Genomic DNA, 72,089 nt, shown 5'->3' on the forward strand with positions numbered 1-72,089 from the left:
GGCACATGTACATATAAAGAGATAACCGCAAATGATGCATTGTCCAAAAGAATCAAGGAAAATCCAAATATGATCACATTTCATCGACTTATTTCAACGATTCCTTTACATCTGCATCATCTAAATGAGATGTTGTGATTGTGGTGGAGGCTCCGTCGTCTCCCTGAAACACAGTACTTGGATTAGTATGGTTTTCAATATTGGAAACATAACACACACTTGGGGTCGAACGCACAGGTACATATAAAGAGATAACCGCGAAAGATGCATTGTCCAAAAGAATCAAGGAAAATCCAAATATGATCACATTTCATCGACTTCTTTCAACGATTCCTTTACAACTGCATCATCTAAACGAGATGTTGTGATTGTGGTGGAAGCTTCGTCGTCTCCCTGAAACACAGCACTTGCGTTAATAGGGAAGAAAGTATAGCAAATGGAATCACGTTATATGATCACGCATGATGGAGCTGTCATTATCCATACCTCGTTCTGCTGAAGAATATCTATGGATGTTGCAAATGTAGTTCGCACTTCCGAAAGCTGTTGCGCCGATTCGTATACTTGAACGTCAGGCTCTGCATCAAGTGCAGGGGTTGACGCTCCATCAACTGCCTGAAACATAGTACTTGCATTAGTGAGGATTACAATTGTGAAAACATAACACACACCTGGGGTCGACAGCACAGGTACATATCAACGGCTAACCACGAATGAAACATTGTGTAGAACAATCAAACGACAAGAATTCCAGCTCTGATGATGACGCTCGATGTAGCTGTCAGTATCCATACCTCCTGATGTTGAAAAACATCTAGAAATGTTGTAGATGCGGCGGACGCTTCAGCATCTCCCTGAAAGACAGTACTTGCATTAGTATGGATAACACTAATTATAAATGAAAACAAACACCAGTGGACGATAACTAAGGTGTATATCAATTAGAAAGCAGTAACCAAACATTCGGTAAAATAATTACACAATAGAATAAAACTATTACTTGACATGCATAAAACAAGTATGTAGCGGATTAGCCTAGTAAGATTACCTGTGACGCGCTAGAAGTGGTTGATAACTGCGACCACGTCAAGGATGTAGAATGTTCTTGCTTCAGATTCAAGGGATAGTCAAGAAGTTGTAAAGGTCAATTAATGATTGATAATGAAATGTCAATATTAAAAATAGCCATGTAAGCCGACAGAATACTTGAAAAATGCTCAATACAGCATAGTTCCCTGTCCCCATATATATATATATACATTGCGTTTGTGGGTTATGAAATTGAAAAAGAATATATTGATAAATGTCATTATTCAAAAAACTATACACTCATATCAATATCGAAATTATTACAAGGGATAGAACACCTACAATATCTATTAATCCATTCGGCTACACACTACCGCAAGGCCGAAAGCTAAATCCGGACACTTGACTCACCGGTGGCGGAATGTGGACAAATAGAGTGGGAATAGCGTTTTCGCGCAATTTCCGTGTCGTTCGCCGTTTATTCTTCTTCGTTACCCAAGAAGTTGTGTACATGTCCAAGGAAAAGTGCCGGCTGCAGATGCGGTATCGATCACCCCTCTTGTCCTCTAAGACTTGTTGGACTCTACTTTCCAGCTCATCCAGTGGATATCCGCAATGTCTGACCCATTCTCTTATTCGATCAACAGTTTTCGGGAATACATGCATTGTAGTTCCTTCAGATTTCGCATGGGTCTTCGAAGGGCAACCGCTAATCGAACAGGCAGGCATTGTTGATAAATCTGAAAAGTAAATATCGACATTATTATACAATCTTCAAGAGTAAAGATTTGATACAAAAGTAAATGAATCATACAATGATCAATGCAAGGTTTGTTTTGGTCGCAGGAACTATACCAGTTCATTATGTGCTGCTTAGTATTTGCATAAGTTGCAGAAATGTATAATTGATGTGACTGAAATCTGAACATGTGACTCGTCCCTTGGATGTTCTGTCTTGCACGAGAAGGAAACATGCTTACATTATTGACTGGACCCCCGAAGGATGCAATTCAATCACAATAGTCACAGATGAAAATAAATAGATCTATTGATAGCATAGCAATGGAAACTCAAGTCAATACCAATGAGACCAATGAACATAGCACTATTGTGTACTCTACTCGAAAATAGATAGAAATTTAAAAATCTGCGAAATATGACCAGGATACATGGCCTTACCTTGACCAACAAACAGTTGGATTCAGCAAGCAGAGCAGTATGTTGCGGGAGAATAGGTGGATGGCCACAGGTAGCACACTGATGGGTATGCTCGAAGCGGTCACAGAAGTTAACGGATAGCACGACGACGAGCAGATTAGCATAGATCTCAGTGGATCCCAGGTAGCACGTTCAAGAGTTGACTTGCAAAGCACAAAGATTTTCTCATGAGACATATCGAGTGGTTTTTAAAGTATTAGAAACTGGGGTGTGTTTGTGAATGAATGACGTATGTATGTCGTGGTATTAGGGGGGCGGCCTGCTTGAAGGGGAGGCCTGCCTGGAGACACGGGGTCTGAGGAGGCCATGTCACCGATGGCCCCCTGGCGTGGGACACCTTTTGAAGTGTACATGCAGTTTGGCACCTTGGCCTTTCGCGCCCCTGACAGCCCCCATGCCAGCGCTCATCCCCGGGTGTGAACCGCCTTTGATAGAGGGGGGTGGGATGGATGGGCCTGGGGCGTGCAGATAAGGCACAGGAAGACTGCTGAATGGAGACACACTTATGTGGATTGCAGGGGGGCGGCCTGCCTCAGGGGAGGCCTGCCTGGAGACACGGGGTCTGAGGAGACCATGTGAACAATGGCCCCTTGGCGTGGGACACATTTTGAAGTGTACATGTAGTTTGGCACCTTGGCCGTTTGCGCCCGTCACAGCCCCCCATGCCAGCGCGCATCCACCGGCGCGAATCGCCTTTGATACAAGGGGGTGGGATGGATGGCCCTGGGGCGTGCAGATAAGGCACAGGAAGACTGCTGAATGGAGACACACTTATGTGGATTGCAGGGGGGCGGCCTGCCTCAGGGGAGGCCTGCCTGGAGACACGGGGTCTGAGGAGGCCATGTGAACGATGGCCCCTTGGCGTGGGACACCTTTTGAAGTGTACATGTAGTTTGGCACCTTGGCCGTTTGCGCCCGTCACAGCCCCCCATGCCAGCGCGCATCCACCGGCGCGAACCGCCTTTGATACAAGGGGGTGGGATGGATGGCCCTGGGGCTTGCAGATAAGGCACAGGAAGACTGCTGAATGGAGACACACTTATGTGGATTGCAGGGGGGGCGGCCTGCCTCAGGGGAGGCCTGCCTGGAGACACGGGGTCTGAGGAGACCATGTGAACAATGGCCCCTTGGCGTGGGACACCTTTTGAAGTGTACATGTAGTTTGGCACCTTGGCCGTTTGCGCCCATCACAGCCCCCCATGCCAGCGCGCATCCACCGGCGCGAACCGCCTTTGATACAAGGGGGTGGGATGGATGGCCCTGGGGCGTGCAGATAAGGCACAGGAAGACTGCTGAATGGAGACACACTTATGTGGATTGCAGGGGGGCGGCCTGCCTCAGGGGAGGCCTGCCTGGAGACACGGGGTCTGAGGAGACCATGTGAACAATGGCCCCTTGGCGTGGGACACCTTTTGAAGTGTACATGTAGTTTGGCACCTTGGCCGTTTGCGCCCGTCACAGCCCCCAATGCCAACGTGCATCCACCGGCGCGAACTGCCTTTGATACAAGGGGGTGGGATGGATGGCCCTGGGGTGTGCAGATAAGGCACAGGAAGACTGCTGAATGGAGACACACTTATGTGGATTGCAGGGGGACGGCCTGCCTCAGGGGAGACCTGCCTGGAGACACGGGGTCTGAGGAGACCATGTGAACAATGGCCCCTTGGCATGGGAAACCTTTTGAAGTGTACATGTAGTTTGGCACCTTGGCCGTTTGCGCCCGTCACAGCCCCCCATGCCAGCGCGCATCCACCGGCGCGAACCGCCTTTGATACAAGGGGGTGGGATGGATGGACCTGGGGCGTGCAGGTAAGGCACAGGAAGACTGCTGAATGGAGACACACTTATGTGGATTGCAGGGGGGCGGCCTGCCTCAGGGGAGGCCTGCCTGGAGACACGGGGTCTGAGGAGGCCATGTGAACGATGGCCCCTTGGCGTGGGACACCTTTTGAAGTGTACATGTAGTTTGGCACCTTGGCCGTTTGCGCCCGTCACAGCCCCCCATGCCAGCACGCATCCACCGGCGTGAACCGCCTTTATATCAATATACAGTATATCAATGATAGTCTATCGTTGCTTATCATTAACAAATGCCACATACCGGAGATTCTTGTGAGCACAGACCCACACTTCAACCGGTGTATTATAGTGGTCAAGACTGTATAATCCAATGGTAAATGTTAGTATAGATATATGTGTGACTTTTATAGAGACATAACCTACTGAAAGACTTTGAACAAGTGTGTTTTAGTGCATGCATTATCGAGAATATGTTATGTTAGCTTAGATAGATAGTGACCACCATGCTTCACAGCAACCAGACCTTCACCCATTCGGAGCACAGATGTCTGACGTCCATCCTTGAATGGAGACACACTTGATTCATTTAAAAAATCGAGACAACCGTTGTTAAAATATATGTGGTGTTTTATTTTGTATCTTATTTTCATGACACAAAAATACAAGACTTTAAGGATTATACAGGTCAGGTTGCAGCACAGCGAGAGAAAATCCCCTGTACTGACCGCTGTCACTCGGGAACGTTTCTCTAATGGCACGAACGGCACAGGCGGGTATCACTCTTCGAACGCGGTGTCCAAGCCTCCCGTGAAGCCACCATGTAAAGGAACGGTAGGCCACCAGCCTGTACCACCTGTGAAAAGGAATGAAACAAACTGTTTTTAAATTACCAAGATAAGTTTAATAAACGTTTGTTGTCAATGACAATTCTTGTAAATAATGGCATTTTACACGGACAAATGCTATCTAGACAATGCACACTATTCAACGACTTACATGCGTTACAATGATATGTAGATGTAATTTTGGATATAGTAGAAGACCATGAAATAGGAGTGGCATGACAAGCAGAGTATACTTACTCGTTACTCGGATTACGAGGACGAACAGTTGCTCGAAGTTCGTGCATAAGCACCATCATTATTCTCAACACGGCCCGTGTGAGGCAGGCTGCCCTGAAGTCTGGCAGATCGGTGATGCATTGCGGTCGTGGCTCGCCTTCCGAAATGTAGGCCAGGCATCCCGAGTTTTCTTGGCAGCAGCAATTCTCGTCCTCGGTTGGCATTAGCTTGCACCGATTGCATGTGCACCAGGTGGAGACGCCGTCCATTCGACTAGGCCCAGGCTCTTCATCTGTTGATTCGTCCTGCCAACTGCCGTCCGAATCCCCATCGTTTTTGCGTGCTTTCCTTTCCAGTAGTTCCTCCTCGGTATACTCGGGCTCGTACATGTAGGGCATTATTGTAGCCATTGTGTGTTAAACAAACTAAAATAATTTATAGCGGTGGTACTGGTATCTGTTCACACGGGCTACAAGCGGCGAAGGTAGCTGACCAGAGCACTGAAACGAGTCACAGAATACTCAAATTAACACAGAGAGAGGAATGGAATCGAAAATCGGCTGCTGTGTGTTGTGAAACGGTCTGTTTATACTTATTGAGGAGAGAGGCGTCCTGCCATTTCCATGGCGACACGTCATTAGCTGAAGCGCAGCGAATGTTGACACGAGACGTGCTTTGGCGTTGGGAAATGGACGGTACGAGTCTGCTGATGACAGGCTCAGGGGCGGGGGAATTGATTTAATGCCGCAAAAGCAGGTCAGCCAGGGCGATCGGGGAAAAGATAGGATTATCAGAAAATGGCGGCTCCCTGGTGCTTGTTTTCGTGTGCGTTCAATGGACGAAAACTCGGGTAAGGTCCATAGGAACGTTTTCTAAAATCGAGCCACTTAGGCTTAAAAAAACATGGCCGACCCGTAGGGACAATAAAAACTTTTACTAGACCATGCCTTTAAATGCAAAATATTGGGTGAATAATGTGGTTCTGCAGATGTCCGTCCTTCACCTCTTTGGGTAGCACATGCAGAGAGCAGGCTATTGTCTTTAAGGGTTAGGGGGGTGAGCTAGTACTGAATCAATACAAAAACTTTAGTACTGTGGGACCAAAATAAAAGAATATCCAACCAAGTTTCTATACACATAGGACATTTACTTAAACTAAAGGTGCACACAACTAATACATTCTGCAGGAATAAGGGGGATGGGGGGTGCAGGAAGAATGGGAGCCCTAGCAAAATCCAAGATGGGGAGACCCCACTGTGGACTGAGGCTCTCTCTTGGACTACTGTAACTCCACCCCCTTCCTCTGCCTACATCAAAAGGACTCCAGGATTCAGCACCCAATTGAGTGTGCTGTACCCTCAACAACGAAATGGTTGTTTAGGGTACAGCACACTCAGACAGCTTAATACACATCAGGCCAGGTCATGAACGATTCACTGTTCATCAAGCTAAAAATAAAGTAACACCAATAGCTTGTGGTTGTATATTTGTGCGATCCCAATAACCACCATGTTAAGACATGGCTTATATCAAGTTTTGACCAACTGTCACCAGGGTGCAGGGGTACACAATTATGATATTTTGAAATAGAGGTTTGTGTTAAGGAATGCACATGTGACACATGAACCTGCCCTGTTGCCACTGCAGGGCAGCAACTGGGGATTTCAGGAGATGTTCACAACAAAGGTACATGAATGCACTATTGGGGATTGAGCATTATGAAAGTGGGGTTTTATTAGAAAATCTCACTTTCAGAAACAGAATTACCTGCATAATGTTATTATTAAAAATCAAAAAAGCTCAGGCTATCCCGCACTCACCAAATGGCATTCTGTCACAGCTGCACTGAGTTTAGTTTACTGTTAGCACATGCGCGCTGGCTGGTCAGATCTCAAGGAGGGAGGGCACAGCCGGAGTGGCACATGTTAAACTCCTCATCCACGGTAGCAGAGCACTCTACAGTTTTGGTTGTTGCTTATATTTTTTGGATTGAGTACTGACAATAGTCAGACTTCCTTTCCCATAAGGGGGCAGCCAGGGTTGAGGACCAGGAATAAATCCACAGTAGGCTAGTATTGTCCTCACTAGGCTGCATCGAGCAAACATCTTCTATGGTCCCATTCATCCCTCTCTAGAGTCCTGGAACAGGCAAGCAGTGAAGAGGAAATGGGCCAGAACAAAGGCTGAAAATCCCTAAGGAAGGCCTACTGGGGAATGACAAGGGCCCTTCTGGGCTCATACCCCTTCATCTCTTTCATCCATCTTATGGATCTGTTAGGGGACAAGCAGTCACCTGCTGCTGGGGACCAGGATTCCCCTTTTCTGTGTCCCAGAGAGAAGCAAATGCAATCGACTGACTCCCAGAATGCTGAGGTTGCCGGGATCCCTTGCATGCACAGAAGAGGACTATGATAGGCCTACTGTGGGTCTGAAAGGACTGATATTGGCAGCCGTTCTCCTGCTGTCTCTCTTATGGAGAAACATGGGCTTTCATTTACGAAGGCCGCCAGAAGGCTGCACCACGTAGCACTGTCCCCGAGGGTATCCAGTTCAGATCGCATTTCAGAGGTCAAATAGGAAAATGCGTACCCCTGCTGGTACACACCAAAACCAGCCATTTTAGGGATGGCCAATTAGGTAAGTGCAAGTGAGTTACTAAAATGGTGTCTGTTTACATGGTTGTTTTTTTCTCTTTCTTAAAGCAATATTGTAACAAACGAACTACTGTTCTGCGGGAGTGCAGTGATGAGTAGTGGTTCTGTAACTCCTACTTAGCACCACACTACTTAGTAGTAAGATTTTTATTTCGGATTTAGAAAAGAGAAACATCCATAAAAGTACATCAGATTTTTATACAATATCACAATTTTAAAAAGAGTATTGACCAATTATTTAAAACAGAGGAAGATAATACATATACTACAGGATTTCATAATGGGTTGATTTTTAGCAATTCTAAAAATGTAAAATGGGTTAAAATGATCATAATTCATATAACACTTATCTTAGCATCCATATAATTTAGATTGAATGTTACATAAGGGAGGAGGAAGCTTTAAAATTCATACATCCGTCCCGCCAATACCTCTCCATCTATTTTTCCATTTCACGTAGTCTCCAGGCTTTTTTAATGAATAAAGATAGGTTCCAGGCAACGGCAGGCGAGGCAGCATTCAATAGATAATACAAAGCAGGGCAGCACTGCCCAAAGCCTCTGTCTGCAAACAGTGGTACTAGATATTTGTTCCTCAAAAGGAGATACACGGGCAAAAGAACAGAAAATGTGCTAATTTCTCAAATCCAGTCTGGCACTTAGGACATTTTGAATTAAGATTCCTACCTGATCTCCTGGCTAAAACCTCACCCAGTGCAATGCACCCATATCAAGTTCTAGTAATAGGTGTTCTTCGGTACTTGTAATTAGACCAAACAAGATACTCCTTCATTGAATTTGTTGCGGTATCCACTCCTTGATTTTACCCTTTATGTGGCGGCTCAAGGTATTGTCTATTAGGGATGGATTAACCATCAGATTACTTACGCTAATTTGCCCCAACATTTTCCATATGTTTGATAATCATCCAATTTTAACTAGACCTCTCTGAACGAACAAGTCCTTTATCATGTTACAAGACAACTGACCACTAAGGCCAATTACCCTTTACTACACCACTAACAGAACAGCCTTAAGCTTCTGATACCAAGACCTATGCATAGGGTCCTGCCTGCACCCTATTTTATGTACATCAAATGTCTTAGCGTGTACCCTATCCTATGTATATCAGATCATGTAACTTCCACATCACTGCCTTATTTTACGCCTTGTGTCTTCTATATGCCTATGTAAACTATTGTTTACCCCTACTCTCTGTATGCTAGAACTTGCAACTGCTACTCCATTGCGCCATTTTATTTGTGATCTTTCTTTTTACCATGTATTATTTACTGTATTATTTACTGTATTATTTACTGTTGTAACTTAAGCCTCGACCCTTCTTGTAATTACTGCGCCCTGATACCTTCGGGTCTGGTGCGCAATACAAATAAATAAACAAACATAAACAAACATGTGTGCCCAGCCATTGAAACACTTATCATTGGATTTGACCAGACACGCAACCATAACATGGTAGGTTCCAATGTCAATTGATCTTCAAGGCAACATAGACCTAGCTCACTATTTACAGCAAAATTCGGGGCTGAGAATGGCAAGCCTCCTGTTTTTTAGGAAACAATGTTCTTCTTTCTACAATACTCCATTGCCCACATACCCTAAAATAGCTGTTCTATATTTGACGGCTCCTAGAGTACATGCATTGTATACCTTTTTTACAATGCAAAGTGGTTGCTGCTTATATTATTTCATAAATCTATAAATGCCCCCGATTGATTGGTTCATAAGTGAGGCCTGTTTCAAAATATGTGCATTCTGTAGGGAAGGCATGGTATCACAAGTATGACACTGACACAATGGATACAATTTGTAAAATCTTTATTGAAAATGCTGGGGTCCGAGAAACTATTTTGTCCTATAACTATAATGGGAGTAGTCTCGACCATCAAACGATAAACAAAACAGTCCTAGTGGAATCCATCACATCAAAATGGCCTATACTAACAAAAACCTAATGCCTGCCCTATCTCTTAAACAAAAAGTGTAAAAGGAAGAAATGCATGCAAAGGAAAAATCAGTGTTCAAAAGAATAAAGATAGTTGAACCAGCTCTCCTCCTCACGCTAAACCTCACAGAGTAAGGCTGTCCCTGTGAGCAGGATGACACACTCTGGCTCGGTTTCTGACACTCCAAGCAGTTCCAAACCGCCTGGCCTTCCACGTTAAAGTTTCTTTCTTGACTCTCAAAATTGTATGCCAACTTAAAGTTCACAAAGGTCTCCCTCTGCCGGGCTCAGACCTTACAGCACACAGATCACATAGGTCCCCCTCTGACGGGCTAAGACCTTTCACATCACAGTTCAACAAAAACATGCCGGGGGACTCCCTTCCCCAAGCTGATTGTACTTTGGGTCTCCCTCAATCAGGCTTCAACCCCTTTTCCGTATGTCAATGTTTTTTGAATGTGCATAGCTCTCTTTACAGACGACTGCAGGACCACTTTGACTCAAAGTTCACGTTTATTCTTATTTAATTTACTTTTACTGTTTGTTCACTTTATAACTTCGAACAATGTACCTTTCACTGAGACTTTCAAATGGGCTACTTCCTTTTGCCGGACCATTTTGTTACTAAGTATCGCTGATCTCACAGCTGCCTTTTTACTTCAAAGTTCATTCATGGGTCTGCCTTTCTTTGCGTCTCATCCACACATGTGCAGCCTTTACTTGAGGTTGCTTGCCAACTCACCGGCTATGTGCACTTCTTTCTTGTTTTGCTATTTCCAATTCATGAGTCAAGGTTAGTACCACAAGCTTGGCCTTGCCTCCCCAGTTCTGCCATTCACCCGGGTGGGTCGTTGGCGTCCTTGGAACACAATGCAATTTCCACTTGTGGGTTCTGGCCTCCTCCACATGTCTTTCATGGTCTGTCGGAGGCAACGTACACCAGTAGGGAACCCTTGCGGTTTTTGACCCACTGCTCTCGTCCCTTGGTCCCTTGCTCTGCTCCAGTAGGTGTGCCTTTGTCCTGGAAGTTCTGCTCGTACTCGTGTTCTGCCTTGCTCAGAGTTTGTCTTTAGGTGTTGCCTTTTATCCGTGTGAGGAGAGCTCACTGGTATTAGGTGTATGCACTTAGTGTAAAGTGCTTGACTTTGCCTGACCCGATTAACGATACATGTCCAGTACAATGTGAGAGAGTTAGTTTGGTTGCTCTCATTCTCCCTCTTCCTCTGCCCAGTGTTTGTGTAAAAAGTGGGGGGGATTTGGGACTTCGGATAATCCTTAAAAATAGGATGGGGTAGATGAATAAAAAAAGGGGGGAATAACGCATCTCAGCATCAGCAATCTCACCCCCACTTCCCGAAGACCCCTCACACTGTGAAACAGTAAATGTATAGTGCCTTCTTTATATTTATATTGGCCTAAGCCTAGTCGCTCCACGAGGAAAACCGTGTTGCAAAGTTCCGAATTAGAATTGACTTCAAACGCCATCTTGGAAACATCCTCCATCTTGATTCTAACTTCTGCTCTCTCTTCAGTAATGACTAACTATGTTTTCAGCTGCCAGAGCAGAAACGACCTTTGAGCCTATGTCAACACTAGGGCTGGCAGAGCAGACTATTTGTCCTGTGCAAACAGACCTTGTAGTCCGAATGAACATTCAAAGTTTTATCTATGTCTACAAAACTCATCCTCCCTCAAATAGTGATATACAATGCATGTAAACTAATGCTGTGTGTTTTTGAAGGAATCCTGTGTACATTTCTTGAAACATAATTTACTCTAAAAAGCTAAAGATCCACACAGCTGATGACAACAAGGTTTGTCAGTATGTTTAAAGGATAGTTCCGGGACTTTTTTTTTATTGTCCCTACGGTTCGGCCATGTGTTTTTAAGCATAACTCGGTAGATCGTAGAAAACTTTCCTATGGACCTTACCCGACTTTTCGTCCATTAACGCACTCGAAATCAGCGGCCATTTTCTGATAATCCTATCATTTCCCCCCATTGCCCTGGCTCACCTGCTTTTGCGGCACTAAATCAAATCCCCCGCCCCTGAAACAGACTTGATCAAAACATTCATATTCCCCGCCTCTATCCGTGACGTGACTGAGCTGCGTAGGCAAACGCGCCCAGGCGTCTTCTACGCGACTCCACACAGAACCCGGAAATCAACACAGATAAGCTCACACAACACAGCACGCCACAATTGGGAATACGAAACTGTACTTTTAAATTAAACCGCAAGATTGTAAATTTGGTAAAGTACATTTATTTGACATCAAATGTTTTGAGAATATTCAGCGATTTTCATTTTTATTTGCTCACGTTCCAAAAAGTTCGTTTTGAGGCACGCGATATTCCTTTGCTGTACACAGGGTCTTAGATCATCTCACAATACAGCGCCACAATTCGGAATATGAAACTGTGGTTTAAAAGCAAACGGCAAGATTGTACATTTGGCAAAGTACATTTATTGGACATCAAATGTTTAGAGAATATTCAGCGATTTGCATTTATCTTTGCTCTCGATCCAAAATAGTTTGTCTTGAGGCAAGCGATGTTCGTGTGCAGTACACAGGGTGTTGGTTTACGATAAAATAAGCTCTTCGGTCGCACTGATAATCGCATGGCTGTTCCAACAACGAGGCACTAGGCCACCACAACGGTCTGTATGTTGCATCTAGCCGTTAGTACCGCGTAAGGGCATACTTGTACTTGGCGATCGTCCCATAAAATGGTCAGGGTGGTAACGTTGTTCACGCGGAGAAGCAACTGGCGGTTATAAAAGCCATCCGCCGGTGTCTGGTACTCGTGACACATACAATAATGAAGGATGTACCTGTTTTAAAAACATAAAAAATGAAATTAGTCTCACCATCAGATCTTTATTAAAATTATTCATTTTATATATTAGGTCGGGAAATTATTTCATAGCTAGGACAGTGCAACTGGGTATTATACGTCAAGGGGGGGGCTGTAGGATACTGAGACAGTCCCCCAGTGCAGGGGTTGACAGGGAGGCAGTGCAGGTGGAGAGTGGAAGGGCCCAGGACCGAGGTCGCAGACAGTGGACCAGTTGTAGCAGGGGAGAGGGAGAGAGAAAGCAGAAGGAAAGAGGAAGGTTTTGAGGTGCTTCCGTAAAAGGAGATGGTTCTCCTCAAGATAGTGCGCGGTACAAAACAATATGCCACATAGAACGAACAAGTACAACTTAACCCGTCTTTAAAGCTACTGTATAGTAATTAAATTGCGGTATAAACTCATCTAAAGAGTTACTTACATTATATTTGCATTTTCCATTGTGTCTGTGCGTAGGGCAGCCCCGAAATACCACTCCTTCTATGCCGACGTTATTTCTTCTAATGAACGCACATTAAATGGCTTTCGTTTCTGAAATTATATTCATTATCGTTTCTTACGTTATTGCCACACACCCCCAAAAAGAAGTCTTTCGGGATGGTCCCGGCCTGTCAAGGTCAAATAACAATGGAACCTTATACTGAGTCGTGGGCCATTCCGGCACCCGAGAAAAAATCAAAGCAGCTGACCTTCACTTTGAACGAGCACACATTCCTAGTTAGCTACATTCAGTGTAAGGCCATCTCACAGGACTCACAGAGCAATCACTTTTATTTACACAATACATAGCTACACATATTCAATGGGCCTGCGACATGAGGAGACTCGAGAGAACAGACAATCAAATTACAATCATTTAAACCGTGATGTGTATTTCTCAATGAGCTCTTCTTTAGGTGGACATGGAACAGAGGCAATGTTGGGTGGCAATGCAGTTGTCCCCTGCACAGGTTCGTTCACAACTCCATGTATGTGCCTATCTAGGACATCAACAATAAGTCTCTCAATAAAGTCATATTGCATATCCTCAAACACTGGTTTGATAACCCATTGTTTACTTCTTTTAGTGAAGGCCTTATTGTAGCGAAGCGTCCCTAAAGTTCCGGTCGTCCTACTTTGTTGACGGCCAACATTATGGTTATGTGCCAAGACCGCTAGAAGAGTCCGATTTATCATGCCCTCCATGCCAAAATGCAATCGTTTTGGCCTGTACTTTAGGCACATATTGTGGAACACCTCCAAATCTCCTGTGTGGCAGATTTCCGTGAGTCCCCTCAAATCTCTTGTTATAGTTTTATCAAATACAATCTTTTCAATGGCTTTGTGAGTGGGTGATGAAGGAATCAACCACTTCTTCTTCCGTGCCTCCTCTGTGGACAAATGGCCATGTTCACAATTGTGGAAATGTTGGTTTGTGGTCCAGCGGTGAACGTTGCTACAGTGTAGCATTACTGACCGCCATTTTTCCAGTAGAATTTCCAAAGACCCTCCACATGTTTTTGAGCTCCACCAAAGATGGTTGCTGATTGACTTGGACCACTGTGAAATACCTTGCATATCTTCTTTTTTACCTGCAGCCGACATTTTTTTATTGATTGTTTTTGCAAGATGCCAAACGTCAAATTGGTGATTTATATTTTTGTACTCTTCTCTCATTGTCTTGGCAATTGAAACGTGTCTGTCCGTGGCTATCAGGTCGATCACCATTCCCCGCGATTGTAGTTCTTGCAATGATGCTACAAAGCCAACTTTCTCCATGGCCACTGAGGATGTACTTTGTGACACCTGCACGACCACCGAACTCACAATTTTCTTACTTTCCATGTCCTGAAAGTGGTAGGTGCAATACTTGGCTGAAAATCCTGGGCTGTCGCACTGTCCATCACCGGCTAGCCTGAACCGTTTGCCCGCGAATGTACTATCAATAGACATTTTTTCCATTCTCCAAGCTTCGCTAATGGCTGGAAATAGATAATCGGTTTGGTATTTGTAGAACTGAGTTTTCGCAATGAAATGGATTCCCACAAACTGAAAGAAAGACTCTAACTTTTTAAAACTTGAACCACTAAAAAGTGCAGCCGCTGCACAAAGTAGATTGCCTGCTGGCAGTTGCCCCAGCATGGGTTGTGCAGACCATGAGAAAGGATGATATTTTGTACAGGTGGCATGTATTTTAAGGTTAGTGCCTCGAATTGCACGAGTCACATTAATCAATGGCTCCCCACATACTTCCCCACCAACCGAATGCCCACATTTCATCCGAATAATAATATCAATCAAACAACTATCGAATACAATGAATTTGGCCTCTTTCATTATACTGTCACTCTGTATCCCAGCTGGTTCGGCCTGTAACGTTGAGGACATGTCACTCACATGAAAGGTAGAATCTCTGATATCGTCTTCCGCTATGTTCAGTGATATTGATGGTGTTTCATTGTCGTCCACTTCATTCTCTTCCATTGCAACATCTGTTCCTTCTCCGGCGATGGGTGAATAAAACAATTTCTTCAACTTTCTCGCGGTCTTAGTTTTTGCGGGTGTGGATTCTGTGAGTTGATCTCCGACTGCATCCGAACTACCAGGAGGACATTCACTATCAATGGCTGGATGTGGTATAGCTCCGTTGTCAATCACTTCATATTCTTCCCATTGGCACGATGCATCTCCAGTCTCAAGTCCCTGCCAAAAGGTTTGACAAGCAACATCTCTCGTTCGCTTCACTGTCTGTGTAGATCTTGTTCGTACACCCACTCGCAACTAGAGGACAGATTGGAAAAGGGATGTTCAGTTTAAACACAACTTACAGTATTGAACTATTAACAGTGAAAAACAACATAATATAGTGACCAGGACACTAACCTTCTTTTGCTTTCTTTTCTTTGAAACTTTCTTGCCTCGAACTTCAACATCAGGACGCTGTTGCTCCGACTCGTGTGTGCATGTCTCCACTTCCTCTTGCGCTGCAACGACTATATTTTCATGATAAGCACATCCATCACGCACTGACGCTCCATCGACTCCCTGAAACATAGAACTTTCATTAGTATGTATAATAATATCGAAAACACAAAATGTACTTGGGGACCAATACCCACGTACATCTCAATAGCAAAACACGAATGAACGCTTTGTGTAGAACATTCAAACGACAATTATTCACGCATTGTTGATCTAGTTAGATGGAACTGTCAAGATCCATACCTCGGGCTCCTCATAGACTTCCATTGATGATATTATTGAAGATGATGCTTCAGTAACTCCCTGAAACACAGTAATTGCATTAGTATGGTTTTCTATTTTGTCAAAAAGAACATAAACTTTGTGCAGGCGTCAACGGCTCATCTAAATAGACCTGCACAAATGATCAGTTGTCTAAAATAAATAATGGATATGTAAATATGATTCGATTTGCTCGATCGTTGGAAGTGTCACCACCCAGAGATCTGCATCAACTACTAGGGGTGATGTTCTTGTAGAAGAAGCTCCGTCATCTCCCTGAAACATAGTACTTGCGTTAATAAAGAAGGAAGTATAGCGGATGTAATCACGTCATATGATTTCGCTTGATCGAACTGTCAGTATCCATACCTCGAAATGCATAAGAACATCAAGGGACGATGTAACTGCGGTGCACACTTCTGCAAGCTGTTGCGCCGACCCGTAACTGCATGCTCCCCCTTCTTCTTGGACTAATGCTCCATCGACTCACTGAAACATAGGACTTTCATTAGTAATGAACACAATATTGAAAAAAGAAGACACATAGGAGGGCGACGACAGAAGGACATATCAATGGCTAAAAACGAAAGAAACATTGTGTGTAACAATCACGCTACAAGAATGCAAGATCTGATGATCTCCATCGATGGAACTGTCCGGAAACGTACCTCGAGCATCTGAGTGACATCAACGGTTGTCGTCAATACATTGGACTCCTCAGCATCTCCCTGAAAGACAGTACTTGCATTATTTTGGATAACAATAATTATAACTGAAAACAAAGACTAGAGGACGAGTACAAGGGTGTACCATTAGGTAAAATAATTACACGATCAATTAAAACTATTGATTTACATGCCTAAAACAAGTCAGTGGCAGAATAGCCAAGTAAGATTACCCGATAGGCGCTTGAAGTGGCTGATGACTGCAATAACGACACGGATGGAGAATCTTCCGCCTTCATATTGAGTGGATAAATAAATGGGGAAATTATTGTTAGCTAATGCTACACACTACCGCAAGGCCGAGAGATAAATACGTAAACTTGACTCACCAGTGGAGGGATGTGGACGAATAGAGTGGGAATAGCGGTTGAGAGCAATTTTCGCCTCGCTCGCGGTGTGTTCTTCTTTATTAGCATTGATGTGGAGTACATGTCTGAGCTAAAGTGCCTGCTGCAGATGCGGTATCGATCACCCCTCTTGTCCGCAAAGACTTCTAGGACTCTACTTTCAAGCTCAGACGGTGGATATCCGCAATATCGGACCCATTCTCTTATCTGATCTATTGTCTTAGGGAAAACATGCATTATAGTACCTTCAGATTTATTATGGGTCTTCGAAGGGCAACCGCCAATGGAACAGGCAGGCATTGTGGAAAGTTCTGAAAAGTAAAGATCAACAATTCTCTATGAATACCAATGTGTTAAAAAATTAAATGACACATAAAAGGTTCAATGCAAGGTTCGTTTTGGTTCTTGGAACTATACACGTTATTCACATGCGGATAAGTATTTGAATAACTTTAAAAAAATAGAAAGATAATTTAACTAGACTCAGAACATGTGACTAGTTCCTTGCATGTACTGTCTTGAACGAAAAGAAATTGGACGCAAAATGATTATGGTACATGGCCTTACCTTGACGAACAAACAGTTAGATGCAGGGATCAGAGTAGTTTCTTGTCGTAGAACAGGGAGCAGTTCACAGGTTGCAAACTGACGAGTTTCCTCGAAGTGGTCACGGAAGTTCACAGAGACGAAGAGCAGATAACCAGCACCTTCACGGGTTGACTAGCAAAGCGCAAAGAAGTTCTCATTAGAAATATGAAGTGGGTTATAAATAATTCGAAACAGGGGTGTGTTTGTGAATGAATGACGTGTATATGTCGTGGCATTATGCGGTTTGCAGGGGGCTGCCCAGCGTGAGGGGGGATGCTTGGCAGGAGACACGGGGTCTGGAGGTAGACATGGGAACAACAACCCATGCTCTATAGACCACTTTAAAGTGTACATGGTCTTTGGCACCTCTTGGCCTTTATCGCTCCCTGACAGCTCCACTTGGCAGCACAAGTACCCCGGTGCGAACTGCCTTTGATAGGGCGGGGGTGGATTGGGGCGGTGGTCGTGCAGACAAGACACAGGAAGACTCGTGAATGGAGACACACTTATGTGGATTGCAGGGGGCCGTCCAGCGTGAGGGGGGATGCTTGGCAGGAGACACGGGGTCTGGAGGTAGACATGGGAACAACAACCCATGCTCCATAGACCACTTTGAAGTGTACATGGTCTTTGGCACCTCTTGGCCTTTATCGCTCCCTGACAGCTCCACTTGGCAGCACAAGTACCCCGGTGCGAACTGCCTTTGATAGGGCGGGGGCGGGGTGTGGATTAGGGCGGTGGTCGTGCAGACAAGACTCGTTTGCCGCAGGGCCTCACCAAGGAGAGGCCATCTAACTGCATGTAAGAGGCAGGCTGCAGGATCTAGTACATGGAAGGCAGGGGGGTGAGTTTATAAATACCTCACCCTCCCAGGAGAATATATGGGTGCAGTTCACCCTGGAGACCCTGGATGCCTAGGCAGTTAGTCAGCAGCAGGCTGGCCTTTGGTGGCAAGGCGGCACGGGCCAGAGGGGGTCATCTCTGTACCCGGTGCCCAAAAGGATGATTTATTATGATCAACCATATTGATTATTTACCTATAACCATGTTTTGTATCAATAAAATCCAACAGCCTTCCTTTTATTGCCAACGCTTGAACAAAGTGGTGTGGTAAGTATTTTTGGGGGAGGAGGCAAGGCCGGGAGGCTTGATGCCAACCCGCAAAATAACATATGTATGTCTGCTGCATATGGGTTCAACGGTTATGTGGATTGAAGGTGGGCGGCCAGCGTGTGGGAGGATGCTGGCCGGAGACATGTGGTGTGACAAGACAAGGCACAGGAAGACTATTCAATGGAGACACACTAGATTCACTTAAAAAATCAAAACAACCATTGTTAAAATATATGTTGGGTTTTATTTTAGATCTTAATTTCAATTGAACATAAATAATAAACATTACACATTGTAAAGTTCTGGTTGCAGCACATCCAGGGAAAATCCGCGGTATTGTCCACTGTCGCTGGGGAAATGTTGTCTAATGGCAAGTACCGCACAGGCAGGTATTACTCTCCAAACGTGGTGTCCGAGCCTCCCGTGAAGCCACCAAGTGAAGCAACGATAGGCCACCAGCCTGTACCACCTGTGAAAACGAAAGATGCAAACTGTATTAAAATGACAAAACTTTCTTATCACTGTCGATTCAGGTAAAAAATGTCATTCTGCTTTGAAAAAAATTCTATCTAGAAAATGCACAATATGGAACCAATTTACATGCATTCGAATGATATGTAGATGTAATTTTATATGTGGGAGACGACCATGACATAGTAGTGGCATCACTGACATCAAAACCAGAGTATACTTACTCGTTACTCGGATTACGCGGACGAACAGTGCCGCGAAGTTCGTGCATAAGCACCATCATCATCCTCAACACGGTCCGTGAAAGGCAGGCTTCCCTGAACTCTGGCAGCTCGGTGATGCATTGCAGACTTGGCTCGCCTTCCGAAATGTAGGCCAAGCACCCGGAATTTTCACGGCAGCAGCAGTTCTCCTCCTCAGTTGGCATTAGCTCGCACCGATTGCACGTGCACCAGGTGGAGACGCCGTCCATGCGACATGGTCCAGGCTCTACATCCGTTGACTGGTCCTCCCAACTGCCGTCCGAATCCCCATCGTTTTCGCGTGCTTGCCTTTCCAGTAGTTCTTGCTCGGTGTACTCGGGCTCGTACATATACGGCATTATTGTAGCCATTGTGTGGTAAAGAAAGTAAAATAATTTACAGAGATGGTACAGGTGTTCACAAGGCCTAGAAGCGGCGAAGGTAGCTGACCAGAGCACAGAAACGAGTCACAGAATACTCAAAGTAACACAGAGAGAGTAATTGAATCGAAAATCTGGTGCTGTGTGTTGTGAAACGGTGTGTTTATACTTATTGAGGAAAGAGGCGTCCTGTCATTTCCATGGCGACACTTCATTAGCTGAGGCGCAGCGATTGTTGACACGAAACGTGCTTTGGCGTTGGGAAATGGGCGGTACGCGTCTGCTGATGTCAGGCTCAGGGGCGGGGGATTTGATTTAGTGCCGCAAAAGCAGGTGAACCAGGGCGATGGGGGGAAATGATAGGATTATCAGAAAATGGCGGCTGATTTCGAGTGCGTTAATGGACGAAAAGTCGGGTAAGGTCCATAGGAAAGTTTTCTAAGATCTACCGAGTTATGCTTAAACACACATGGCCGAACCGTAGGGACAATAAAAAAAAAGTCCCGGAACTATCCTTTAAGCGCCGCCCCAGTCAGCCATCTTCAGATATTTCCCCCCAGTCTGACGCAGGGAATCCTCATGCTCTCTGAGCTTTTTCTATTTTCCTTCCATTTCCATAGTAGTTTATATTTTTTAATATACTCTACTACATTCCCCTGGCTAGGGGCTATCTCCTCTGATTTTTGCGGCTTCAAGAAACTTTATTTTGACCCTGAATTCGTCGAATGAACTTTCTCTTCAGATGGCTGAACTTGAGGCTACCAAGTAGCCTTACCTGTTCAGGGATTGCACGAGGTGCAGGAGAAAGGTGGTTTACATGAAAGACCCCCATGATCACTGCATATACTGTCTATATCCTCATGACATCCAGAAATGTCATATTTGTAAGTCTTTTTTGACCAAGACCCTTCAAGACAGGCATAGAAGACTTCTTATGCATTTGGAAGCCAAGGGGATTTCTTCTGACAAGGAATCTGCGAAGACAGCCCCTGTTCATTCCAGCAAAGCATCTGAGAGGCAAACATCTAAAAGAAGGGCCTCTTCAGTGGCATGGAGTTCCTCTCCCAAGAGTAAGAGGAAGCTGGAAATGATACCTTTCCTACCTCCCCTGGACTCTACAAGCCATAAGATGAAGCTTTCTACGGCAAAAACTACCTCCAAACGTAAGGAGGAGTTTGCAGAAGACCAGGGGTGGGGGGCTTTCTTCCACGGTTAAGTTGTCTAAGAGCGGCAGTAAAGATAGAGGCCAGTCGTCCACCAAGCAGTCGACGAAACCCTCCTCGACTACCAACACGCGGCAAACCACATCGTCCACGACTAAGTCCTCGTTGGCAAGTTGATCATCCACGAAGGAAGCTCATCACTCGTCCACGAAGCACTCGTCCTCGAGACATTAGTCCACAAAGCACTCGTTGATGGATAAGGGCAAGCTACCGTGTACGAATTCTTCGTCTACGGAACTGCTGTCGACTAGGGCGTCGTCGACGAAATCTTCGACCACGGCTCCGTCGACGGCAACGCAAGCTTATTTACCGACAGAAGAAATAGGGCCCAGAACGCCCCTTGCTGATGCCACTGTTACGCCATCCAATTAAGACAATCTTCCTGAGTCTATGGAAGCACCGCCTCGGTCTGTAGAAGCTCTTGAATCACAGGGAACACAATCATCTCCCTTAGGAGAAGTGCCAGAGCTGACTGATGTCATACTACAGGAGGAGTTTTCAGACCCTGAGTTTATTGAAGAACAGCATTGTCTTACACCTAAGGAGCACAGCCATCCTTGGCAGCCTACTACAGAGGTGCCTGCTGATCCTTATGACCCTGTGCTCATGTTATCAATGCTAAGGATCATGGAGGAGTTCAACAGACGGCAAAAAGAACAAGTCAACTGTACTGAGGGAGCCAAGCTTCCCGCAGAGGGATCTGTCACCTCGACAAAGCATGCCAAGACATTCGCCTTTTTGGAGTAGGCCACAGAAAAGACTGCGTTCGCCAGAGCCACCGCACAGGTCTTGGAGCATGGCACTCAGTGTTTTACCTAAAAGGGTCTCTTCTTTAGTTTCTTCACATAGGACAAGATCTTCAACTAGAGATCCAACTATTGTACCATCCTCTGTTTCGGTCTCGGAATGGCAGGAAGATTCATTCAGAGAATCTTCAGAACCGGAAGAAGGCGAAATCACACAAGAGCCTGATACTAGGGAGTGGGACGATTACATTGTCTAGAAGCCCAGGAAGAAAGATTTGCCAGGTGGCTCGTCACCACCGGATGATCTAGTATGTTTTCAAACCATTATCGGCAAAGCCGCTGAATTGTTCCAGTTACAGGTCACATCGAAGGAGAAGTCGTCGGTGCTTTATGAGCGCTTGGACAAGCGTAGGAGAACTGTTACTACCATTCCTCTCCTCAATACCATTTGGGAGTCTTGATCCAAAATATTGGCCACACCTTTATCCACTCTGGCTCTAGTTTCCAGGCCAGAGAAAAAATACAAGGCTCCTGAGTCTGCACCTCTTTGTCTACGAGGTTCTACAAAACCGGACTCGGTCATCACTGTAGCAGATAGGAAAAAGTTGGCTAATCCAGCATCACCTCTATCAGCCCCACCGGACATGGACGGTCGCAAGCTAGAAGCTATGGGCAGGAAAGTATCCGCATTAGCATCGCTTACCATTAGAGCGGGCAATGCGCTGGCCATGGCGGCGAGATTTGACTGCGAGCTTTGGCTCTGCATGTCCAAGCTGGCCAAACAGCTACCTGTAGTACTCCAGGAAGAAGCCAGGTCGATTATCGCTGATGGGGAAGCAGCTTCAGATCACATGATTGAAGCAGCAGTTGATGTGGTGGAGTCAGGTTTCAGGCAGATGGCCTACGGCACAGTCCTGAGAAGACAGGCCTGGATGAAGGCTACCAATTTCAGGCTTGAGGTCCAAGCTCCGATATTGGACATGCCCTTTGATGGTCAAGAACACTTTGGGGGAAAAGATCGATGACCACCTCAAAGGAATCAAAACGGACACGGCACGTGCCATCAGCTCTTTGAAAGATGAAGACAAGGATCGCCGGTCTTTTCGTCCTTTTCGGGGTTCATCCTCGAAGTACAGAGGTTTTAACCATTCTTCCTATGGTCAGAAGTCGCAAGGTAATTCATACCAGGACACCAAATACCAGTCTTCCAACAAGTATGCCCAGAGAGGGAGGCGGGGCTCCGCTCAAGGCAAGTTGCAGAGCAAACAAAACTGACAGTCCAGCTCCTCCCCCTCAATGTCACACTCCAGCAGGGGCAAGGTTGAGCCAGTTCTTTGAACACTGGCAGTCAATAACCTCAGAAAAATGGGTGTTACAGGTGGTCCGTGAGGGACACACCTTAGAATTTCTAGCCCAGCCCCCTTCCCTGCTCCCGACCTTGCACAAGGTGCACATGTTAAAGCAAGTCATGTCCGAAATCCAAAAACTGCTGCACAAAGCAGCAATAGAGCCAGTACCTTACTCTCTAAGGGGGAAGGGTTTCTACTCCCATTCTTTCCTCATCAAAAAGAAGGGTCAATGGCGACCCATCTTGGACCTGAGAGCGCTTAACAAATATATCAAACGCATTAAATTCAAGATGATAACTTGCAAGGAGTGCTCCCTTGGCTAAACATGCACGATTTCTTCGCCACTCTAGACGTGGAGGACGAATACTTCCACATACCAATCCACCCAGCACACAGAAAATTCCTCAGGTTTACTGTAGGCGATCTTCATTTTCAATTTCGAGTGCTCCCGTTCGGTCTGAGATCAGCACTGAGAGTGTTTACAAAATGCCTGCCACCAGTAGCTGCAAAACTCAGGAAGACAGGAACAGAAGTCTTTCCATATCTGGACTGGTTGATAAGAGCAAGTTCCGCCTCAAGCGCACGCTTGGCAGTTACAAAGACAACAACTATCCTAAGAGGGTTAAGTTTCTCCATAAACAACGCAAAGACCTGCCAGACAGTTTCTTTCCTGGGAGCCGAACTAGATACCAACATTCCCAGGGTGAGACCGTCGGCAGAAAGAGCAGCAGCAATTCTCCGCTTGACCTCGTGGTTCTTAGTGAGAGAGACATTGGCGCACTCTTACAAATCCCTCCTGGGCATGATGTCCTCATGTAAGTTCCTCATACCAAATTGCAGGCTTCGTATGAGACCTGTCCAGGAGGCACTGGACCGCCAACGGAAACAAGCTCTTGGCTCTTGGGAGGACATCGTCCAGATTCCAACGTCTCTGCACAAGACTCTTCGATGGTGGGTGGAACAATCCGCAGAACCTGTTACAAGGGAATGCCGTTTCAGGCACCAAATCGACCCTTCTCTTGAGGACAGACGCATCTCTTTCGGTCTGGGGCGCTCATCTTGCAGACCTACAAACCAAGGGGTCTTGGGCAGCCCAGGAGTCCCAACTCCACATCAATGTGTTGGAACTTGGGGCCATACGGTGGGCACTGAAAGCTTTCCTTCCGGTAGTAGCGGGGCAGGTACTCACTGTCCAGACAGACAACACGACCTCCATGAACAACACAAACAAGCAAGGAGGCACGAGGTCAGAGATCTTATCTCAAGAAGCTCAACTACTATGGGCACAGGCCTTGCAGCACGGAGTCCAAATCAAGGCAGAACACCTTTGGACAATTTGGACAATGTCCTAGCGGACAAACTGAGCAGGGACTTCACGTCATCTCGCGAGTGGGAGCTGGACGAGGAGGAAGCCCAACAGATCTTCGCCTTATGGGGCCATCCACATCTCAATCTTTTTGCCAACAGGGCCAACAAGAAATGCAGAATGTTCGCCTCCAGGTACCCAGAGAGTCAGTCAGTAGGAGATGCTTTCTCAGTGGATTGGCCGCGGAAATTCCTGTATGCCTTCCCCCCTTTCCCCTAATTTCATGGATACTGCGCAGAATGAAAGAGCAGAAGTGTTCTATGATCCTAATTCTACCGGACTGGACACGGCAGGTCTGGTACTTGACCCTACATCACCTATCCTGATGGCCCCCGATTCGCCTCAAAGCGCATCAGTATCTATTGACGCAACAGAACCGCAAGGTCCTCCACCACGACCCAGCAAGCCTGTCTCTCAAGGCCTGGTTCCTGAGCAGCGTAAACTGATGAATATCAATCTGCCTGCGGAATGCTGGGATATAATCAGAGCCTCAAGGGTTCCTTCTGCATGCATCACCTACACTAGGAAATGTACTCGTTTTTCCAAGTGGTGTGAGACGTATGCTATTGATCCTCTCATTGCTTCGGTGGAGCAAGTACTAACTTACTTATTACACTTAGCCAAAGCAGGTCTTTCACTGTCTTCGATCAAGGTCCACCTATCAGCCATTATGGCATACACGACGGCCCCAGAGACGCAGTCCTTGCTCTCCCTTCTGGCTGTCAAGGTCTTCCTTAAAGGCCTTGTGTGTACATACCCACCTACGCCCATGCCGGTTCCAACCTGGAGCTTGAACACTGTGTTAACAGCCCTCATGGAGCCCCCTTACAAGCCCATCCACTGGTGCAACATAAAATTGTTGTCCTGGAAAATGGCTTTCTTGATGGCCATTACTACGGCCAGGAGGATCAGTGAGTTACAAGCCTTATCTCCTGAACCTCCCTTCGCATTCCATAAGGACCGTGTCATTTTAAGACCACACCCTAAATTCCTTCCGAAGGTAGTATCGTAAATGACGCTCACAGAACGCATTGTCCTGCCAACTTTCTTTCAGAATCATTCTTCGGAAGGAGAACGAACGTTGCATTCTCTGGACATAGCAAGAGTATTAAAGTTTTATTTGCAAAGAACTAGGGAGTTCTGTTCTTCAAATAGACTGTTCATCGCTTTCTCTGGCCACACAAAGCCAGCATATTTCCAAACAAGGTCTGGCGCGCTGGGTTTCTTCTTGCATCACCCACAGCCATCAAACAAAAGGCGAGCCCCCCCTTCCCAAACCACCCTCGGCACACTCGACACCGCTCTCCAGTGTTCCTTGCAGGGGTGGCCTTGAAGGACATATGCAGAGCTGCCACATGGAGCACTCTGCACACGTTCACTAAACACTACTGCCTGGCTGAAGATACTAACAAAAAACTGCAGTTGGACAGGCAGTGCTGCGCCACCTCTTTGCATAAGGTAGGACAAGCCTCCCTTTCCCACCTTTCCCTGAGTATGTAACCATTGGGTTGCTGCATGGTAAAGGTTTGAGCAGAGATATGTTTTTTCTGTATTTATGCATAACTGCTTGGTATTCTTTTCAAGCATCTATGAAAGATCCAATGGTAGAGAAGAACACGTTACTTTCTTACCTGGTAACGTTCTTTCGATGGGATGGTCTGATGACGTATTCCATATCTATGACAGGTAATGTCCACAGCTGTGCTGCTTCGGAAAATCTTCGGCGTCTGCGTCGATGACGTCGATGCGCCGTCCCCAAGGACCTCCTCCAACGGCCAAGTAGGATGCATGACGCCCATAGCCCCAGTTATAGTTTTTTCCCCCAGAACCTGTGCCACCAGTTTTCTGCCAGTCAGAAACAAGGCCTTGCGGAACGCAAGCTGCAATCGCAAAAGAAATTCTGCAGCGGGGTAGGTAGGGAGGGAGCGATATGGAATATGTCGTTGGACCATCCCATCGAAAGAACGTTACCAGTTAAGAAAGTAACTTGTTCTTCGAGGGGATTGGGTCCTCCGGCGTATTCCATATCTATGACAGACTCCCAAAGCAGTACCAAGCAAGGAGGTGGGAAAATAATTTAGAACACAAATTTAGCATGCCCAATCAAATTGCGGAATATAGGACTGCCTTGCCAAAGGCCAGATCCTGCCCTCTGATGGAATCGAGGGAGTAGCGACGTACAAAAGTATGTACTGAAGCCCAGGTGGCTGCATCACAGATGTGACGAATAGAAACACCCCTCTTCAGGGCAATAGACGCAGCCACTCCCCTGGTAGAATGGGCCCACAAGCCAGCCGGAGGGTTCTTATCCGCCAATGGGTAACACTCGGAGATAGCTAAAATAATCCAACGAGACAAAGTCTGTTTCGTCACAGCTTGTCCCAAACGCTTTCCGGCGTAACCAATGAAAAGTTGATCGTCCACTCTGACCCGGGACATGCGCGAAATATAAAAGCTCAACGCTCTCCTAGGATCAAGCCTATGGAGCCTCTCCTCTTCCTTACCAGGATGTGGAGGAGGATAGAACGCCAGAAGAACAACCTTCTGGCTCAAATGAAATTCCGAAACCACCTTCGGAAGAAAAGGACGAACTCTAAGGACAACCCTGTCCTTATGAAACACAGTGAAGGGTGGCTTAACTGAAAGTGCCTGTAACTCACTCACTCTGCGAGCGGAAGTAACCGCAACCAAAAACAGTTTTAAGAGTTAGCAGTCTCAAAGGGCAAGAATGTAAAGGTTCAAATGGAGCACCCATAAGAAACTTAAGAACAAGGTTCAAATCCCAACCGGGCACCAGAAAAGGTGACGGAGGGAACACATTAGTGAGCCCTTTCAAAAACTGAGAAATTAAAGGAATCTTAAAATAGGAACACTCTTCAGACGAGCGCTTAAATATGGACAGCGCCGCCAGGTAACCTTTAATGGTCCCCACTTGCAAGCCTCTGTGGGCCAAAGAAAGCAAAAAAGACAACCATGGGAATGTCACATTCAAAAGGATCCACATTCTTAACTCTGCACCAGTTGCAGAACTTTCTCCAACGGCAACGGTACAGAGACTTTGTTGCCGGTCACCTTGCCGAGAGCAACACCTCCATCACGTCTTTAGGGAGGTCCCAATGCTTATACCACAACCTTTCAGAAGCCAAGCGTGAAGGTTGAGGGATCTGACCTCTGGATGGAGAACCTGAACCCCCTCCCGCGAGAGCAGATCGTCTCGGTAGGGAAGACGACGTGGAGGGCAGATGGACAAGTCGAGTAGGTCCAGGTACCACGTCCTCTGGGCCCACGCCGGAGCAATGAGGATCATCCGGGAACCGAACCTCCGTAACCTCCGCAGTACTTGTGGGATGACGGGGACAGGAGGAAACGCGTACAGCAGTGGGAATGACCACTCCACCACGAACGCGTCTCCTAAGGCTCCTTTTGGAGGCAATTCCCGCGAGCAAAACCTTTCGCACTTCCGGTTAACACTGGAGGCGAAGAGATCTACTTGAGGGGTCCCCCAAAGGGCAAAGATCTCCAGGAGAATCTCCTGAGCCAGCTCCCACTCGTGAGAGATCGTGCTCTGCCTGCTCAGAGCGTCCGCCGTCTCGTTGTCTCTGGCCAGATGAACAGCCGAGATCGAAACTTCCTGCTGGATGGCCCAGAACTCGAGCTGCATCGCCTCCCTGCACAGAGGAAGTGACCCTGCCCCCCCTTTTTGTTGAGGTAGTGCATGGCCACTGTGCTGTCCGTTAGAATCCGGACACTCTTTCCTCGCACAGTCGGCAGAAAAGCCTTCAGAGCAAGCCTGACGGCCCTCAGCTCCAACAGCTTGATATGGAGTCTGGACTCCGACAGAGACCAACGACCGCTGACTGTCAACTCGTTGGCATGAGCTCCCCATCCCGTGAGGGATGCGTCCGTCACGATCGTCACCTCTGGCCAGGACAGCCAAAATGGGGCCCCCTTCATCAGATTGCCTTCGACGGCCCACCACAGAAGGTCCTGGGCGACCGAGGGCGGCACCTGAACAGGGTCCGACAGCCTGCCGGAGGACTGAGAACACTGGAGCTTGAATGCCCACTGCAAAGATCTCATCTGCAGACGAGCCTCTGGCACCAGAAGAATGCAGGATGCCATGAGGCCGAGCAGTCTCAAGAACTCGCACGCTGGGAGATTCTGGGCAAGTTGAAACTTGTGAACCATCTGCTGAATGTGAACAGCCCTCACATGGGGAGGAAAACACTGCCCCAGGGACGTATCGAGCACTGCTCCGATGTACTGGAGCCGCTGCGTTGGTGTCAAATGGGACTTATTTAAATTGAGGGAGAAGCCCAGCTTGTGAAGGGAGTGGCAGGTGATGGGCAGATGATCCAGGACTTGCTCGGGAGAGCTCCCCTGATCAACCAATTGTCCAGGTAGGGGTAGACGTGAATCCCCCCTTTCCTGAGATGCGCTGCCACCACCACCATGAGCTTGGTGAAAACCCTCGGGCGGAGGTCAATCCGAACGGCAGGACCCGAAACTGAAAGTGCGAGTCGCCAATCGCGAACCTCAGGTACTTCTTGTGCTTGGGATGGATCGGCACATGGAAGTAAGCATCCTTGAGGTCGAGAGACACCAACCAGTCCTGAAGTTGAAGGGCCTGGAGGACTTGAGAGAGAGTAACCATCTTGAACTTGACCAGACCAGCGCCTCCGTGGGAGCCAGGTGAGCGTTACACTTGGGGGGTGCTATAAGTGAAATAAACAGGACCCCCAGTGTGGATTATATACTTGGAAGGGTTGCAGGCTTGAATCCCTGTCACAAATATATTGTATTTTTTCTTAGGTTCCCAAAATGATCTTGAGTTAGTGCAAAGCACTGATTACATTGGTGCTATTTGTTGTCCTCCCTTTTCTCACTGTTTCCCTCCTGGGTGATTTCAGGGCCGGCTGAAGAAATTTGGGATTAGTTAACACCTTAAGGTCTGCCTTTGGTAGCTCTGGCCTTTAGTTTGAGAAACTGGTGCGTCCCTGGGGAATATGTGCACACTATTAACCCTTCCTTATGGAGCGGTAATAGCTATGGATTATCACAGAGTAGGGACAGCACTTGGGAAAGACCAACTTGGGCAAACAGGGTTACGATACTTAGGCTCACCCTGAACCACACAATTGTTTGGTAGAATGGCGAGCCCCAAGGCTTATTCTGAGGGAGGAAGTTTGTAGTGAGGCACAAAGAATGAGCATACACCTAAACCAATAAAACACTGATTCACTAAAGTTATATGAAATTATAGTTATTTAATATATACACTGTCACACCGTTGTAACTTTCAAGTCAGTACTATAACACAGTAAAACAGAAGAACACTGGCAATATTCTTTGGAGAATAGGCCACACTTGGAGAATCAGTCCCACTGGAATAGCTTTTTCAGTAACAAATCGCATAGTAAAACCATCTGAAACATATATGCACATTTTGCAAACTCTTATTTATAACTTTTCTTTGTTCCAGCCTGTCTTAAAGTGTCCAGCCCTATCTTACGAGAGTCTTGCAATGTTCAGAGGGGACACTGGGCCACCAGTGGCCAGGGTTTGGGCAGAAAAGGTACGAAAACAGAGTTAAAGGTTCAGATTGGCAGAGTGCAACAGGAGCTCTTCTTGGTTTTGCAGATAAGTACAAATTAGTTTTCGCAAATCAAGTAGAGGTGTTTCCTTGAAGGGTTTCCCCAAGGACCAATGTCCTAAGGCAGGATTAGAATACAATGGGTTGTCCACCCAATGTAACTCTATGGGAGCCCTGGAAGGGTGCAAGGTGCCAGATAGCTATAGCCCCCAGGAACACAGGATCAATAAAGCAGACTCCAGGTAAGTTTTATTAGGGTCAGTATAGTACCTTGGAGCGAAGAAGCAGTTGCTGCAGGACGGTTCCAGGTTTCTCTGTCTTCGCGACAGAAGAAAGGGGCTTTGGTGGATCTGGCGATGGCTCTCATGCAGATACACACCCAGGAAAGGATATTCACGGTTCTGACCAGTTGGCTCATTTTTCAGGCTTGCATCTAGGATGATGCCACGCCAGTAGACTTTTCATTTTCTCAGACCTCGTCTAGGGTGAGGGGACTTTGGGGTGCTAGCTCAGGTCACTGCAGGCTTAGAATGATGCCCACAAAGTTCCAGCAAAATCACACTTCGGTTGACGATGCACAGCGATGCAGCAAAGGTACCCAAGTATTGGTGATTTGTAAGCCGTGGAGGTCACAGCTCTTCCATGGATGGCGCAGAATGCAGTTCCTCTTGAGACTGGTTAGGCCCACCAGTTCAAGGGAGGAAGTGGTAGTGTTTTGGTGCTTCCCTGTCCCTTAGAAGTTGAGGTCGGGACTGCAGTGGTTACTCAGCAGGCTAGAACAGTTGCTGGAAGTTCCTGGTGGCATCCTTCTTCTGGCTTCTTCTTTGGAAACTTCTATTCCAATGGTCCACTGAGTTTCAGCTCCAGGACCTCGGAATGTATCCAGGGACACTAGCTGAGTCCACCAATCATGATCCAAGCACCATTGACACCTGGGAGGGGGTAGTCCAATGAGGACAGCCAGCCTCCCAGTCTAAACTGGTTTGTCAGCCAGACTGCAGGATAAAGGACAGGGGCATTTCGGCCACCTCCCCCACTTCCTGTCCTGCCAGTCACTCAGATACCCTTTATGGGTATCCCTGAGGAAGCCTGGCGAAGACGAAGGGACCAGAGAATCCTCCTCCACCCAGAAAGGTAGAAGACATCGGAAAGGACAAGTCTTCTTGCTCTGAGCTTAGAAAAGTACAGTCACCACTTTGGGTAAAAGGTGACCCTTGTGTCCCCTACCACAGCTGCAAAGACAGCCTGTGACAAAAGTCCACAAAATGTCATGCTAAAAGGTACACTGCCACGAGCCTGAACAGAGGCTTGTCACAGTAACCACATTTTACTGTAGACTCGAGAAAAGAAATACATTGGATCCCCTCAGCACATAAGGTGGGGTGTGCTCAACTTGCAAAAAAAAGATAGTGATCGGATAAAAAGTATCCATTTGCCTTGGTAACAGTGAGTTAACTAAGGGAAATAAATACTAAAGTGGAAGCTCTAGGATCTCCCAATAACACTGCACAGAAAGGGCTGTGTGCTGCTTTAGTAAAATGAAGATGCCAGAAAAGTTGGAGGAAAGCATAACTCAAAAATCCAGTGATCCACCAAAATGTGCTGGGGGGACTAACAGGTGGAGAGAATTTCACAAAAAAGGAAATCTACTCTAACAAGTACTTAAGAGCTATTAAACACACTGGGCATGGGCCCTTTATTTACAGAATGAAGTTGATTTACTCACTGATTGAATTGTTTCTATCCCAAGTCAGAAATGTATTTATTTAAAGACAGCAGCATATATGGAAACTGAACCAGCAGGAGTTGTATTTACAGTATGCTGACTGGATGCAAACTAGAACAACGGAGACCGTGCTGGGTGGGCCATAGTACCTGTGTGCAGGATCTAATGATGTATTGTTTGTTTTGGATAGATGTCCCTTTTGTAAGTCACCGGCCTGCCCTTTTAAAAAAAAAATAATAAAACATTGTTTATTGGTATGTGCAAGTACATCACAAATACCACAACCGTTCAATAACATCCATTTACATCCAAGATTGGTAATACAAGCAAACCTCTTTACATTCTTGTTCATGCCTCCTCTATCTTTATTTCTATTAATTTGCCAGCCCCCACTCTTGTAACCTACCCATAACATTCCTCACAACCAAAAACTTGTAACATCCCACTTTCCCCTTCGCTCTATGCACCTGCCCTCTCACAACCTGCCCTTCCTTTATGCCACATCCAACACAATTTGGCCACTCCCTGTTTCCAGATCCCCCTCATCGATTTCATATCGCACTTAAAGCAGTAGATGAAAACATGACATAACTTTGATGCTATGCTCTTTAAAAGAAAATATAGTCATACTGTGTGTAGGCTCAACCAGAGTGCAACATTTGCACTAGACATTGGCTAGTGATATTTGACTTTTGGGGAGGAAGAAATCATGTGCTATGTGTAGGCACAGAATTGAGGTGGCAAGTGACTTTTTCTGTTGAATTATTTCCCCCTGGCACCTATTGCAGCAGCCACTGTCAATATAACCTCATTTGTGTTTTTTTTTGTTTTCTTTTTTTCTCAGTAACACAAGTTTGAGGGGATTGGGTCCTCCGACGTATTCCATATCTATGACAGTAATCACCACAGCTGTGCTGCTTCGGAAAATCTTTCGGCGTCTGTGTCCTGCGTCAATGACGTCGATACGCCATCCTCGAGGGCCTCCGTCGAGCCGATGTCACCGGATGTTATAAGTAGGACGCAGATGTCGCTGACGGACATGCACAATGCTTGCCTCTGGTGCCTCAGGGAGGACCATGATACGGATGACTTTGTCGATTGCCAATCGCTCACGTCGAAGGCCTTGCGGGAGCGTAAGAAGAAGCTGTCGGTCGGTAAGGTGGCCAAGCCCCGGAAGTCGCGTTCCACTGGTCTTTCGACGAATGATTCGAGGGGTGACTCTCTGCATCGTCGTCATGAGTCTGGGGGTTCTCGGTCTGGGAGTCAGTCCCGCCATTCCTCTGCCTCTTTGAGGCACTCCAGGAAGCGCCATCACAGGTCGCCTTCCCCGTCCGAGGACTCCACCCATCGGCGGGTTGCTTGTCCCAACAAGTATTCCTGAGGAATGGGATTCCTTCCGAAAGGCGATGTTGCCGATTTTTCAATGTCAGGGCTCCGGTCCGTCCGTGCCGTCTGAGGACGCCGGCCGTGGCTGTATTAGAGACACCGCTCGTCAGCCTTCGGGCTTGAGCAGTCGTCGCGACCACCGGGTGCCTTCGAGATCCCGGTCGGAGAAGGATGGTCGCTCTAGGCATGCCCGTTCCAGGTGCCAGTCCTCGACGCCCTCGAGACCGCGAGAACCTGTGAAGTCTTCAAAGAAGACATAGATGCCTGCGGTGCCGAGGTCATCGACGGAATCTCTCAAGGCTCCGCCTCCGAGGAAGTTGTTGACGCCATCGGCACCCAGGCTGTCGAGAGACGCTCGGGGCTCCGCCCTCGAGGCCTGTGTCGATGCTGTCAAAGCTATCGGCACCGCGCTCGATGTCAACGCTGATTCCGTCGACACCTTTCGCAGCAGCTTTGTCGGGGGTACCCCGTGGCACAGTGGAACCCCCCAGAAAGGCTCTGGCCAAGGCTAAACATGTCTTTGTTCCTTTTTCTGTACCCTCTTTCCAGCCTTTGGATTATATTTCTGAGGTGGATGAGGGGTCTGAGGAAGGTGAGGTTCCTGCAGAGGTACCTGATGACCTCCTTTCTGCTCATAGCCAACTTGAGGTCCTGCGTCAGTCGTTGCACGGCGCCAGTGGTCTAGACACCTCTCCAGAGGTGGAGTTTGGTAGGCCTGAGCCTGGCACGCATGCCGAGTCCTCATATCGGCGCCAGATGTTGAGGGTCAAGGATTACCTGGGGTGGTCTGCCCCCCCTAGGGATTTTCAGCAGGATGACCTGACTGATATCCTCAACCAAGGTCCACCAACTGACCCGTTGCTGCCATTCCATATGGCCTTGCAGAGAAGGGTGGCTGCGGCTTGGACTTCTCCGGAGAGTCCCCCGGCAGTGAGCAAGTCCTTGCCGAAGAAATATCACCCAGCCAGTGGCGACCCCTGCTACTTGACCACGCACCCTACTCCAGAGAGTTTGGTGGTGCAGGCGGCTACGGCCCCGCAAAGCAGACGTCGTACTCTACCATCCCTCCTGATAGGGACGAAAAACATTTTGACAGCTGGGCGAAGAAGGTGTTTTCTTTTGGGGGTATGGCGCTTCATGCTGCCAACTCAGTTTGTGCCTTGTCTCGTTTCATGCACACTCTGTGGAACTGTATCTCCTAAGCGGCTGTTCATATTCCCAGAGGGGAGGATCGGGTTGGTTTTCTTGCTATCGTGCAGGATGGCAAGGACGCCATGTGTGAGTCCGTTCAGTCGGGTCTGGACATGGTTGATTGCGTCAGCCAGTCCATGGCGGCGAGCACCGTAATATGCAGGTTTGCGTGGTTGCGGAAGTCTGGGTTTGCTCCTGATGTGCAAGCTCGGCTCCTCAACATGCCCTTTGATGGTGAACATCTTTTTGGCAGCAAGGCTGACGAGAGCCTTGAGAGGTTGCAGACCTCCAAAGCTGCAGCAAAGTCGTTGGGCACTGCAGTTCGCCAACCTCTGCCTTTTCGTCCTAGGGGACAACAATGGATGGGAGGTTCCTTTCGATATTACTCATCCTTTAGTAAATCGAGAGGAGCTGCTAGTCAAAGGGGCCACCGTAGGAGTGCCAGAGGTGGAAAACAGGGTACTCGAGGTGCCAAGGCCGCTCGGGCAGTTGCCCCTTTGCCCTCAGGCCCTTCCTCAGCCACTTCAGCTCAGTCATGAGGCCATGTCCCATGGTTCGCCGGTTGGGGGAAGGCTGGCGCAGCATCTTGTAGAGTGGCAAGCCATTACTTCAGATGTGTGGGTTCTGGAGATCACAGCCCACGGCTACTGTCTTCCTTTCCGGCAGAGTCCTCACGACAATCCACCAGGGAATCTCTCTTTGAAGAGTCTGGATCCGCTCTGTATTTTAGGATCCAGGGAGAACCTCCCCTTTGTTTCTGCACAGAAAATCTATTTTTAATGCCAGGCATATTTACAATTTTGCAACCTTAATACCAATAGCATATTTATAGCAGATATTTGTTGGAGCAAGTATTCATCCAAGCCCCATCACAGTGAGAGCTTGGATCTAAATTTGGCAATTTTCCGCATTTTTGGTCTAGTACCCAATGTCAGATTTGTCCACATTGTTATACATATGTGCGCAAGACATCTGGGCATAATCATGTGAACTTTCATGTTTCTGGCACCACCACAATTGCTACAAAACCACAAATTCTGTAGTCTTGTCCCTGAACATAGCACAGAGTTCTGAGTAGGTTTAAAACCGTGACCAGGATTTTCATGTAAACAACACTATGGGCCTCATTACATGGTAGGTGGTAAGGGTTTACCGGTAGCGGTAAGGGCACCGGTACCGGTAAACCCTTACCACCTTACTACGAGGTCCCTTTGCGGGACCCGACCTTAACGGCTGGTGTAGACCAGCCGTTAAAGTTGGGACCCGCAAAGGGACCTTGGTGCTAATTACGGTACCACAATTTGCAGTACCGTAATTAGCTCCTTCCCCATTCCCATTGAGCCCTATGGGGCAGAAATGGGAATGGGGAAGGGCCATGGAGGAAGGGGGAATTACCACCCCGCCAACCTTGGAATGGGGTGGTAATTCCCCTTTCCTCCATGGTGGTACCGGTATGGTGCCGGCGGCAACCATGGTGCTAATAGCACCATGGTTTACCGCCTACCGTGTAATGAGGCCCTATATTTTACACATTTTTACAATTTTTCACAGTCCTCTGTCAGTCCTTTTAAAACATATACTTTCTTGTGTTTTAAGGCTACACATATCTGTCTGTCCCGCCTCCAAGGTTTTGGTGAGTCAAGAGCAATCTCTGCCTCTCTTCCTTCTGGCAGTAGTTTCTGTTGACACTTGCATCAGCATATTCTTTTCAGCCAAGGAAACCCTTTGTCTCTCTCAGGGGCAGCAGAGCAAAGATCCCTCCCATTTTCATTAGCATCTGAATGAGAGTTCCTGGGGCAGAGAGCAGAAGGAAGGCACCTTTTGTTTGGGGCAAGCTGTGGAATTTGCCTTTGAAGTTCTGTGGCTGGCATCAGAGGTTACTTTAACACACTTTGTTTAAACTTGTCTTTGCTAAAATAAACTTTACATTTTCAAAAATAGACGCACAGATCTCTAATTTCAGTCTTTCTAAAACATAGAGATTGAATAGTGGCAACCTATATTGCTTTTGGTGGCAAGTCACTTCTTTTCCACAATTTGATTTTAATGCACAAGTTTAACTTCTAATGCACTTAACTGACAGCTGTCCTGCAGGCAGCCAGCGGTACTGTGCCCATATTCTGACAGATTTTCCCAGGCAAGCACATTTTTTAATGTGGATATTCTTGTGATTAAATCTGCTTCCCCTGACATTGAGTGCTTATGTGGATTCTTTAAATAAAGTGATGGTTAACACCTGGCAAGGATGTTGCATCTTTTCTGATGTTTGGGAACCATTATTTAGCAATTTCAGCAGCCAAGGAAAAAAAGGAATTCGGAGAACCTTTGGGTTTCCTGACAATGAAGCACTGCCTCTCATGAAGTTTCCATATGCACTCTGTGGGTAGCCCAATGACAGGTTTTGGCAGTGTGGTCTCCTGTTCCCCACTGACACAGGCAAAGTAGATTGGCAGCCATCTTTTCTGTTTTCACTGCGCAACTCTCAGGAGTTTAGCGCGCAAAGGGCTTTTTGCAGCCATTTTGTTTGTTCTGGTGCCACCAGCACACAGTGAAGTCGCAGGGCAGAGCCTAGTGGGTCAATACATCCCCCAATCCCCCCCTCGTGATTTGGCTTTGACCATCTGTCAAGGGAAGTCGTGAGATTGGGATTATCAGTTTCTTTTCTTTATGGTCCAAATGTCAAAATGCATCAGCTTCTCCCATCGGTGGTGGATCGACCGGTTCTTCTCGCCAATTCCTATGAGAGTATGGAGCGATACCCCAGGCCCCTTGGATCTTTCCTTCCGGTCCCTGGGTGGTACTCCTTGGTTTTAGTCTCCCTGGTTCCCAATTCTAGGATGACAAAGCAAAAACATATTTGTAGACATTTCCCCACCACTATTTATGTAGTGGGGTGGACACATACATTGGGCACATCAGGACAATTTTTTTCTATTGGCAATTTATTAATTATACAGATGGAATCATTTTATAGTGGGAATTCTAGGGAGCTGGAGTGATGCCCTCTGGGGTCCCCGAAGAATCCTCTAGTTGCTGCAGAGTGTGCCTAGGATGGCAACACTTTAGTTGGTTGATATGGACCCACTTATCTTCCCCCTCTGCCAAACTGCCTTTGGGGATGCAGATTTTGTGGGCAACTGGTGAGATTTTGTCTACAATTTCAAAGGGACCCCTCTAGCTAGGCAAACATTTGCACTGTTTGGCCTGGTTCCTTTGGAAATTGTATAAGTAGACCCGGTCTCCTACATGCTATTATTTTCTAGTAGTCTTTAAGTCATAGTGGGTCTTCATGCTGTCTGCAGATCTTTCTAGATTTCACTGAGCATAGGCAAAAGCATGTTGAAGGTGTTTTATCAGATTTTCAACATACTCATGAGTTGTGGAGGCATTGATCAATGTCTGCTCTTGGGTTCTGTAGAGCAGATGCTGGGAAAGCATCATCCTCCATCCAGTCATCAGCTCAAACGGTGACATTTTAGTTGCAGATGAAGGGGTAGATCTGATGACCATCAGGACAAGATGTAATCGAATATCCCAACTTGGCCCAGAATCTGCCACAATTTTTTTTAATATGCTCACAATTGTTTTGTTGTATCTCTCTACTGCACCACTAGAGGCTAGCTGGTAGGCAATGTGTAGTGTCCTTTTGTCCCCAAGTATCTCCCATATCTTTGTCATTACTTCGCTAGTGAAGTGGCTACCTCGGTCTGACTCAATCCTTTGGGGTAGTCCAAAACGCGAGATGTGGTTGATCATCAGGGCAGCTGCTGTTTCTGCCTTGCAATTTGGGGGCGGGAGACATTCCAGCCATTTAGTAAACAAGCATGTCATGGTCAACATGTACTTGTTCCCCCTAGAGGAGCGAATCACGGGCCCGATAAAATCGACTTACAAATCTGACCATGGCAGTGTCATCCCCCTCTTTTGGAGAGGCGCACAGTGTGTGAGGGATGTTGGCTGAAATTGTGTACACACAAGACACCCCTTCAAGTATTGGTCGAGGTCCTGCCCCATGTGTGGCCAGTATGCAACCTCTCTTAAGATTTCAAGTGTTGTATGAAACCCCCTATGACCACCGTGGCCGCATCCTGGGCGTGACTTAACATCAGGCTTCGGAATGAGGTAGGGACCACCCACTGATCATGGCCAGCTATGGATCTCCTTACCAACAACCGTCTTGGATTCAGAACATTTTTGGACATTTCATCAACACTCTGAGGTCCTCTTTCCCTATGTAATCGGTATCCGTCAGGGGAAAGTTCTCAGGGTCCTCAATGTGTTGACAAATCTTACCAATTATTGGAACCCCTTTTTGAGCCGGAATCAAATCAGCATCTGGGGTCTCCTTACTCCATTGTGTAGTTGAGAGTTCATTGTGAGCATTTGTCTGGGACCTAGTGATAGCAGTGACCTGGATTTCCCCCAACAGGGACACGATCTCAAATAGATCCCGTTGGATGGCTCCGGTTTTGGCCAGTGGATCAGCTAGGTCATTTCCAGTTTTGTCTGGTCCCTCTACTTTAGAATGACCCTTGATCTTTTTCAAGTAGATGGTCATCCCATTCGAGGTGACCAGATCATCAATATTTTGAATTCATTTCCCATGTTTCAATGGTTTATTATTAGCACATAACATGCCTCTGGTTTTCCAGTTAACCAGGTGCTCCACGAACACGTTCCGTACATAATCCGAATCTGTGATTATGACTAGTTCGTGGAGTTGGTGTTGGACAGCAGTGAGGATGGCTTTGTGCACAGCCATCAACTCTGCCACTTGACTACTTCGGGGAGCAATCTTGTACCCAGCAGAGGGTTCTGGGGCCTCATTCACCCATGCATTCCCTAGGCCGGCCACAAGTTCTTTTTCCCCGTTGTTGTCAACATGGTAGGAGCATCCATCCACATGGACAGTGGGCATTCCCGCACACTGGACTTCTTCAAAGACTTTGTGTGGGGAATTAAGGTATGCCTCCATGTTGTCCTTGATTTTAAGACTTTCGTCCTCGAGACAATTTTCTCTGGCACAATCATACAAGTCAGCCAGACCTTGCGCAAGGGGACTCTTCTTGTTTTGGCCATATCTGACCTCCACTGGAAAGCCTTGCATTGCCAGAATCCAGGAAGTAATTCGGGAATAACTTACATATCCGGCCCGGATTCTGTCACTTTGGAGATATTGCAGAGGCTGGTGTGGAGTCTCAACTATGATGTGTTCCCCCTAGATAAACAGACGGTAATTCTTCAATGCCCACACCGTTGCCAGGAGTGCCTTCTCACAATCATTGAATTTTTCCTCCACAGAGGATAAAGTTTTGCTCGCATATGAGATTACTTTATTGACCTTGTCAGGCTTTTGATATAATACTGCAGTCAAGCATGTATGACCCTGTCTCCAAGAAGAACTCCTTGCTTTTTGCAGGGTAAGCAAGGCAATGTGCTTGTGAGAGGCTTCTTTTGAGTTGTTTTACTGCCTCGGGTTGTTCTGGACCCCACTCCCACTTGACCCCCCCCCTTCAACAGATGAATCAGGGGTCTTGTGATCTCTGCCCAGTCCTCAATTAACTTTCTGCTGTAATTAGTCAGTCCAAGGAGACTCCTTAGTTCCCGCAGAGTTGTGGGGTCTTTTAATTTCTGGAGAGCTTCTACTTTCTTTTCCTGGGGACAGAGACCCTGAGGAGTAATCTCATGCCCCAGGAAATTGACACGGGTTCTGCACCACTTTGCCTTTTGAAAGGAAAGTTTTGCTCCGCAGCCCTCAACTGTGTCAGAACATAACGGATCTCCACTATGTGTTCCTCCACAGTTGAGCTTTTGATGAGAACATCCTCTCCATAGGCCAGGTTACCCCTTTCACCCAGGCCGGGCATGGCCTTATGTAGAAAAATCTTAAATTCATTGCCGGAGTTGATGTATCCGAAGGAAGTCCGGGTCCATGTGTACTGCTGCCCCCTGAAGGTAAAGGCCAGCTTGTATTGGTCCTCCCTACTGACAGGTACATTCCAGTACCCATTGGTCAGGTCTATTGCAGTGAATACCTGTGACCCCTGGATCTGGGCCAGCCCTTGGTCAATGTAGGGAAGAGGCCATTGGGAAGTATGGACCCGTTTGTTGAGCTCCCTTAGGTCAGCACAGAGTCCCCACTGGCCGTTTGGCTTCAAAATCCCCAACACCAGATTGTTGAAGGTGCTGTGGACTGGACGGATTATCCTGCAAGACTCAAGGTTTTTAATTATTTCGGTAAAGGACTCCATTAATGCGAGAGGCAAGCGATATTGCTTCACAAACACTGGAGTCATGCCAGGGTCTGTGGGAATGGTTGTTGTGTGGATTTCGGTGCGACCACAGTCATATGAGTCCACCGCAAAGAGATCTTGAAAATCTAAGAAAACTTGTTTCAATTGTTGCTTCTGCTCCAGAGTCTCACAGGCATCAGCTAGGTTGACTCTCTCTTCAACCATCTGCCTGAAGCCTGGAAAGACTTCTGGTTTTGCTATCTCAGCGGCCTTCTCCAGCTGGGTGGAGACGTCCCTGGTCAAAGTGTTGATTTGGTCTGGTGGCTTCAGGTGGGGAAGGCAGTCCTCGCGGACTTGGAAAATCACCTCATCCCTCCTGAAGTCACAGGTCACATCCTCCTTACCATAAGGGCAGGAAGTGTACACCACGAAATTCCCCCCATGCCGGGTAAAGATCCTGTCTAGTGGTGTGTTGTCCTCACTATCACTGTCAAAACAGTCCTTGGGGATTGGTCCTAACAGTTCATTGCCTAAATCTATGGAAAAATGTCGGTCATCAACCGCCATTCCAATAATGGTGCCTGCGGCTAGAGTGATACTCTTTAAGTCGCTGTTATCCACCTCTATTGGAATGGTGTCCTGTTCTATATTGACTAGTGGTATTGGGTTTACCCCCAAACCTTGATGTTGGAAATAAGCATTTAGATGAATATAGGCACCCAGGTTTTTCAATTTCTGTCCTCTTTTAACTTTCACTTCCAGGGAGAATTGTCGGGTCCTTTCTGGGATGGTGACTTCCTCTCCAATCTGAATTTCAACTGCATAAGGCAGCAGTTGAGCTGCCCTAAATGCTTTCTCTGGGCCATCAAAGCCCATGGGATTATCTGCTAATCAGGACCAAGCTTTGAAGTTTGTTAGGTCCAAACTAATGGCAAAGCGATTGAGAATGTCACTGCCTAAGTAATAGGCGGCAGTGACATCTCGCACGACCCAACAATTACGGGCTATGCTCTTGTTGCCTATGGAGATTTTGAGTATACACCTGCTTGGCAGGAGATGTTTGGAATTGGGTGTTTCCAGATCCATTTCCCATTTGTCTATCAGTTTAAATGTAGGAATGGCTGGATCTTTTGGGAGTTGGCGAAACATGGCTTCGCTGATGAAACTTTTACCATTGTTCACACACACTCGGGCGAGAACAGAGTCCTTCCCTTCATTTAACTGAACAGAGATGAACAACTGCTCTCCAATTTGCTGAATATCAGCCAGGCTCTGAGCTGATTTTTCATCTTTCTGGACTATAGGAGTGGGAATGTCTGATTGTGGATTGGTAAGGAATTTCAGAGTGATTTTCAGAAATAGAGTGGACCCCCCATCACCAGTTTGTTGTCCTACGGCTATTACTGTCACGTCTGGGATTTGATTATTTTTGAAGTGAAATTCTACTTGGTCAGATTTTTGCTCAACCATGTGGCAGGTGCCGTTTAAACCAACATGGTTGACACTCTGTTTCAATTTTATGGGTCAGGTAGTCTGGGTCCAGAGGATCTTGTTTATGCAATCTATTAGGGGTGACAACCTACGCAGGATGTAATTTCCTAGTAAACAAGGGGTGCCCTCTGGAGTTACAACTATGACCGGGTGCCTCACCTTGTGTCGCCCAATTTTAATGTCCAAATCCGCAGTCCCCTTGACCGGAATATCCTTCCCGTCGAAGTTCTCCATGAAGAGGGGCGAGAGGAATTTGGTATTTCTCCCCCCTTCCCGCATTCAGTTGGTCAAAGGCCAATTTTGACAGGGTAGCTTGGGATCCAGTGTCCACCAGTGCCAAAATTGTACACTGTCCCTGTATCTGGACCGGGGCATAGAATCTTCACTCCTTCCCCACAAGGGGGCACAGATAATGTACATTTTTTGACAACTGGTGGGTTAGTTTCTTGGTTTTGGACACTGATAGAGAAGAGATTTGGGCATAATTCTGTTGGGAGTCTTGGGAATCTGAAAAGAAAAGGTGACAGCTAGATGTGGGGGAAGTTTTGGGTTCCCCTGGTTCTGGGCTGGCCCCGCACCCCCTTTTTGGAGGCAGTTACCAGGATGGGTTTGAACCAGGGGATTTTCATGCTGTTGTTTCTGGTATTGGATGATGTGCGGTGCTAGCTCAGTCCCCACATCTACCCAGTCTGAATTCGAATCCTTTGGGACCCATTTCTCTTTGGGAAGAGTTTCCCCATCTATGAAGGAGAAGATCCTTTTCCCAGGATCCTCTGAGGACCCCTCTCCTTCAAATTGGAAGATTTGTACCTCCTCCTCAAAATGGGTCTTTTTGGGTTCTTTATTTCTTCTACCAACCCCCCTGCTCCTTGGGCGGCAGACTTTCAGGGGCAGGAGATTTTGGTTCCGGTTCTTGGGTTTCTAGGGTCTTTTTACAAGGGGGGAAGGAAGATTCATCCAAGGCTTTACACCCCCCTACCCCTTGTGCCTACTCCCTGGGAACCGGTGGGTTGTCGGGGTTCTTCCCCCGTCATTGCTCTGGAGCACCAGGTCTGGAGTTTGAGGCATTCTGCCTCGGCATGCTGATCTGCGGGTTCTGTTGAGCCCTCAGCATGCGACCCAGATCCTGTGCCATGTTTTGGACTGGTGCTCTAGTTGTGACACCGGCTCAGGCTGATACGGGGTTCTCATTTCTCCCCTGGGCTGATCCCGGGAATGGTAGCTATCCCTTCCCTGAAAATACCCTGGGTTTGGAAAATGTGGGTACCCCTCCACCCTTGGCCTCCCCTCTCACGGATTAGGTTGTCTGGGCTCAGGAAATTGGGGAAAGAAGGATGGATTGTTCTTGGGCTGGAGGAGTCCACACATAACCCAGGATGGTTTTATTCCCCTTGTAGCGGGGGCTGATGTAGTCTGGGGAGTTAGGGGTCCCATTTGTGGGACTTCCTCCTTGGCTCCCTGTTTGTGACTGGCCTGAGGGCCTTCTGTGCTTGGGATTATTCTGATTCTGTGCAGGCAGGTTTTTAGAACCCCCATCTCGGTATTTTTGTTTTCTATGGGCTTTTGCACCTCATAAATTCATGTGGCCTGTTCAATGGCCCAGTCTAGTGATCTTTTCTCGTGCAAATCTCTCACTAGCTGGGTCATGATGTACTTGGGGAGAGCGTGGAAAAAAGTATTCACAAATTCTTTGCTGTCAGTGCGCACCCTTCTGGTGGTCTGTGCAAAGGCACGCTTTAATTCCTGAACAAATTCTTGTGGGTCCTGATCTTCCCCACATTGCAAGTTGTAGGCTGCCTTATGAGTCTCCTGTGGATTCCTGTGCACAGAAAAATGTTTCAAGATAGCCACCCTATAGGTAGACCATCTAGAATGATTTTGGTCCTCCAGCCCCGCAAAGAAGCTGGAGTACTCTGGAGAGAAGGTCCATTTCACATACTGAATACAGCTTTTGCTGTCCTTCAAATGGAAAGTTTCCATCATCTGTTCAAAGAGCTCTAGGTGCTCCCAAACAGAATATTTCACGTTCTTATTATAGGGCGTGATGACGCTCCTCATCGCTTTGATTTGCTTTAGGGGATCCTTGAGCAAGGCCCTTTTTACCTTCTTGGCCTTTTTGGTTCGGGTGACCCTGGTCCACTCCTCCTCTAAACTCAATGACTCTGAAAGGATAGTTTTGCTCTGGCTTTCTGCAACTGGGTCAGAACATAGCAGATTTCTGCTATATGTTCCTCCACAGTTGAGCTCTTGATCAGAACATACAGAACATACATAGGCCAGGTTTCCCCTTTCGCCCAAATGGGGCATGGCCTTATTTAGAAATATGTTGAACTTGGGGGGCGCTGCTGAGCAGCAAGAAAGATGGCAGCCTGATTTAGAGCTCCGGTCCCATAAAAATCCTGAGTCACCATAAATCCTGTTGCACATCACCTGTCATAAGGGATCATTTTCTTTGGTCCTTGTGTCACAGATGGCGCCGCATTCATGCTATTTTTTATCGTACTCCCAAGATAGCGTATGGTTTCTGTGGCGGGGTTTCAGTCTGTCTGTGCATGCCCAGCTTGTGCAGCACTGAAGCCTTTTCTGTCAGCGTGTCGGGACACGCTCTGCGTTGCTACTCTCTATAGCCAACGCTTGTAAGTTTGCATCCTCCTATCTCTGATTCATTCTACGATTAGTGTACTTCCTGCTTGTACTAATTCTGATTCTTCCCTTCAGACATCTATCTCTTTGCCAACCACTGACGCGAGAATCCTACACTGCTCGGCGCGGGTTGCAAGCTCCATTCCGTGTATCTCTCGGTAAACAGCTTTTCACATTATTTGTCAGTCCCTTGTTCATCGGGTACCAGGTGTCATGATGCCTACCCCCGGGGATCCAGACCAGGCCCAGCAACCCCGGAAGCAGGCATCAAGTTATTTTGGGCAAGCCCAAAAACCCCTGCTAGGGGCTGTTTGGGTGCGGGTGAGCTGGAAGAAAGAAGTTATTTTATGCACGTCACCTCGCCTGCTGCAGCGCCGCACTGAACTCACCGGCCTTCGCAGCATCTTCACATTCCATCGCATCCTCCTGCATGTTCCCGCCGCATTCCGGCACCTAAGGAGTAGACAAGAACAGAAAGGTGAGCCAAGGGAATACACAGAGGAATATTAGTAACCCCCCCATAGACTTACCTGATTTTACCACCGAGGGTACTATTCCTCTTCATGGGTCGGTGCAGCTTCCACTGCATCTTCGCCGAACCCCGGCCCCTAAGGGGAAACAAAAGGACAGCAAGGTGAAACAAAGGGACTATCAAGGGGAACCCTCCTCACCACATTAGACTTACCTGATTTTACCGCCAGAGGTATTATTCCCCGAGACTTCATACTTTCTCTCAGTGCCTGAATAAGGGAGAAAGCAACAGGTTACATATTGACATTATTTATCGAACTGCGTTGGAAATACAAATCCTTACCAGAATATTACCGGTTGCCACGAGGAACTCTTCACTAGGGTCAAGCTGCAATCTGCAAGGAATTGGACAAGAGTGAAAGTCAGGCATTTGAACTCTTACGAACTACATACTTTTCGGAGTCAATATTGTTCTGGAACTCACCAATTCCTTCGAGCCAGTGAAGCAACTGGTTATCAACGCGCCCCTGCGCTCAATGCAGGATGGAGAGCTCATCTTTTCAAACCATCAGGTGAGACTATAAGAGGGGACATCAAAGGTGATCTGTGGGGAGAACAGCGGGGGGTGAGGGGATTTACACTCAACTCCACGGGTGGTTATTTCCCTTTCTCCATTTGCAGAAGAATATTCCTACAGGCCAAGCAAACGAAGCTAGGTGGGCCAGTCCAGTCCGTCATCTTGGCCCTATGCGTCACATTGGTGGAGACCGCAGCTGTCCAGTTCAGATCAACGCCTCTGTGGGAGCCAGGTGAGCGTAAAACCAGGCTACCCTAATTTTGACTCAGATTGTATATCTGCAAGGCCTGCAAATATTCACAGAATGCCAAAGCTGGAGTTTCACTCTCTTCCGGCAATTCCGCAGGATTGCTTAACGTCCACCATAATAGGAATGCCAGAGGAATTCCCTACTCGTCATAATAGGTACAGAGATCAGCCCGTACTATTCATAAAGTCTACACTGCATCTCGAGACGTTTCCTCAGCACACAGTAACAAAATGCTAACATCCATTCACTCGCTCTCACATATCTTTCCTTGATGCCTTTCTCTTTCTCTGTACTTAGCAACTAATCTTTGGCGCTCTCCCTTCATGACTGCTGACAAAGCGACTTTAAAACCCACAACCTCATTTCTATAGGTAAAACACTTTATTAGCTGTTCTGGAAATCACCTTCCCTATTGTCTTAGTCTAATCTAGCCATTCTTGTGATCCACTGCAGTGAGGTGCTACAGAACCTTAGTCAGCTTCAAGACCATCCTGTCAGGACGATACGTGATTCACGACCTGTAACCCAAGATCCATTTTCAGAGAAGACCTCCAGGATTTTTTCCCCCAAGAGGGTTTCCCTGGGAATCCTACCCCCTCTGTCTCATTTACTTGCCCATGAGTGTAGGGTAACCTGGGGAACTTTCATTACTTCACAACTTTGCATGGAAACAAGGTTAGTGATATCTTCTATGGTCATTACTCTATGTTGTATAGCGAACTAACTATTGGTGCAGCACACCACCTAATTGATTCCCGATGCTCTCAGTGTGCGGCTGCTGGATTGAAGAACCCGTACTCCGAAAATCGTAGGAATCAGCCCTGTTAGGGCTAAGTTTTGGACTGTGGAAGAGTGTGACGGAGCAGAGGAGCTGTAGCTGGCCGACACTTCCAGATGAGCCGGAGCCCTGAACTGCGTAACCTGACTGCGTGGGAGGTCTGACCGGCAACACACAATGGTACTGTTAGTAAGCTGGGCATAGGGCTCACTAAAAATGGTGCGCTGTCATCCATGCGCAGTGCGTCCCATCTGCAGAGCGCCTACATGCCCGCGATCACCCACTCCACAGAAACATATCGCTGACTACACACGACTGGCCCAATATAACGTGGGACACTCGAGGAGCCCTTTGATTTCACCTGGTGCCCGTAATACCCTAATTTGAACACCTGCATTGCGGATGCTGTGATTGCCCCTATTACACCGACTGGATTTTGGCGGGGTCGCGTTAGGAGCGGCCCGGCGTTGAGGTCCATTTGTTAGTGCAGTGCTGGATCCTGCTGCCAATCAGTGAGTGCGGACTAGACCTACTTTACTGCCCTTGGTTCAAGACACCCCCAGAGGTCATTACCCTGAGCTCCTCTGGAGTATACGTGCTGGCATCCCGTGGTTTGACCAGCTGCTCTGGGAGGGGATCCAGATTGTATTCAGATCTTTGCGGATCGATTATCGTATCTGTCCAATACATTGGTGCCTAAGTGCTAGATGGATACAGACCAGCTGGCCTGTATATAACTTTTGAACTGCATTGATGGCGAGGCCACAACAAATGCAGCAACACCGCTCTGAACGCCCCCTGAAAACAAGTGCATGACTAGGTCTTCCTCCAACGGTTCCATGTGTTAATATCCCTTAATACCGCCATACAAGAATGGTGCTGGTTTTTTTGCGGCGATATTAACCCATGGAACCTGCGGGAGACACCCCTGCAACCTCCATACTTTTCTTAAAGGGAGTGGGGACACACCTGCAACCTCCGTTCCCATTTACCCCATCCATTATCCCCACCAATAATATTGCCTCTGCCCACTCCCGATGACCATATATATGGTGATATTATTGGTGGGGATAATATTACCAGATACCCCTCCAACGACCAGCAATATTTTATACTGTGGCAACATCCGGAGACTGGGCTCTGCACGCCTGTGTGCAGTCAGTGGTGCAGTGGGTGATTCTCTAGATTCATGCATAGATGCTACACTCGTGCTTGACCCCCTTGGTCCACGGTGGGAGCTGGATTGACTACTCAGCTTTCTTGTGTGTGGCCACAACTTGAAGCAGGAGTGCATTATTGGCATATCAAGTGACTGCCCCAATTACAGACTCCTAGCAACAATACTCATCTACCCCGGACATCCCTGAGGTTCAGATACCTTAATTGCTCGGCATGTGAGAATCCAGGGCACTATCAATACCTGCAATAAAAGTGGAAAACATGTCAGAAGGGGCCAGGGGGGAAAAAGAAGGGGCCCATGGACTCATTCACCAACACCCCGGCCAAAGCCTCTGGATCTACAAACCCAATAACCAATGATGACCATGCCTCACTCTCTGAGATGCCCATGAAGATCACCTGCTTGCAGCAATGCAAAGTGGCTTCATGGCAGTGAACATGAAGCTAGATGATATTGTTTCCACCACTGGCTCATTAAAATGCAAGTTGGAGAAAGAAAGCGGCCGCATTAATGAAGCAGAGACCAGAATTGTGGAAACGGGGGACAAGGTCAACAAACATGACCATGAAATAACACACTTAAAGCTGGAGGTGAACAAAATTTGCAAAACATGTGATGATCTTGAGTCACCCTCAAGGCAAAATAATGTTCGCATAATCGAAGTACCTGAGGCAGCATGCAAGGGTCCTATGGAGACATTTGTCGAGGACTTCTTGAAAGCGCTGTTTGACTCTGCAAAGTGTTCTTCACACTTCCTGGTGGAGCGGGCCCATCGTGAATTGGCACTTGTCTCCAGATCGGGAGCTCCACCACCTACCACCATTGCAAGATGACTTCATTACCGGGACAGGGATCTCATATTGCGAATGTCCAGGGATCAGGGCACGCTCTTCTATAAGGCTCATGATATTCAAATTTACCCCGACTCAGCAGCTAATGTGCAGGCTCTGTGGAAATCATACGATCCAGTCAAGAAGCTACTATGAATCAGGCACGTCCCATATGCCCTTATGTTTCCAGCCAAGCTGAGGATCCAACATGGAGGATGTGCACACTTCTTTGAGAACCCATCTGAGGCCACCGCATATGTGGAAGCATCAATTCCTCTCCCGCCGCAAGACCGCAGTAGAAACCGTAGCCCTCGACCGCACAACAATGAAGTGGATGTGGAAGTCGGTGACTGAACTATACTGACATCGGCTTGAGCCCACTTACCACATTCATACATATTGGTGTGAAACACTGTTATGTACTGGCACTGGACACTCTCCCAGTGACCAGTTGTATGATTACAACAACTGTTCTCAATGCTCCCCAGGAGGATCCAAAAGTTATTGCTGGGTGACATCGTCAAGCTGAGAGTGATGATGATGGGGGCGGGTACTATCCGTCAAGTTGGGGTCAGTGATGGATATGGTTATCAAATGTTGGGGGAGTGGAAGGGGAATGAAGTTGTGCTACTATATTTTGAAAAAGTGTAGACGTGTTGCCTGACAAACATGACAATACAATCCTGTGCTGCATACATGTGTTAGACCTGTTTATTATGTGAGACAAATTGGATGTTATGGGTTACAAGGTTTCCTTCTTAACGTGGAATGTGGCGGAATAACCCTATTAAGGCGAGAAAAGTGCTTGCATACTTAAATCGTCATGGTCCCAAGATAGTGATGCTACAAGACACCCATGCCCAGGAGACACTGAATAAGGGATTTGCATCCGGTTGGGGGAATCAACAAAGTTACACTCACTAACCAACACAGGCCAGGGAAGTGATGACCCTGATACACTGTTCATTATGCTTCCAGGAAGATAGATGATGCATAGATCCTCAGCAGAGATACGTGATATTATGGGGGATGCTTTCTGGTGTGGAGGTACTGTTAGTCAAGGAGAGAGCACAGAGACCATATGAATCTATTGTATCTAAGGCAACATGTCTGCTACTATGTTAAATAAAGGTTTAAAACAAAAAAAAGAAATATGTTGAACTCATTGCCAGAGTTTATGTATCCAAAGGGTGTTCGGGTCCACATGTACTGCTGCCCCCGAAGCAAATTTGTACTGGTCTTCCCTACCCACAGGTACTGTCCAGTAGCCGTTGGTCAGGTCAATGGTGTTGTACACCTTTGACCCTTGGATTTGGGCCAGTCCATGATCAGTGTAGGGAAGGGGCCATTTTGACATGTGGACCCCAGGGATGTCATTTGCCCAAAATGCCAGGGGTAGCAGAAGTGACATCACACAACCCTAGACCTCTAATGACATCACCGGAAGTAATGTCATTTAGCCCCGCCCCCAAGTGACATCACAGGAAGCAATCGCACACAACTTTCACTCTTGGACAAAACAGTAAGTGGCATCACATTGCATTGTTCCAGAAAAATATGGTTACGAGATCTCTGTGATAAGATATACATTTCATACAAGAATGGATCACCATATGTAGCATTAATATCAGTGTGTATAGCACCAACAACCATAAGGCAATAAAGTACTGTCAACCAGCTGGTGACAAACTGTTGCTGCTGGAACAGAAAACACTGTATGAACAACCAATGCAATGAAGGACATATTCAGGCAAGGCAGGTGTATGCAGGGACGTTTAGCACAAGAGTGGTGCACTACAATGAAGGTGCAAAACAAAGAATGGGGGTGCAATGAAGAGCAGATTCAGGCCATGGCAGGCATATGTGGGGATGTTTAGCACGAGAGTGGTGCAGTGCAGGTGTGGTACAAGGGAGGTGTTGTGCACTGATGGCTTAGTACTAGAAAGATGTAGCACAGAGATGGTTAGCACAAGGCCAGTGCAGTACAGTGCAGTACAAGGGAAGTGTTGTGGAGTGTGGGCAGTGATTTTTTAGTACTTAAAGGTTTATCGCAGGGGTGGTTAGTACAGGAGTTGTGTTCTACAATGCAGTTGCAGAAGAGGCCGGTGTTGTGCAATTTGTAAATCAATGGTTTAGTTCTAGAAACCTGTGGTACATGGGGTAGTTTGCACAAGAGTGGTGCAGTACAATGCCATTGCAGTACATGGAAGGTGTTGTGCAGTTTGTTCGGCAATGGTTGAGAACTAGAAAGTTGTAGGTCAGGGTGTTTCCCATAAGAGCGGTGTACTACAATTCAGGTGCAGTACGAAGAATGGGTTGTGCAGTTTGTGCAGTGATGGCTTAATACTAGAAAGGTGTAGGGCAGCGGTCGTTAGCACAAGAGTGGTGCGCTGTAATGCAAGTGCACTACAAGGGAAATAAGCAGATGTGGGCTGAAGTCCGGGGGAGGTGTGGTCCATGTGGAGAACATAATTATGAAATGATAGTTTATTTATGTAGCGCCTATACACAATATGTTTCAAAGCGCTTCAAGGCAAGGGAGGGAACAAGGGAAAATACAATGGCATTCTTACAGGCCATGAACAGTAAGGATGTGAAATTAACTATCATACTCGGCCTGATGACATTTCAGATAGTGCAAGAGCTAAGTCATAGATAAGGAAGTGAGGGGGAGAGTGGGAAGGAAATGGAAACAGACAGGCGACTACCGTACTAGGCCTGATGACATTTCTGGTACGGCCGGAGAAAAACAAAAGGTGAGGGAGAGGGGTGCAGAAAGGGAGGGCAGGAACAAAACAGGTGACTATCGTACTAGGCCTGATGACATTTCAGATAGTGCTGGCGGTGACAAGTAAGTGGAGGGGGGAGGAGACAGACAAGGTGGCTATTATTCTAGGTCCAGGGGCAATTCTGATAGAGTAAGTGCATAGAAGAAAGTAAGTGAAAGAGGGGAAGAGATAGAAAAAGGGAGAAAGGGAGAGGAGGAGAGAACAGAGAGTAAGCAGTCAAAAAGAGTGGAGAAGCAAGAGGGGAGAGTGAATACTGTTAGGGAGAATTCTCATTCTATGGCTAATTTCCCTTACCTAGTGAGTCCCCCAACAGCTTTGTTGAATTTCTGGAGTCTGTTTTTCCACTTGGTAAGAGTGTACCCCTTTTTTCCCACTCTTACTTGTGATTTGCCATGTGTATTTCATCTGTTTTTGTGATTGTGGAGTCTGGAGTACACCACTTCAGTAGCCCCCGTCTTTTGTCTGTTACACAGCACCCTCAGTGCAGTAAGACAGGGTTGTCTTTTAGACTTCCAACTGACTCCATTTCTGAGGCTGACTACTGTCCCCCAGATGGGAGGCCTGCGGCTCCCCACACCAGCACCCCCACACCGGAGCCCACGCCCCAGCGGAGAGTCGCAAATCTCGGGCAACGGTTCGCTCATTTCCTGGAGGAGCCCATGACCCGCGACGTCGCCACCATTGGGACACCAGCGAGAGCTACGCAACACCGGCTCCCTCCAGGCCTGCAAGCTCCGGACCTGCACAGTGCCCCCAGTGGAATAAGGGCATAAGGGCGACCGCCAGTGGAATATCTCAACAGTGAGACAACCAGACCGTACTCACTAGACCCCTAAGCCTGCGGATACGCTCTCTCCCCTACCCTCCCCTTAGATCACACCCATTACTATGGCATCAAAGAAGTGACACAGGAGTGGCACGCCAGTGCTTTCCGCTGACACACCCTCACTGGACTTTCACCACGAGAGCAAAGGAACTCCTTTTCCAATTCCGCTACACCTCGCCATTCTACCTACAGGAATAGATAGATCACACCCTTAGATCACACCCATTGCAACGGCATCAAAGAAGTGACACAGGAGTGGCACTGCAGCGCTTGCCGCTGACACACCCTCACTGGGCTTTCACCACGAAAGCAAAGGAACTCCTTCTCCAATTTCGCTCCACCTCGCCATTCTATCTACAGGAATCCACATAATCTATGAAGAAAACTGTGTACGGATAGAGCTATTCTTCAAGCCATAGATTCCTCCATAGCACGAAACAAAGCTAGAGAGAAATCCGAACGACATCGCTCTACAACAGAACCAAGAATCACACCCTTTGTGTTCCTTCACTATCAGTCCACCTCACCTACTTCTGCAAACAGGCATAAAACAACGGAATACCGCTGGGTTGGGAGACCGAAAGGACTTGATCCTTGGATCCCAACAAAGAAGTTTCAATAAGATACCCAACACTTCTGATAGAGATCTGTGCCAGCCACATACAGGAGACCGAAAGGGCACGTCCCCTGGATCCTGCGCCACACATCCATCTCAACACAAAGCCTAAAACCAGTAGGAGACCGAAAGGGCCTGTCCCTTGGATCCCAACAAGGAAGACACATCAATCCACGCTACAGTCAAATCAGAGACTTGGTTCTATTAATGCTCAGGAGACCGAAAGGGCATCTCCCTTGGATCCTGAAGACTATATCAATCCTAATGTAACTTCAAGCACTGCTAGGAGACCGAAAGGGCTTGTCCCTTGGAACCTAACAGGAAACACATCAATTCACGAAAAATGTCAACAAATCGAATCACTAAACAACAAACCATTCAACGGCCAAAAACAAGACAAAGAACCAAACTTGCTACTGCTGGTTCCTCTGACCAAGACTCGTCACAATTAACCATGGAACAATCATTCCAAAGAGCACCAAATCCCAAAGGAAATCCAAATGTCCTACCAAAGAGCTCCGAAGCCAAACAAGAAGACTACCTCGGAATAGAAGACCCTCCCAACATCGACACCACTTTCCAAGAAAACCCTCAACCTGAATTTGAGAAACAAACTGCTGAGGTTATTCACCAATCCAACCCCGAAGAAACAATACCTACTAAAATCAAAGCACAAATCCATAATCCTTGTACTGCAAATCAACAAGAAGATCCATCGCCTCCAACCGTTTGCACTTCCCTGTCATCTCCCAGCAATCAGGTAATTGATACTTTCGCCCAGCTCAGCGAAAAGGAGCCAACTGCAAAGACCAGTCCTCAGTGTAACACAACACACGATGCAACATCAATACCTACACTCAGCAATCAAGAACCTAGAACAACGACATCTGATCACATTGAACCCTCAAACAGTAACTTGAATCACTCTAGCGACAACATCAAGACAGCAAATTCCGAAGTTCAAATGATAAGTGAACGAAGAAACGCAGTACCTTCTAAACCTACTCCCGCAACACAAGAAACCATCAACAAAATGGTAACAAAAGATCTAACTAATTACATCCCTGGAAAAGACACCCCAACACACCAACTAATTGAATTAATCCCCTAAACCACCATGGACGACATCTCAACAAACGAAGAAAGAAAAAGCAAGACTAGTGAAAATCGCGTGGCTACAAACTCACAACTCCATCAAGCTCACACAACCATTAGACACTGCCGAAGGCAAAACAAAAACGAAGGCAGCAAGATTATCAATGGACATCACCGAAATTGAGTCAATACTGACAAGCATTGAAAAAAGAAAGGAAATATTTGGTAACCCAACAGAAATACATCAACTCCAATTAACTTCGACTCCATGTATTACACACGATAGTCAAAAACTACCTGTGAAAACAGAACCACAATCTGACTATATTGAGAAACAAACCCTTCCAACACGCTTCAGCTACGATTCAGATGACTCCTACTACACTCCAGATCCTACAGCCAAGATCTCAAAGCCGATCACTTTACAAGACAAGAACACCAATACCACACCAAAAGACCATCACTCTGAAGAAAATAACAACCCGAGAATTCCGACCACGATGATAGACCTACAAAACATGCTCATTGCAATACTCTCCCAAGCGATGATTCCCTTCCTCAAACTACATGAAAATATGAAAGACAGCATCAAAGACCAAGCGACTCTCTTAGCTTTGATACATTCGAACAAATCTATATGGAGAACTTTGCCTTGTCAATCGAATCTCGCTTGACTGCCGAAGCAGAAGAATTACATTGCTGGCAACAAAGACTAGCCGAAATAGCGAGAGACGATCGTCAAGAAAAAACAAAGCTAACAACAGAACTACTAAAGTTACTTAAAGTACACCACCAATAACAACCGGCTTTGCAACCCACCCTACCTACTGATCAAGGAACACCAGTTCTCCCCCCTGCGAATTTACTGCAACAACCAACTGTCGCAACACTGATTCATGAACAGCATGTGCTGAAAGAAACAGCTAGATACCACGGAACCTAAACAAGCAAACAAGAACCCCACAGAGGCATATCAGATTTTTGCAAAAGAAAAAAACTCAAAGGACCCGAAACCTACACAATCAAAAACCAACAAAAAATGACAAGCGGGTTCGAGAGCATTCCTAAGGACCGTGAAACAAACTGACCATCTTCCCATAGCTATAAAATGCAAAACTCAAAGTCTACCACATTACCAACCACCAAAATCCAAGGAAAACAAATCCTTAAAACCTGGACACAGTCCCAAGTGCCACGAAGAGCGCCAGTTGAATCATCCATAGATTAAGATCTACTTAATTTATCTACCCACGAAGACCAAATATCAGATAACATACTGCCACCCATCCAACCCACAGGCCATGCGAGCTTCATAATAATTGACGAATACCCTTTGGAACATGAACAACCAACAAATGACAACCAAGAAGAAATCTCAGACTTCTCTCTAGAAGAAATCTCAGAAGCGTCCCTAGAAAATGACACAATGGATGAAATAACAAAGGAAATCTACGACTAAATCTCATCGGATTCACTTATGACAAGATCACAAGATCCTACTGAACACAGTTTCAATTTTCCATCATTTGTCAACCCGCTACGACAAAACCAAATTTACGAAATTCACATTGAAAACGAAACCAATAGACCGGAACCTCCAATTCTAAACAGAAACAACGTTTTACGCCTTTTTGGAGCAATACCACACCTGAAAAAAATAGCAACAAAAGACATCGACCTCATAACATTCAAAGATGATCTAAACTTAGATAAGATTGTCGTTGAGCTAGCGGTCTTTAACAACTAGGAACTGATCTTGTCAAGACGTTCCCAGCTACAAAAACTCATTGCTGGGCTGCCACAACCACAAAACTACCCAATAAACCGAAATATAGAGTAAAGTCAGACAGAGACGACAACTGGCAACACCAATCGAGATCACAAATGAACAACTACACCACCGATCACCCTGAAGCTGACAGAAAGCAGAGCAAATCACCACAAACACAACAACCACGCACAGACGAACGACCGATCAGAAGAACTTACGACTCGGAAACTTCATCCACAGAAACCGCATCCTCAGAATACTCAATGAACTCCCGCTCATAACAATCAACGAACCTGGGATACACGTGGTCACTCTGCTCGTGGAATACCAGAGGAAACTTGCATCTATTTACAAACCCCTCCAAAGACCTAGAACACTATCAAATCATATGTTTTCAGGAAACTTGGCTCAGCGAGCCTGCGATCGCTTTATTACCTTTCTCAATCCTGCTATTGTCAAAAACCAAGGAAGCCAGCATCAGGGCTCCTTACCCTAATCAAGATAAACCCCCACTGGACAGTTCTGAGCACTGAAAATATCAACCCCTGGATCCAACTAACAAAACTAATGTGCACTAACAACCACTCAAACAGAAAAAAAAATGACACAACAGTTGCAATACTAAACCTATATTGGAATCCTGCAGCAATACCAACGGAAGCATTCATTGATGGTGTGTTCCTAGCAATCAACACGGTTGTGACAAACCACCAAATACCAGAAATAATAATCTGCGGGGACCTGAATATCAAGCTATACAATCAGAACGGATCTCTCCAAACTCATTCACATCTTTGCCCAAAAGCGAGCAGATGGATGAATGAAATTACAACTCGCAATCTCAACCTCCTGAAACATGCAAAGAACAACTCCACAGCTTACACGCCAACCTGGACCAGAGGATCATCAAATGCAAACATCGATTACATATTTCTATCATACAACTTACATGAATCTGTCATAAAAGGGCAAACGATAATAACTGAAAAAAGTGACCATAACCAACTTACTGTCTATTCCCTGTCATCAACTCAACAAAGATAACCAGCACCAACAGCCTCTGTAGAACTCGACGGCAGAACATCAAGTTTAAGGATCCCACAACCAGCCATGGCAAACCTACCAAAGAAACTTCATGATGCCATTCTGACAGATTCTGCGAAACTCAATTATGAATGGATTCTACTCCCCTTCCGGCAAACACTCAAAAACCGATCAACATACAGATCATCGCCATATATACAATCAAGAAATAGCTGACAGGAAAAAATGCCTAACTCGATCAATATGACACCTAAAGAAAATAACATCTGCCGAAAACAGGAAACAGATTAAAAATCTGAAACAGAAATACGCTAACTGGAGAAAATCTCAGCAAAAAATCCTCCAACAAGCACATGCAGAACACATAATGAAATTACACAAGACACACAATACTAGAGAGCTCTGGAACTTGCTCAAAGATACCTTGCAAAAACATCACAAACTAACAGCCAACGTTGCGCAGGAAACTTGGATCACGCAATTCTCGACCATCTACGCAGCCTGAAAAACGCAACCTCAAGATGAAATGCTCACAAACTAATCGAAATGATATGTAAATGCTGAATATGAAGACTTCATGCAGCTCATCAAAAACCTGAACACGTCTAGCGCGCCTGGTCCTGACGGACTATCCAATGCCGTCATCAAGCAAGACCCGTCTGCCTGGGCGAACTTCATATGCCATATCACAACTCTGGTAAACACACTCAACCGGATACCAAACTCCTGGAGGTCGGCAATAATTGTTCCAATCCATAAGCAAGGTCCAAGAGTTGAACCCCAAAACTTCTGTCCAATTGCCCTACTGGACCCGCTTGGGAAGCTATTCGTCTCAGTGCTACTGAAACAACTAACTACATGGGCACTTGAAAACGACAAATTTTCGATCAGGCGAACAGGCTTCACTGCCAATGTCGGAACCAATGTTAATCTGATATTACTCCAACTAATAAAGCATGAAGCCATCAATTCTCACACGACAATACATGCAGCATTCATCAACTTGAAGATGACCTTCGATGCCATCTCACGGCATAAACTATGGTCAAAACTCAGAGCATGGAACTGTCCACCTAACATCCTCGAGCCAATCATTCGACTCTATTCAGAAATCACCATAAAAGTGAGATTATCAAAACAAGGAGCCACCACCAATGCAATCCCAACAGTAAATGGTCTAAAGCAAGGCTGCCCTTTGGCAGCAACACTATACAACCTTTTCACGGCGGACATCGAGGAACATTTAAGATCCAGTAAAATCAATCCACCAAAAATAAATTCTACACCAGTTCCTGCCATGGCATATGCAGACAACATTGTTTTGTTGGACAAAACACCCACTGGATTACAAGCATCCCTGACAGCTCTGATTAGCTTCATGGAAAAAAATGAATTAACAATCAACATTGCAAAAACTAAGACAATGACCTTAACCAAACAACTTACAAAAAAAACATACCAACCAAGCTTCAATATCAATGGGAACCAAATAGAAAATGTGACAACTTTCAAATATCTTGGTGTTCTAATAAACCAATCAAAATTGGAGGAGCAATGGATTGACAAAATCGAACAAACTGCACAAACCCTAGCAAGACAAGGATGTATACTTCACAGGAAATACGGCCAGTTTTCTTTCAGACCCATTATTGCCTATTACAGACAAAAGTACATCCTGATACTAACATATGGAACAGAAGCAATGTTGAACGCCCGTACAATAAACTGGATGAAATTTGAATCAATCTTCTGGCACAAAATTCTCCACCTACCACAGTCATATGCAATGCCAAGAATTCGATATGAAATGGCAACCCAGTCAATTGAATACTTTGTACTATGGAAAAGACTACACATTTTCCAAAAAATACTTATCGACCAAAAAACCCCAGCTATTCAAATCCTCCGAGCCCAAGCTAATACCTTCAACAACACGGTATTACAAAAATGGAAACAGTCAATGAGGAAGGAAATGGAAAACGAAGACATAACAAAAGAACTGCCAACTCTTCGTCCACAATATGCAAAAATGAAACTTTTCCAGAACGATTGGATAAAAACGATTCAAAAAAAGAATGTCTACAAACAGAATCTTCAATGCACCAAAGATAACTGGAAAATTCATGAGCTACCATCATCTTCAAATCTTCCCAGACCAGAGCATTAGAACAACATTCTTAAGATTACGTCTGAACATTCTACCTACAAACTCATACCTATCAATAACGAGGCAGATTGACGTGACAAACAACTACTGTCGATTCTGCAAGGATCAAGCAATCCCAGAAACCATATTTCACCTGGTCATGGAATGCCAATCACTTTCTTCTCAGCGTAAACAATTTGGAGCGTTCTTTCAACTCTCAGCACAACAAATGAACACTCAAGAAAGATGGGCCGCCCTGCTCAGTGGACATAACAACAAATATACATACACAATCACTCTTTTTCTAAGCACTATATTGGAACTCAACAAAAGAACACCATGAGACTCAATTTAAACAACTACCTCTTACCACCTACAGATAACGACGAAAATGATGAAAAAGTTTACAAACAAACTAAATCATCAACAAAAAAAGGGTAAAGTTGCCATTAACTTTACTTAGTCATTTAACCACAGATCCAGTACACCCTATCTTACATGGAGTGCTGGAAAGGGTTAATCCTTAGCCCTTTTTATCTGTACCTCCTAGAGCATTGTTTCGCGCTTTTAACATTTAGACTTGGCTGGTGGCAGTGGTATCTACCCTAACTTTTCTACCGCGATTATACTATATAAACGTGATATTGTTTTAGGCTATTATATTAGCCTCGAACTTAAACCCGCTTGGCGAAATATTTTTCTTTTGGCTCCGGTCAGGTTTATTCACCATTTCTTTTTGTTAAAGTCCTTCTTGTGTTTTACTTTGCGCGGCAAACCAGGTTTGCCTTCTTTGTTCACTGTCTTTTGGCGGACTTCTGCAAAGAAGCCCTCATCTAGGCGCCTGGGTGTCTAGGTAGGCTGCATGTGAGGGAGGGGTGTAGTCACCCCCTGCACAGGGTATCCTAGGAAACCCAAGTTACACTTTGCCATGGTTGGCTGAGGTGGTTGTCCGGGCCGGACAACCCCCCTGCTGCATGATTGACAGCCAAGGCTGTGTGAATGGGGGATTTTCGCATAAAAGGCAGGTGTCTTGGGCTAGAAGTCAGAGTCGCCACTGGAACTACAAGGAACCGAAGAGAAGCAGAGAAGAAGTCGACTGCTGCAACTACCCCGTCCCGGTGAAGCCCTGCTGCAGTCCTGAGCTATCTACCCTTTGACAACCAGAGAAGATCCAGTCCGGAGTCTTCTTCAATTGAGCTTGGTGGGGATAACCAACCAGAGGATCCTCTTCGTGGTCGAAATCGCTGCACGCTGCTGTAGTGGTCTGGATAGCCATCTGAAGAGCCTCTCCTGTTTTTGAGGAGCGCACCTTTTATTCACCGTCGCTGCTGCCGGCTTCATCCCTGTGTGGTGACCCCTCAGTTAGGGAGAATTCTCATTCCATGGCTAATTTCCCTTACCTATAGAGTCCCCCAGCAGCTTTGCTGGAATTGAAGGGTTTGTTTCTTTTTTCCTGCTAAGAGTGAGACTCTTTTTGCCACTGTTAGGCATGTTTGTATGTGTGTTCTAGGCTATTTTTGTGTTTAATGTCTATGGGATTTTTCTCACCCCCATAGGAACCATCTTTATTCACATGTGTTACACCGCACCCTCCGTGCAGTGACACAGGGGTGTCGTAGCGACCCCCAAACATAGACTCCATACCCTGGGACTGACTACTGTCGCCCAGGGCATGTAAAGTCCCCATTGACTTTACTAATCAATTTTTATGAACTAAACCAGTACAACCCATCTTACTATGGAGGTACTGGAAAGGGTTAATAGTTTTTCCCCTTTTGTTCATTTTTGAGAGGGTACCGTACAGTCCCTCTCTCAAATGTTTCTGGCTGGTGGCAGTTGTTACTACCATAAATATTCAACCGCAAATATTTTCCTATGGGATTTTCCCATTGTTCGAGGCTACCACCTTTTCTGACAGCCTCTAACACACCGCTAACACACCGCTGGTGCATTTTAATATTAACTTTGCTCCAGTAGGTGTTATTTGACAGAACTTTAATATAACTTCTTTCTCGTGTCTTTCTCTAAACTCCTAAACCTGGTTGGGGATCCTTTGTTGGTCCGTTTGACGGGCTTCTGCCAAGAAGCCCTTCTTTCAGCGCCACTGAGTCTGGGGTGGGTCCATTGTGTGGGAGGGGGAGTAGGATCCCTGGACAGGGATGCCGCAGCAACCCATGTCGCACTCTATCCTGATAGGCTGTGGGGTCTCCCGCCAAAGATGACCACTCCACTGTGTGAGTGAGAGCTAGGCTGTATGAATGGGGATCTTTTTGCATAAAAGCAGGGTCCTGAGGAATGGAGGAGCAAGATGTCGCCACTGGAACTAAGAAGCCGAAGAGGAGAGAAGCCAAAGACATCTGCAATGACTGAACCACCGGTGAAGCCTGCTGCAGCGTCTCACCGCTTTTCTCCACACGACGAGAGAAGATCTTCATCTGCAAGAGCCTTCTTCCCTTGAGCTGGTGGGGCCAACCAGTTTTCCAAACGCCTTCCCAGACCTGCCTTGGTTGAATCTCCCGTACCCTGTACTCGCAGGCCGGATAGCCAGGCACCAGCCACCCGGACTGCAATTTAATCCCTGGGTAGTGCAGTCACTCGAACCTTCCTCCACGACGAGAGCCTCTCTTCCTCTGCTGGATCCCCCGAACTGCAGGAACTACCAGGAACAACTGCCACCGCAGGAGCCACTTCTTAATTTTAAAGTTACATTGTCCGCCAGGCCGCCCTTTCTTCGCGGTAGCACTAAAGGTGTTTTAAATCCTTTACCTACCTGTTGGGTTGGCCGCCCCTCTCTCTTAACATTGTCTTTCACCTTCTGCATCCACCTTTTCAAAATCGTTAACCAAAGACTCGACTGCAGCTACAAGAATATTTTGCTCCTGGGCCCTTGCCCTGTACCACTGACTCTGGCACAGGCCTACTGACTCTGGCTACATTTGTTAGAACTGCCATCTTTAAATTGCTTCTCAATTAGAACTGTGCTGATGCACCTACTTCTTATAACTACCCTTTTCATCCCCTTTCTAAACCTTGTGAAATGCCATTTTGCTCAGTTTCCATTTAAGTATTGCCTATACTGATGCACTGTCTGGCTTAAACTGGTTCACAAACTGGTGGGAAGTGTTGCTAGGGTGTGTAAGAAACTATTTCTATCTAACTTGTGTTTCCCCTCCCTTGTGAGAAATTGCTAGAGTATCCCTTGTGTGTGGTTTTCACTGTGCAGTTTTGCTCAGTTTTCACTCTGGTTCACTTGGTCTACAATTTAGCCAGGGAGTGTCTATATTTTTCTTTGACTTACTTTAACTTGCTTGATGACTGTGATAAATGTGTTTTACTAGAAGTGTATAAAATAAATATATATCTACTTGTTAATACAAAGCTTTGGTCAGTGTTTCCTTGTGCCAAAGTATTGTAGGCCTATTGTGTAAACCCTGAATACTGCTCATCTCCCTCTTGAGAGCAAAGGGGATTTATTGCTCTCACCTGTAGTCTTAATCTTCTATAGTGCTCCCTGAGCGAACTGCACAGGATTCTGCCTAACACTGGTGTACAGCGGTGAGGATAAAAGTATTGGATTTACATTTTAGAGTTCTGCCAGTACGTTGGTTTAAATAACCACGAGGCTAACTATAACAACAAGTTTATTTTAAACAAAGTCGAAAATATGGAAAGTTACAGCCAGGAGACCCTCCTTACTAATACTGCTGATTATTTAAGGGATCTGTGTAGATAGAAACCTCTTCCTGTCAAAGGCAAGAAATTAGAAATGATTGATAGACTGTTAGAGAAACAAAGTCTGGATAGTGGTGCTGTAGTGCCCACTACCCCAGCAAATGTAGCAAACAGTGAAGAGGATAATGTTGAAAATGTTATTGTTTTAACAGATGAGGAAGAGGAGGATAACAATGTCACTCCCTCTGGTCCTCTACCTGCTCAAAGGCCTCAACCTGTGGCTACTGGACCTTTACCAGCTCCCACATTGAGTACTGAATTTATCTCACTAGAAAAAATGAGACTTGAACTAGAATTCAAAAGAATTAGTGCCCAAACTGAACAGAGACATCTAGAACTAAGGCTCAAAGAAGTGGACCTCAACCATGAGCTTGAGATGAAGAAATTGTCTTTGGAAAATGCTTCTCTCCCCGAATCCTCTAGATCTCCCAGTCCAAAAAGACCTTGGATGCCTAAAGAGATTGTGGGTATGTATGATCCTAAGTTGGATGTATTAGATTGGCTTGCTATGTTTGAATACAATCATGGGCTCCAGGATATCACAGGGAATCAGTTGATCCCCTGGTTATTCTCTAGGCTCCCCCCTGTTGCATCTGATGTGGTAATGGAGTTGGGTGAGGTGGATATGATGGATTATGAATGTGTAAAGCTAGCTTTGATAGCTAGATTTGGGAAGACTCCTTCCCAGTACCTTAAGAGGTTTAGGACCCTCAAAAAGCATGATAGTACCCCATGTGCTACTTGGGTGAATGAGTGTTTGAAGAACTTAGAGGGATGGATTAAGGGTTATAGAGTTAACACTTATGAAGGAATGAGAAATCTTGTAATGATGGAGTATATCTATGATGCCTGCTCTCCTGAGCTCAGATAGCACTTGGCTGATTCAAAAGAACTGGATTCTAAGAAACTAGCTAAGGCTGCTGACTTGTGGGTTGCCAACAGGGTTACTCACAAGGATGCAGGGGTAACTCAGAAAAAGGATGAGGGAAAGCAGCCTAAGAAAGACAACAAAGAGAATTCAAATAATTCCGATTCCAAAGAGGGCCCCAAACAAACTTCTAAGGGTAAGCCATAAGGGAAACCTAATCAGGCTAGTGCACCTTCTGGTCCCAGATCAGAAGGAGGTCAGAACAAGCCACCATTCATAAAGACATTTGGCAAATGTTAGGTGTGTGGCTCTACTGATCATGTTAAAGGGGATCCCAGATGTAAGGGTAAACCTTCAGGGGTCCACACTGTCACCTTAGCCTTCGCTCCAGAGGAGGAAGTACATATGGCCAGTGAAAACTTTCAACTACTAGCTGAAGAACCCATAGGAGTCTCAGCCAGTGTATCTTTAGTATCCCTAGGGTTGTGGGAACAACAGAATTTAGATGTGTATAATTCTATCCCTCCAAATACTAAAGAGTATTATAAAGACAGTGTCGTAGTCAATGGTCTGGAGACCCCTGCCATTAGAGACACTGGGGCCAGCATAACTGTGGTGGACAAATCTTTTTTCAAGGTGGAGGATGTTGCTAAGGCACCCAAACGCCTCACCAAGTTTGCTGGAGGGTCTGTGCAGATGCTTCCCCAATTACCAGCTCTCATCCAGTGCAATTAAATGACTGTCAGGATACCTGTGAGTGTACAATCTGACGTACCAGGAAGGGTGCTGTTGGGCAATGATCTGAAAGAACTGGGAGTAGTGTCAAGTATTTCCAGACCTCCTAGTAAGAGATTACAGGAGCTTACCAGACCTGCAAGGGAGAGGACCTTGAGGGGCTCTCCTGAGGAGATGATAGAACAAGAAATCACTCCTAATCCAGTGGAATTACTAACTGCTATTTCAAAGCAACCAGAAGCAAAGGGGAAACCCAAGCCCTCAAAGAAGAAACCAGCAGAAAGCACTCCAGTGCTGCCAACCAGGAAATCTCCTAGGTTGTCAAAAATCACACCTTTGATCCCTCCTCCAGCTGAGGCTGAGAGTGAGGTACAACCCTGTGTGGTTGAACTAGAGCCTGATGATTCAGATTTAGTAGGAGGCCAGGAACTCATTGGAGATCTTGACCCTGTGGACCATCCTGAGCTGCAGTCTTTACTGGCAGAAGGTGGCCCCAACAGGGCAGACTTCAGTAAGGGACAGAGAGAATGTCCAACTCTGGAAGGTCTTCGAAACCAGGCAGCTTCTCAGCTTGAAGGGCAAGAGCCTGGGAAGTATAGGTTACACTGGGAAGATGGCCTTTTCTACAATGAACCAACAGAGTAAATCCCTGGAGACTACAAGAGACTTGTGTCCCAAGAAAACAGACTCCATTTCTTGCAACTAGCCCATGAGATACCTTTGGCTGGTCACTTGAGTTTCAAGAAGACCAAGGAAAGGCTCTCTCTCTACTTTTATTGGCCTAAAATGGGGGCTGAGGTAGATAAGTATTGCAAGAGTTGCCACACTTGCCAAACTTCTGGTAAAAGTGGTTCCAAGAACGTGGCACCTCTAGTGCCTCTCCCTGCGGTGGGAGTACCATTTAAGAGGGTAGGAATCGACATTGTTGGCCCCTTGATCCTCCAACTTCTTCAGGCAACAGGTTTATACTTGTTGTAGTAGACCATGCTACTAGGTACCCTGAACCAATTCATATGAGGACTGTTACAGCTCAGGCTGTGGCTAAGGCCCTCTTTGGTATTTTTACCAGGGTTGGGTTTCCTAAGGAGGTAATATCCGACAGGGGGTCAAATTGTATGTCCCACTGCATGAAGGCCATGTGGAAAAACTGTGGAGGTACCTACAAGTTCTCAACAGCATACCACCCTCAGACAAATGGATTGGTAGAAAGGTTTAACAGAACCATGAAGAGCATGATAGGAGCTTTAGAGGATCCCCTTAAGAAAAAGTGGGATCTTCTACTGCCATGCCTTCTCTTTGCATATAGAGAAGCCCCTCAGGAGGGAGTGGGGTACAGTCCCTTTGAACTTCTCTATGGCCATCCGGTCAAGGGTCCATTGGCCCTGATCAAGTAGGGGGTGGAGAGTGCTCATCTAAAGGCACTCCTTTAGATGAAAAAATAGAAGGAGTTAATCTCTCTTCTAATCTGACACCTGAGCAACAGGAGGAGTGCAGAGTTTTGTTAAATCAAATTGCCCCTCTGTTTTCTCTAGCACCAGGCTAGACCCCTTGGGGCCAGCATGATATCCATACTGGTGACTGTTTACCTGTCAAAAGAAGGGGCTACAGGATGTCAGAAAATGTAAGAACCCGCATCAAAGGAGAGGTCAACAAGATGCTTGATCTCGGGGTAATAGAGCCCTCTACTAGTCCATGGTCTAGCCCAGTTGTGTTAGTACCAAAGGCAGGATCCAAGGAGTTGATATTCTCTGTGGACTATAGAGCCCTAAATGCGGTCACTAGGACTGATGCCCATCCTTTGCCAAGGACAGATGAGCTGGTGGATAGACTTGGTTCAGCCAAGTTCCTTAGCACATTTGATCTCACGTCAGGCTATTGGCAAATAGCCCTGACTGACCATGCCAAGGAGAAAACTGCATTCTCCACCCCAGTTGGCTAATACCAGTTTAAGGTTATGCCTTTTGGATTAAATAATGCACCTGCTACATTCCAAAGGATGGTTAATCAGGTTCTGAATGGGATGGAGGACTTCTGCATGGCATACTTGGATGACATTGCAGTGTTCAGCCCTACTTGGAAAGAACATGTTGACCACCTAGGATATGTTTTGCAGGCTCTTGAACAGGCCCATCAGACCATAAAGGCAAGTAAATGCCAAATTGGTCAGAGTAAAGTGGTCTACCTTGGGCATGAGGTAGGAGGTGGTGAAATAAGGCCTTTGCTCAGCAAGATTGAAGCTGTGCAAAATTGGACAACCCCTTCTACTCAAACCTTCCTAGGCCTCACTGGGTATTACAGGAATTTCATTGAGAACTATGGATCCATAGCTTCTCCACTGAATGTAATCTCTTCTCCTAAGTTCCCTAAAAAAGATCAAATGGAATGAGGAGTGCAATCAGGCCTTTGAAAGCCTGAAAAAAGCCCTTTGTCAAGCTCCAGTTCTCAGAGCTCCTGACTACCACCAACCCTTCATTGTACAAACAGATACTTCCAATATAGGTATAAGTGCAGTACCCAGTCAACTGGATGAGAAAGGTAGGGAGAACCCCATTTGCTTCATCAGTAGGAAACTGAAGGAACCGGAAACAAGGTGGGCAACTATTGAGAGAGAATGTTTTGCCATTGTGTGGGCTTTGAAGAAGTTTAGACCATACTTGTATGGATCTACTTTCATCATTCAAACAGACCAGCAACCCTTGAGATGGTTGAAACAAATTAAAAGGGGAAAACCCAAAACTGCTAAGATGGTCAATCTGCCTGCAAGGGTTTGATTTTACCATTGAAACAGGTCAGGGTGTCACCACCAAAATGCTGATGGTCTCTCTAGGATTTTTATAACCGACTAGAAGTGAGAGACTCATCCAGGAGTGGATTAGATCCTCCTGTCCCTTAGTCTGGGGGGGGGGGCAGTGTTAGGGAGAATTCTCATTCCATGGCTAATTTACCTTACCTATAGAGTCCCCCAGCAGCTTTGCTGGATTTGAAGAGTTTGTTTCTTTTTTCCTGCTAAGAGTGAGACTCATTTTCCCACTCTTAGGCATGCTTGATATGTGTGTTCTGGGCTATTTTTGTGTTTAATGTCTATGGGATTTTTCTCACCCCCATAGGAACCATCTTTATTCACATGTGTTACACAGCACCCCCCGTGCAGTGACACAGGGGTGTTGTAGCGACCCCCAAACATAGACTCCATACCCTGGGACTGACTACTGTCGCCCAGGGCATGTAAAGTCCCCATTGACTTTACTAGTCAATTTTTATGAACTAAACCAGTACAACCCATCTTACTATGGAGGTACTGGAAAGGGTTAATAGTTTTTCCCTTATGTTCATTTTCGAGAGGGCACCGTACAGTCCCTCTCTCAAAAGTTTCTGGCTGGTGGCAGTGGTTACTACCATAAATATTCAACCGCAAATATTTTCCTATGGGATTTTCCCATTGTTCGAGGCTACCACCTTTTCTGACAGCCTCTACCATACCGCCGGTGCATTTTAATATTAACTTTGCTCCGGTAGGTGTGATTTGACTGAACTTTAATATAACTTCTTTCTCGTGTCTTTCTCTAAACTCCTAACCCAGGTCGGGGATCCTTTGTTCGTCCGTTTGGTGGGCTTCTGCCAAGAAGCCCTCCTTTCGGCGCCACCGATTCTGGGGTGGGTCCATTGTGTGGGAGGGGGAGTGGGACCCCTGGACAGGGTTGCCACAGCAACCCATGTCGCACTCTATCCTGATAGGCTGGAGGGTCTCCCGCCAAAGATGACCACTCCACTGTGTGAGTGACAGCTAGGCTGTATGAATGGGGATCTTTTAGCATAAAAGCAGGGTCCTGAGGACTGGAAGAGCAAGACGTTGCCGAAGAGGAGAGAAGCCAAAGATATCTGCAACGACTGAACCACCGGTGAAGCCCTGCTGCAGCGTCTCACCACTTTTCTCCACACAACGAGAGAAGATCTTCATCTGCAAGAGCCTTCTTCCCTTGAGCTGGTGGGGCCAACCAGTTTGCCAATCGCCTTCCCAGACCTGCCTTGGTTGAATCTCCCGTACCCTGTACTCGGAGGCCGGATAGCCAGGCACCAGTCCACCCAGAGCGCGATTTAAAGGAGCGTACCTTTTATTCGTCGGTCAGCACCGCGGCTGGTTTCATCCCTGGGTAGTGCAGTCACTCGAACCTTCCCCACGACGAGAGCCTCTCTTCCTCTGCTGGATCCCCTGAACTGCAGGAACTACCAGGAACAACTGCCACCGCAGGAGCCACTTCTTCATTTTAAAGGTACAATGTTCCGCCAGGCTGCCCTTTCTTTGTGGTAGCACTAAAGGCGTTTTAAATCCTTTACCTACCTGTTGGGTTGACCGCCCCTCTCTCTTAACATTGTCCTTCACCTTCTGCATCCACCTTTTCAAAATCATCAACCAAAGACTTGTCTGCAGCTACAAGAACATTTTGCTCCTGGGCCCTTGCCCTGTCCCACCGACTCTGGCACAGGCCTACTGACTCTGGCTACATTTGTTAGAACTGCCTTCTTTAGATTGCTTCTCAATTAGAACTGTGTTGATGCACCTACTTCTTATAAATACCCTTTTCTTCCCCTTTCTAAACCCTTATGAAATGCCATTTTGCTCAGTTTTCATTTAAGTATTGCCTATACTGATGCACTGTCTTCGCTTAAACTGGTTCACAAACAGATGAGAAGTATTGCTAGGGTGTGTAAGAAGCTATTTCGATATAACTTGTGCTTTCCCTCCCTTGTGAGAAATTGCTATAGTATCCCTTGTGTGTGGTTTTCACTGTGCCGTTTTGCTCAGTTTTCACTCTGGTTCACTTGGTCTACAATTTAACCAGGGAGTGTCTATATTTTTCTTTGACTTACTTTAACTTGCTTGATGACTGTGATAAATGTGTTTTACTAGAAGTGTATAAAATAAATATATATATACTTTTTAATACAAAGCTTTGGTCAGTGTTTCCTTGTGCCAAAGTATTGTAGGCCTATTGTGTAAACCCTGAATACTGCTCATCTCCCTCTTGAAATAGGTCTGACTGCTCAGCCACAGCTACCAACTAAATCTTTGTGGTACAGACTGATAGCAAAGGGGATTTATTGCTCTCACCTGTAGTCTTAATCTTCTGTAGTGCTCCCTAAGGGAACTGGACAGGATTCTGCCTAACACCCTCCAGATGTCCTCCTTCTTCCCGAAGCTCCAGGAACCGTGGGTCTGCAGGAAACTACTAGGAACAACTGCCGTGGCACCAGCCTCTTCTTTGAATAAGGTACTGTGTTCTGCTTGAGGAATTAGGGTGAATCCCTTTTCTTCATCTCCAACGCTTGCCCTTGTCTTCCCTCCTTCTTATAACTTTTGCTTCCCCTGTTGACAATATCTAAGTACTCCTGGCTACGTTGAATCGTGAACTATCTGACTGTGTGATCCTCGACAACAGGAAACCGGTTCCACTTGACACTGGTCTGGCCTATTGACTTTTTAATTTCTGTCTAAGAGTGTTCTCTGGTTCTGTCTGCCTTGACAAAAGTATTACCTATGATTTTTGCCTCCAACTCTCTCTGGGTATCTCAGGTGCTAAGTGTGTTTTTGCGCCGGTAACATTTCTTGCCACGGATATGTGTTTCTTTAGTAAGACCGAACTGTCATTACTGTCAAAAAGTGATCGCAAGTGTATTCCCGGTAACGTCTTTTGTTTCACAACACCGGCCCGCTAAAACACAGGGTACTTACCTTGAAGGATACCGTACAAAGTGAATTAGTTAGTTGTAGTATATTTTACGTGTGGTTTTTGAATTACTAGAAGTGTTGTGTGTATAACAAATGGTTTAAAAATAAATGTACTTATATTTTTCACCTGAAACCTTGAGTCAGTGTTTGCTTGAGTCACAGTAATTGTGGTCCCTTTGTGTAATCTCTGCTACTGCTCATATGCTCTTGAGATAAGCCTGGCTGCCGCTACTGCTACCACTTTAACATAGTAGTACAGGCTTGTACCAAAGGTAAAACTTTATTACCACCTGTAGTCTTAATTGTGTGTAGTGAACCCTCAGGGCACTGCACAGGATTCTGCCTAACAAATACCTTTGCAGACGTCAGTGGTAACACATAGGGCCTCATTACACGGTAGGCGGAGAACCAGGGCGCTATTAGCGCCATGGTTCATGCCGGTAAAATACCGGCACCGCCTTGGTGGAAAGGGGAATTACCGCCCCATTCCAAGATTGGCGGGGCGGTAATTCCCCCTTCCACCATTGCCCTTCCCCATTCCCATTATTGTCCCACAGGGCATAATGGGAATGGGGAAGGCGCTAATTACGGCACCGCAAATTGCGGTACCGTAATTAGCTCCCTGGGTCCCTTTGCGGGTTGGTTTTTAACGCCTGCAAAAAGCAGGCGTTAAATTCCCCAACCTGCAAAGGGACCTCGTAGTAAGGCAGTAAGGATTTACCGGTACCGGTAAAATACCGGTAACGGTAAACCCTTACCCCCTACCGTGTAATGAGGCCCATAATGTTGCAAGCCAGGATACAAGATGAAGATTGGAACAGCATGATTCAGGGCCACCATGAATACAAGAAGCAAAGGAAGTCCAGCACGAGAGTTGAGAAATGGTGACGCACCATGAAACAATGAAGTCCATAAAAGTCGAGTCCAGCATTGGCCACAAGACGGTGATGGTGAAACCAGAATGTATCAAGACAAACTCCTGCAGAAGTAGGCTGGAGGGGGATGAAGGGGGAGACGGTAGAAGAATCAAGCAACACCTGTGTGCAAGAAGGGTGGAGGGCACAAGGGAACCTCACGGGGGTAGCAGAGGGTGTGGGGATGGCCTGTGGGGACAGGGGGAGTAAACACATGTTGATGCATGCTTCCCTGCTGTCTGAGCAGGGGTTCGGGCCCTGGTTCACCCTGGTACGAATTGCCCTTTTCTTCATCCGCCCTTCACTTTGGACGGCATAGTGCAGTATCATTGTGAGGTGGTGAGAAAAGACCATGGAACAATGCGAGGTGTTTCAGTTGCAAAATTGTCCCCCAGCCTATGACATAGCTCAGTGGGTTGAGATGTCGCTTTTAAGATCTGCATGTAACCAACCAGTTGCATAGTACATTGTTCCACAGGACCCAGCATTGGCTGAATGCTTGGTCGATGCTCTGCAGCAGGGTTTTTCACTGACACAAGGATGAAACGCTGGGCACTTAATAAAACATGACATCCATTCACCAACATCTAGTACTTCTGTCCAGTGAAAAAGGCACCTGCATAAAAATGCATACGTGCTTAAATTAGTTTTGCAAGAGTAAAATGTCTGTGTGATTATACTAGTATAGCACCTTTGCCTTGAAGCACTTTTCAGTGAAAAGAACTGCACACCGAAGGAAGGCGGCTGGTCTTTATTTTCATAATGTATGCATTGCATAGAAGGTGCGGGTAGCGCTAGTATAGCGTTCGCATCCCCGAGGAGGAGAAGCGAGCACAGACACAAGTTTGAGTCTCCCAGTCAAATGAGCCGCCCTGTTTCTTTCTAGGTGACCTGAGGGTGCACATGAAGGCTCTATGCAATCCACATACAGTATCCTTTCAACATATGTGAGTTATGGGCCATGTTGGGGAGTCACTCTCTGGTGCGGGGTGCGGTGCTTGTCCGGGAATCAGCTCCTGCCCAAACATGGACAGGCCCTGCCGAGGGCTGGAGCGCGAGGTGTGGGGGGGCACAGGGGCATACCAGCGGGCTCGAAACTGTTGCCTCGAGTCCCTCTTCTT

This window comes from Ambystoma mexicanum, chromosome 6q (assembly GCF_040938575.1).
Source record: "Ambystoma mexicanum isolate Mex_15411 chromosome 6q, UKY_AmexF1_1, whole genome shotgun sequence".
Lineage (NCBI taxonomy): Eukaryota > Metazoa > Chordata > Amphibia > Caudata > Ambystomatidae > Ambystoma > Ambystoma mexicanum.